Consider the following 72089-nt stretch of genomic DNA (forward strand, 5'->3'; position numbering starts at 1 on the left):
TGTATTCATCTTTCTTTGGTAATGGCATAACATAAGTGCTGTGTTTTCTACCATAATGAGGACATTTCTTCTGACTTTGAAGAGTCATGAAAAAAAAATGTTTGAACATCCTATTTTGTTTGATATACACAGAAATGTAAAGTTGGTGGGATTTATTTGGATGAAAAACAGGATAAAGACTCAACATAAATCATTTTTCTTTTCTATTAATGTGAAGGTTAATCATCCTAATAATTTCAACAGCATGCATTTTATTTTCCTATATAATCACTTTTCGGCCTTATAGTGGGTAGTTTTAATAATATAGTGCTTATTTTTAAAACACCACTCGTGTTTCAGAAGTACATAAACCACACATTTACCAAACATCCAAGTCCCAATTTTACCAAGCCAGGATATACTATATCTGCCTGAAACTGAAATATGTGCAAGTGCCAAGGGGACATGGTCTAGACATGTTTTGGGTAGATCTAATGAATGTTTATTCCCTATTTCAGAACCTCTATGCTAGTGGTTCCGAATCCTGTCCTGGGGGAACCCCAAAATATCAGGTTTTCAGAATATCTGCAATGAATATTCATGAGTTAGATTTGCATGTAATAGAGGCAGTATATGCAAATCTAACACATCAATATTCATTATGGATAGCCTGATAACCTGACATACTAGAGTTTCCCCAGGATAAGTTTGGGATCCATTGCTCTATATTTTAATGAATCTACCCAGGGTGTCTAAATTTCAGGAAAGTGCTCCTATTGAGTAGCATCCAGTAAAGGGATTAGAGGAGCCTAAGGAAGTCCCTGATTGGCCAATCAGAGACTTCCTTAGTCTCCTCCTTAAGGAAGTCCTTCATTGGCTCAGATGCCTCAGGCCCTTCCCAAGGGAGGAGCCTGAGGTGGCTGAGCCAATGAGGGCCTTAGGCCCTTCCCTGTGCATCACATGATACACCGGGGAGACCAGTTTTATCACAAGAAAGGAGGAGCAGGAGGTGTTTTTCATACCTCCTGCTCCCAACTTTAAGGTATGGGTCACGGGGCTTGGAGGGGGAGGGGGAGTGGGCATCCCTCCTACCATTTGTTTCATGGAGGGGAGGTTTTTCCTGGCAGAAGGGAGTGGGCTTCCCTCCTGCCCAGTGGCGTACCTAGGGTATGTGGCACCCGGGGCCCATCATTTTTTGACACCCCCCCCCCCCCATGTAAAAAAATATTTTTTGTATTGACCATGAAACGGAATAAATGGTCAGAATAGAAACAGGCAGTGAAAATTTTCTTATATTCCAAACATAACATAACATAAATTATGTCTGAATTGTCATGACATCAGAAGTACATATGGAGTAGTTGCAGGTGATGCTTGGGACAGTTCTGATTGTGTTAGTTCGGTTTTAAGTGTTTTTTGAATAGAAGAGTTTTTATTTCTTTTTGAAGGTTTTGCAGTCTGTGGTCGATGTCAATTGGTTGTAGAGTTGGGGGTCGAGTGTTGCAGCTCGAATGGCTAGGAGGTTGTCGAACAGTTTTTTTCTTTTGACGTTTTTGGTTGGAGGGAGTGTGAATGGTGCATGAGTTCTCCTATGTCTGTTTGAAGTGGATTGAATTATTTAGCTGAAGAAATTAGTTACCCCCTCATCCCACACACATTAATTCTCTTCCATTTTTGTTCCCATTATAAAAAACACTGATAAGATCCCAGAAAAAAAATACATTAAAATAAGAAGTGAAAACAAAGGCCCCTACAGATGAGAACATAACATAAGAATAGCCTAACTGGGTCAGACCAATGGTCCATCATGCCCAGTAGCCCATTCTCATGGTAGGCAATCCAGGACACTAATACCTGGTCAAAACCCAAAGAGTAGCAACATTCCATGCTACCGATCCAGGGCAAGCAGACACTTCCCCCATGTCTTAATAACAGATTATGGACTTTTCCTCCAGGAATTTGTCCAAATCTTTCTTAAAACCAGCTACACTATCTGCTTTTACCATAACTTCTGGCCACTTCATTTTTAAGTTTAGATCTTTCCTTTCAAACAGAGACCTTGCTAGATGTCAAATACAGCACAAGGTAACTTCACATGGACTTAGCTGTGCAGGAAATGTGAATCTCCTCATACACCCACCATATAGTGCAAAAATGTGCAAAGGTCTGTTTTTTTCTTTCGATCACTACATAGCCTGATGCCACACAAGCAGCGCTGTTACAAACATATTCTGTAGGTCAATGCTAAGGATAACAAAGTTTCCTTCCTTGGACCAGAAGGAGATACTGATAAACCACTGGAAGAGATCCCAAAACAACACCCAAAGACCCACTCAGTGTGTGAACCAGTTGAGTGGAATGGACTAACTGGGGGATGGAAATGAGCCCGGAGTTTGCTCAGCAGAATTTCCCAGACCACCTCTTCCTCTCAACACATTGACACGCTGCCACCACCACCACTAGGGACACCTCACTGGGTAGGCCAGCTATGCTATAAACTTTATAAAACACGTTATTATATTTTCTTATAAAGCACATATTTTAACTGAACTCTCTGACATCCTCAGCCTTTCCATTCACAAAAATAGAAGGACGAAAAGTTCCCATTTCCTGCTGTCTCATGTCCCCGGCCTATACAATATTTTTTTTCTGCAGACCCTTCAAAAGTCTGACCAAATCCTCGTTTCACTTGCATTATAAAGTACTGAGGATGCAATCTCTACCCAATCCCAGGTCCTAAAGTCTAAGACAGTAGCGCAAACTAATGCTGCCAGATTCAGGAAAAAAAATTTTGATTCGATTCAGCCTATTGAATTGGTTTTTCAATTCAATTTTCCTGCCCAGTTCGGTGATTTTTTTCAAAACTCCTGGTGGGTTTTATAGCTTTTTCATGCCCTTTGGCTTCTCCTAACCACACTGGCGCTATGGTGTAAATAAAATAAAGAAACAAAAAGGACTTTTCCTCTCTCTGTTAAATCCTAGCTCACGTTTGCAGTCCAACACCAGCTCTGGCAGGATACACATTTCAAATCTGACATATTATAATCACAAAACAGAAAATAAAATTAATTTTTCTACCTTTTGTTGTCTGGTTATATTTCAAATCTTGTTGGTCCAAGGCTCTGGTTTTCTTCTGATAACTTGCTTGCCAGGGTCTCCTTCTTTCTTCTTTCTGCATGCTAACCATCCATCTGCCAACTCTGTCCTTCCTTTCCATTTCCCTTCCCTCCACAGGAAGTCTGGTATCTTTCCTTTTTTTCATCTCCCTCCACAGATCCACCTTTTCTTAACTACCCTTTCATCCGGCATCTCTCCTTCCTTCCCCACCACCCCAGAATCCACCATCTCTCCCTTTCTTTTCCCAATTACCCTCCTATCCAGTATCTCTATCCCTCCTCCACACCATCCCTTGTGTCCAATTTCTCTCCCTTTCTGTTCCTTCCCTCCCTAAATCCCATGGTCCATCATCTCTCTCCCTCTCCTCTATTTTCAGACCCATTATTTCTTCCTCCCCCCCCAAAGTTTGGCATATGCACGTCTCTTTGAACACCCCCTTCCCTCCGTGTACTTCTAAACCAGGGTCCCCCCCAAAGGCCTGTCCCCCCTTAAAGGCCTGCACCCCCCTTGAAGGCCTGTCCCACACCCTTGTAGGCCTGTCCCCCCCCTTGAAGGCCGGCCTGCCTGTCTCCCTCTTATAGGCCTGTCCCCCCTTGTAGGCCTGCCTGCCTGTCCCCCCCCTTGAAGGCCTGCACCCCCTTGAAAGTCTGTACCCCCCAAAGGCCTGCACCCCCCCAAAGGCCTGCACCCCCCTTGAAGGCCTGTTCCACCCCCATTGAAGGCCTGCCCCCCCCTTGAAGGCCTGTCCCCCCCTTGAAGGCCTGTCCCACCCCCTTGTAGGCCTGTCCCACCCCCTTGTAGGCCTGTCTCACCCCTTGTAGGCCTGTCCCCCCCTTGAAGGCTGCCTGCCCCCCCCTTGAAGGCTGCCTGCCCCCCCCTTGAAGGCTGCCTGCCCCCCCTTGAAGGCCTGCCTGCCCCCCCTTGAAGGCCTGCCTGCCCCCCCTTGAAGGCCTGCCTGCCCCCCCTTGAAGGCCTGTCCCTCCCTCTTGAAGGTCTGCACACCCCCCCGAAGGCCTGCCTCCCCCCTTGAAGGCCTGCCTCCCCCTTGAAGGCCTGCCTGTCCCCCCCTTGAAGGCCTGTCGCCCCTTGAAGGCCTGCCTGCCTGTCACCCCCCTCCCCCTTGAAAGCCTGCCTGCCTGCCCGCCCCACCTCGAAGGACCGCTCGCCCCCCTGGCCTCCCCGCACCACCTATGAAGCAGCACTACCTATGCTCCCGGCCTTGCTGTTCAGTCCCCCCCCACCACCCCCGAAGGACCGTTCGCCCCACTGACCTTCCTGCACCACCTATGAAGCAGCCGCAGCAGGATCGCGACGCGATCCCTGCGCTGCTTAGGCACTGCTTCCTGTGCCGCGGTCCCGCCCCTCCTCTGATGTCAGAGGAGGGGCGGGACCGCGGCGCAGGAAGCAGCGCCCAAGCAGTTCAGGGATCGCTGACGCTGCGGGCTGCTTCACAGGTGGTGCAGGAAGGTCAGTGGGGCGAGCGGTCCTTCGGGGGTGGGGGGGACTGAACGGCAAGGCCGGGAGCACCCCCTCAGGGCTGGCACCCGGGGCGGACCACCCCTCCCGCCCCCCCCCTTGGTACGCCACTGCTCCTGCCATCTTTTTGGGGTTGGGGGTGGTGGCGGTGGCTCAGGGATGCTAGTGCAAGAGGGCTTTTTAATGGGACAGATGGTGCGTGATTAAGTCATGCAGATCATCTGTTCCATAAAAAAAAAAAAGCAGAAGCCCTGACAGCAGTGACAGGAGGCTGCTTTCCTTGTTACTACTGTTAGGGCTCTGCGCATGTGGAAATCGCTCACTGAGCAATTGAGTCGGTGGATTTGCGTGCAAACTTGGTAGTGATTCAATCGCTGTTGTAAAATCAACCAGAGAATTGGCCAGCAGCGATTGAGTTGCTATCTTTAGTGAATCTAGCCCTAAGTTAGGCACCTATTGGCTAGACACGCTAATCTAAGTGCTTAACTTTAAGCATCTTTTATAGAATCAGGGTCTATATACTTGTCATATAGGGGCAAATCACTTAATCCCCATTGCTCCAGGCCAATGGGAGTCCATTGGGACAATTAGGGAAAAATGCTTGAGTACCTGAATAATCTGTAATCCACACAGAATTGTAGGATATGTGGAATATAAATTATTAAAAAAGAAGTGGGAGGATTCCGGAACTTGGAGGATTAGTGGATGACAGGCTAGCAGTTTAGCTCCCACCTCTGAGCATCATAATTTAAGATATAAAAGAGTAATTTTCTTCTAATAAAGAAACCCTCTCCAAGATGACTTCAAATAAGCTGAGGATCCAAAAAAACACCTGTAAAATCTATAGGTAAAGTGAAAAGACTAAAGGAAGATCCACAGGTTCCTAGTGGGAGCCCTCTCCCACTGGATGCACTAGATATAATTGAGGTCTTGGAGGAACTGAGAAATATCAATCAATAAAAGACTTGAAGAAAGAAATGAACCTCATGAACAGCAAATTGGATATTGTAAACAACAGACTGGACAAGATGGAAAAAAGAGTTTAAAAGATAGAACAGATACAGCAAGACACCAAAGAAGACCACGACATATTAAAAGAAATGAAAAATAAAATGATGGATATGAAATATAGATCAAGAAGACAGAACATACAAATTTTATGATTTAAAGGAAGGAGTTGAAGGGAAATACATGCTTTCCTTTCTGGAGGAAATGATACCAAAAATCCTGCCTTTGAAATTCAAAATGCCTATGGAAATAGAAAGAGCACATAGGATTGGAGTGAAACAATCTCAAATTCATGGTAAACCAAGACCTGTGATACTAAGGTTACTAAGATTTCAGCATGTATTTGAGATTTTAAAAGCAGCAAACGAAACAAAAAATATGACATATAAAGATTCCAAATTGGTCTTTATTCCAGACTTTGCTAAGGAGACTGTTCAAATAAGGAAACAGTTTTTACAATTAAGGCAACTATTGAAAGACATTGGTGCTAGATATAGACTTTATTATCCGTCAACGATGAAAGTAACTTACAAAGAAAAATTTCATCAATTCATTGATCCAAATAAACTTAAGGAATTCCTGTCATCACAAGAAACACCCATGAACTAGAGAACTTAAGTCTCTAATTTGATGGAGGTATGAGAAATGGAGAAATTCTGGAATAATGATCTTTTATTTATTTATTTTAAAAGTTAAGTACAGTGGTACCTCAGTTTACGAGTGCACCGGTTTGTAAGTGTTTTGCAAGATGAGCAAAACATTCACAAAATCGGCGCCTCGGAAACCGAGCATGGCTCGATTTACGAGTGCCCCCCTGCCCCCACCCCCCGCAATCCGGCACCCCCCCCACCGCTGCTTACTGTCATCTGGGCACCGGCATGTCCTGTGCGTTAGTGCCGGTGCTCGAAGATCGGCCTCCTCTTCTTGCTGGGCCTTGAGCATCTGCGCATGCTCAAGGCCTGCGAGTTCACATTCTCTCCGTGAACTTGCAGACCTTGAGCATATGCAGATGCTCAAGGCCCAGCAAGAAGAGGAGGCTGATCTTTGGGCACCGGCACCAACTCACAGGACATGCCGGTGCCCAGATGACAGTAAGCAGCAGCGGTGGGGGGGGGGGGTGCCCGATCACGGCGGAGGGTGCCCAATCGCAGGGGGGCCTTCGGGGGGAGCAATGCCGGTTCTCATGGGGGGACGGGGAGGAATGTATCAAAGCGAGTTTCCATTATTTCCAATGGGGAAACTCGCTTTGATAAATGAGCATTTTGGATTACGAGCATGCTCCTGGAACGGATTATGCTCGTAATCCAAGGTATCTCTGTATATATTTTGGCATTAAAGATGGCTCCTGTAACTGTTTTTTTAACTGAATTGGAAATAGAACATTTATAATTTTAAATAGAAGATTCTACATTTGAATAAGAAATCTTGCTGATGTAGTTAATATATTCAAAATCTACCTGATGTCACAAGAATTCAAAGATTGTTTCCTGTGGTGTGTGATGCTTTGGTTGAGACCAGATGGGATGAAAAGGCTGTGGAGATTCGTTGTGAGATGTGGTGTTGGTGGGGAAAGGGGTGGTGAAGTGCTGTGTGTGTGATGAAGAACGGCTTTGGTCCGTCCCAAATGCTTCACCCCTGCCTATTGATTTGATTTGATTTCTTATATACCGCTATACCGTGAGGTTCAAAGCGGTTTACAATGAAGATAGATTAAAGATACATTAAAATAAAATAAATAAAAATGGTATTTTGGATTTCCCTAGCTGTCCAAAGGCTCACAATCTAGCTAAAGTACCTGAGAAAACAATAAATAAAAATAAATGAAATGAAATAAAGCAAATTCCAGTCAGACAATGGGATCTGATGTTAGAAGTTCATAAAGAACGTGCCAAGGAGGATTGCCCCTAGTCTTCTGGTTCTGAGGTCCCCACTCAATCCTGGATGGTGGTTGGACAGGAGGACGGTCTCCCGTAGCTGGACTGTATTTGCTTTGGGGCCAGTGAGGAATGGAACATTGATGGAGTTGTGTGGGGGTGTTGAAGAGGGGATGGTGGATCACGTGAGGTCATGAGGCTCATCGATGTCTTTCCTGCCACTTCCTCTTCCTCTTGTTGCCCCATGATTTCTGAGCACCCTGCAATGGGTTTGAGATCGGGCTTGTTACTTGTGATGCTCCTGGTGGCCGTGACTTTACAAGGATCCTGCGAAGAGATCGGGACCAGAAAATGCTAGAAACAATAAGATGTTGGCGTCTGCTGATGCGGAAGTGGCGGATGATGAATGAGAGCTGACTTTACCCTGCAGAGAAGTGTACCCCAGAAGCATATGTTGGGTATACAAGCAGAGACTGAGGTGAAGAACGCCGACATCATTATTTGCCTGCTGTATAAAGAGAAATCGACCCTTACTTTGGATCTTCAAGATCTTCTCTCCGAGTCGCCATTAAAGGGAATTAAGAAATTATAAGCAAGGGGGATCTTAAGTATTAAAATGAAAAATTAAAATATGGGAAACAAAGTCTGGCTGACACTTTGGAACCAGGTTTCTGTGAAGGGCTGTGCTGACTTTACTTGTTCGTTGTGAGGGGGGAGGGCCTGGAAAACAGCAAACTGGGCCATGAAGATATCAGTACATACCAGAGCTCAGACCAGTATGCTTCCTGTCATTGTTCTGAGAGGAAACTAACAAAAACAAAAAAGGGTATTGGATTAGGTTCACATGTTCAGTAAATAAATATCTTAATGGAGCTTAAATTTTTTTCATTAAATGTTAATGGCCTCAACCATCCTATAAAAAGAAAGAAAACACTATTATTTTTAAAACAGAACGTAGATATGTTATATCCAAGAGACTCATTTATCGGCTATAGAATCCCCAAAACTAGAAGGATACTGGGTAAAACATTGTTTTTTTGCCCCAGCTGTAAAGAAAAAGGCAGGTGTAGCAATATTGGTAAATAAAAATGTAATGCTATGTTTAAGATGATTGCTGCTGATCCTTCAGTCAGGTGGATACATGTTGACATGCGTCTGGGAAATACTACGATGGCACTTTTTAATGTATATGCACCTAATTCGAACCAAATTGAATTTTTTTAGATCTCTACAACCATTGTTGCTACCACTGGCTGCTTCTAATTTAGTGGTGGCTGGGGACTTTAATGCTGTTATAGATCCTTTAATGGATAAAAAACCCAGTAGAATTATGAAATCATTAGGATTAGAGAATTTGGTACAAAATTGTGATTTGAAAGATATATATGGCATATATTTCATTTTAATGATCGGGAATTTTCTTTTTGTTCCCATGTTCATAACTCATATATTTGTTTCAAATACCTTAGTTCAACAAGTAACACAAGCCTCCATAGATCCAATTATTCTGTCTGATCATGGAGGGGTGTGAATTAAAATTAAAATATATGTTCAAGATAATAGTAGACCTGTATGAAGATTTGATAATGCATTGCTTGTGGAACCAAATTTCATTGAGAGAATTCAGTTAAAAATAAATTATTATTTTCAAATTAATAATATGGAAGATATCTCCTTGGAAACTCTTTGGGATGCTTTTAAGGCAACCATGAGCGGTCAAATTATTTCTTTTTTGGCTTATATTATAAAACAAATTAAAAAACAATTTTCCAGTTTGGAACAAGACATTAGGATTTTAGAATCAAAATTGATTGATAAATGGGAATACTGTACACTGCAGGACCTCTTGAAAGCTAAAGGGAAGTATAATGAGATCTCTTCTAAACTGATAAGAAAAGACTTATTTTCTCAACAAGCCTTGTTTTATGGAAATTCAAATAAGGTGGGAAGTATAATGGCAAATTATTTGAAAGCAAAAAAACGGAAAACAAAAATAGTGGCAGTAAAAGATGAAAGAGGGACTATTCATTCTCAAATTGGACCGATTTTAAAACAATTTTTAAATTTTTACAAAAACCTATATTCTTCTGAGCCTTATTTAGAGAAAGGAAAAGTTGAATTAGAATTTTTAAATTTAATTAAGGGACCAAAAATTCCTGAGAATATAAAAAAGTTTAGAAAAGCCAATATCACTAAAAGAGTTGCAAACAGCGTTGAAGTCTCTTAAGAGTTGGATCCGCTCCAGGTAGTGATGGTTTCACAGTAGAGTTTTATAAATCATTTCAAAATACCCTATTGCCTTATCTGTTAAATTTATATCAGATCCAACTAACTAATGGTTGCATAATAGGTACTATGGCAGAATCTGTTACTATAGTTTTGCTGAAGCCAAATAAAGATCCCACATTGGTTTCAAATTACAGGCCTATTTCCCTAATCAATGCAGATGGCAAACTTCTAGCTAAAACATTGGCTTTACGCTTGGCCAAGGCTCTCCCTTTTGTTATTGGTATGCACCAAACAGGATTTGTTGCTCAGAGACATTCCTCTAATAACACCAGATTGGCTTTTCACATGTTAAATTTAACAAAAGCTATGAATGATCCAGCCTTTTCTGTGTCCTTGGATGCAGAGAAGGCCTTTGATTGGGTGGAGTGGGCCTTCATGTATCAAGTAATGAAATGGTTTGGTATAGGTTCAGGATTTATACAAATGATCCAAACTTTGTATAGTTCCCCTGCTGCTAAATTATATATTAATGTAAAATTATGTCCTACCTGTTAATTTTCTTTCCTTTAGAAGCAGCAGATGAATCCAGAGACCAATGGGATATAGCTCACATCGACCAGCAGGTGGAGATAGAGAACTGATTTCCAGTTGGCTTTATAGCCTGGTGATCCTCCTGTTGAATCAGTTATGCATATTGCCCCAGCATCCCAGTAAAGGAGCATGAGCCGTCAAACCAAAGGAAAAAACTTCATTCCAGTGAAAAATCTTGTAATTAGAAATGTAAGAAACTAATAATAATCACCAACAATCTCCCAACCGAACTCAGAATTTCAAAGAACAAGCGAAAGAGTGCGAGAGAGAGAGAGAGAGAGAGAGAGAGAGAGAGAGAGCCCATCTGGGTGGGGCTCTGGATTCATCTGCTGCTTCTAAAGGAAAGAAAATTAACAGGTAGGACATAATTTTACATTCCTTTGCAAAGCAGCAGATGAATCCAGAGACCAGTGGGATGTAGCAAAGCAAACTCAAACTGGGTGGGAAGCCAAAGTCGCCTCTGCAATCACCGAAGCGCCAAAACTTGCCTCCGCACAGGCTGCCACGTCAAGCCGATAATGCTTAGAAAAGGTGTTCCCTGACGACCAAGTGGCCGCCCGGCAAATTTCCTCCAAAGACATACCACCGGACTCTGCCCACGACGTTGCCAATGCCCGAGTGGAATGTGCACGAAGCTGTTCCGGCACGATCTTCCCTGCCAACAGATAAGCCGACGCAATAGCCTCTTTTACCCAACGAGCTATCGAAGCTTTTGACGCCGCCATACCCTTGTTTGCACCTGCAAAAACCACGAAGAGATGATCCGACCGGCGAAAGTCGTTAGTCACCCCTAAATAATGAAGAATCATACGGCGTACATCCAGTAACCGTAATAACGCGAAACGCGCCCCCCAATCCTCCTTCCGAAAGGCCGGGAGGAATAAACTCTGGTTCACATGAAACGAAGAAACCACTTTAGGAAGAAAGGACGGTACCGTCCGCACCGACACCCCAGCATCCGAAATGCGCAAAAAAGGCTCCCTGCAAGACAGCGCCTGCAGCTCCGACACACGTCTTGCAGACGCCATAGCTACCAAAAATACAGTCTTTAATGTAATATCCTTTAGCGTCGCCGCCGACAGCGGCTCAAACGGCGCCGCCTGCATCCTAGTGAGTACCAGCTTCAAACTCCAAGCTGGACAGGTGCGCCGTACCGGCGGACGGATATGGTGAACCCCCTTAAGGAATCGCACCACATCCGGGTGAGATGCTACTGACGAGCGCGACACCCGGCCTCTATAACATGCAATGGCCGCCACCTGAACCTTAATCGAGTTATAGGCTAACCCTTTAGAAACACCTTCCTGTAGAAAAGACAGAATAGCCGCCAGAGACGCCTGGAAGGGCGCAATACTCTGCTTCCCGCACCACGTCTCAAAAACTTTCCAAACTCTAGCATAAGAGGTAGAAGTAGACATCTTCTTCGCTCGAAGAAGAGTGGCAATAACCTGATCCGAATAGCCCTTTTTAGTCAACCGCGACCGTTCAATAGCCAGGCCGTAAGACTAAAGTGGGCCGGATTGTCCATGGAGATTGGACCCTGGGTCAGCAAGTCCGGAGTCACCTGGAATTTCAACCGATCGCCCGACGCGAGTTGCATCAGATCCGCGTACCAAGACCGACGCGGCCAATCTGGAGCCACCAGGATCACTCTGCCCTGAAAGAGAGCGATGCGTTGTAAGACTCGACCGATCATCGGCCAAGGGGGGAATACATACAGAAGGGAATTCGGAGGCCACGGGAGAGCTAAAGCGTCCACCCCCTCCGAGCCCTTCTCTTTCCGTCTGCTGAAGAACCGAGGCCGCTTTGTGTTGCGGGATGAGGCCATGAGATCCATGTCTGGCAGCCCCCACCGAAGGACCAGCAGCTCGAACGCCCTTGGAGACAACTCCCATTCGCCGGGATCGAGACGATTCCTGCTGAGGAAGTCCGCTTGAATGTTTTCGCGACCCGCAATGTGTGCTGCTGAAAGAAGCGGAACATGCCTTTCCGCCCACTGAAACAGCAGCATCGCCTCTTCGGCTAATTGAGGACTCCGAGTTCCCCCTTGACGATTGATATATGACACCGCCGTGACACTGTCCGAAAAGATCCTGATCGGCTGGTCCCAAATCATGGCCTGAAACTCTCGTAGCGCAAGCCTTATCGCCCTCAGTTCCAACAGATTGATGGAACACTGTGCCTCTCCCGAGGCCCACACTCCCTGCACGGAAGCTTGCCGGCACTGAGCCCCCCATCCTCGGAGACTGGCATCTGTCGTAACCACGACCCAATCTGGCGTCGCTAGCGGCATGCCCCGGAACAGATGGACCTCGGTCAGCCACCAGTGCATGCCGCGAGCCACCCGCGGACTCCAACGGAGCCGGCGACCATAGTCCAGAGAAGCCGGGGACCACCGAGAAAGAAGCGACATCTGCAGGGGCCTCATATGGAACCGAGCCCAGGGAACCACTTCCAGAGTCGCCACCATCGAGCCTAGAACCTGAACATAATCCCAAACCCGAGGATTGGGCGACCCGAGAAGCCCTCGAATTTGAGACTGTAATTTCTCTCCCCGTTCCCGGGGAAGAAACACCATTCCTAGGCCGGTTTCGAATCTGACCCCCAGGTGCACCAAAGACTGAGAAGGGGACAGAGAACTCTTGGGAAAGTTGACGATCCACCCTAGCGACTGAAGGAGCGAGATTACCCGTTGAGTTACCTCCACACTCTCTTGCCTGGACGACGCGCGGATTAACCAGTCGTCTAAGTACGGGTGAACCCGAATCCCTTCTTTGCGTAAAAAGGCAGCCACCACCACCATCACCTTCGAAAAGGTGCGGGGGGCCGTTGCCAGGCCAAAGGGCATAGCCCGAAATTTATAATGCTGGCCGAGGATCGCAAACCTCAGAAACTTCTGATGTGGAGGCCAGATTGGAATATGGAGGTACGCCTCTTTGAGATCGAGGGACGTGAGAAACTCTCCCGGCCGTACGGCCGCAATCACCGAGCGAACCGTTTCCATCCTGAAATGGCGAACACTGAGAAATTTGTTGACTGCTTTTAGATCCAACACTGGCCTGAAGGAACCCCCCTTTTTTGGAACAACAAAATAAAGGGAATAAATACCGCGGCCTACCTCCTCCGGCGGTACCGGTACTACCGCCCCTAGATCCAGGAGAATTTGAAGAGTTAAGCGGACCGACTCTCCCTTGGCCGCCCCATTGCACGGGGATACCAAGAAAGAATCGGCGACGGGAGCGGCGAATTCTAACTTGTACCCTTCTTGAATAATATCCAACACCCACCGATCCGACGTGATCTTGGCCCACTCTGCCCAAAACGCCGACAGGCGTCCCCCTAGTGGAAAAGCAGAGCGGGCCAAGACCCCGTCATTGCGGAGCGCGACTTGCCGGGGTACGAGCTGGCTGACTGGAAGCGGGTTTCGTCGTACGAAAGGAACCTCTCTGTCGCCCCCTAGGTCTAGCCGAAGAAAAGGCACCATACGCGGAACCAAAAAACGGTTTCCCAGACCTATACCTCCTCACCTCCCTAAAACGAGGTCTAGATGACGAGGACTTCAAAGGGGGCCTAGGCCTATCTTCCGGTAACCGCTGGGTCTTGGTATCTCCAAAATCCTTTACCAATCTCTCTAAATCTTCCCCAAACAATAAACCCCCTTTAAAAGGGAGTTTCACAAGACGAAGCTTAGACGCCGCATCTGCCGCCCAATGTCGCAGCCATAAAGACCTGCGAGAGACAACTGAAAGCGACATTTGTTTCGCCGAAGCGCGAATAATATCATACAAGGAATCCGCTAAATAAGCTAAACCTGATTCCAAATCAACCAGTTCCGAAGGAACCGCACCTCCGGACTCCATCAAATTATCCGCCATCCCTTGAGACCACTGCAGACAGGCTCTTGCCGCATAAGAGCTGCAGATTGCGGCCTGCAAAGTCACTGCAGCAACCTCAAAAGATAACTTCAGCGAAGATTCAACCTTCCTATCCTGGGCATCCTTTAATGTAACCCCCCCTCTACAGGCAAGGTCGTCCGTTTGGTAACTGCGGCTACCAGTGCATCCACCCTAGGCAATTTAAATTTCTCAAGTTCGTCCAGGTCTACCGGATACAAAAGCCGCATGGCCTTTGCTACCCGTAACCCGGCATCCGGCGTATCCCATTGAGCCGAGATCAGCTCCTGCATGGCTTCATGCACCGGAAAAGCCTTCGGTGGCCTACGGGTACCTGCCATAAGAGGGTTACCTGAAACTTTCGAATCCACCTGAGAAATGTTTAAACTCAGTAAAGCTTTTGAAATTAAGGAGGAAAGTTCTTCCCGATGGAAAAGCCGGAGCGCGGAAGGGTCATCCACTTCCCTATACTGGGGATCCTCCTCTTCCCACTCTTCTACCTCACCTTCCTCCAACAACTCTGGAAGGGAAAAAGGGGAAACAACCATAGGCTCGTCTGCGGACGCAAGCCTGCGCTTTTTAAATATCGGCGATTTCACAGGAGAACCAACCCCCTTCGCGGTCTCCCCAGCATCCACCTTCAGGGGACCAGGCGGGGGCACAGAAAGCACCGACAAGTTCCCCGAGACCGGAGGAGCAGGCTGACTGCACTGCAGCATGAAAGCCTTATGCATCAACATAATAAACTCCGGGGTGAATGAGCCCAGGCCAACCGCTGAAGCTCCCCCCTGTTCGGCGCCGGAGAGCGGAGCCCCCGCGCCCTCCCGCACTTCCGACTCCCCCCCCCTGCCGACCCCCCTTCGGCCGTGGCAATACCACGCCGTGAGGCCGAGCCGACCGCGAGGGGCGGGGACGCCGAGCGCGCTTCACGGACGCGGGAACTGGCCCCTTCGCCTGCCTGCAAAAAATAATCCTCAGCTGGTGCGTCTAAGCACCCCGCTGAGCACAAGCCCGCCGGTGTTCGACACTTTCCACAGCGTGAACACCGCTGACGAGCCTCTTCCTCCATCACCACGCCGCCCCTCCCAACCGGACCGGCACTCGAGGCCACGCTAAAACAAAATAAATGTAACCGAAGTTCAGTACTCACCACGCTCTCAGCCCGCCTCCCACAATCAGGATAAAGCTGGTAATTAATCCAAGCTACCTTACCGGGGCACAGCTCAGCACAGGCAGAAACGTTTTTTGTTTTTTTTTTTTTAACTGGAATGAAGAAACTAACGCTGAGAGCAGGCAAACCCTCAATCACTCGGAGGGGAGGGTGGAGCAGGGACCTGGGAGGGCCCAGGTGTAACTCCTAAAGCCGGCACCAATCAGCCAGGCACCCCTATCCAACTGAAGAGCCAAAGGCTCAACAGAGGAGACTATAAGATCACCAATCCACCAGTCACCTTTAGATTCTAGGAGCTAGAGAAATAGCTCCACCACCGCTGGGAGATAGAGCAAAACTGATTCAACAGGAGGATCACCAGGCTATAAAGCCAACTGGAAATCAGTTCTCTATCTCCACCTGCTGGTCGATGTGAGCTATATCCCACTGGTCTCTGGATTCATCTGCTGCTTTGCAAAGGAACTAGTGTTTAAGTCCATTACATTAACGGGTGCTAGAATATATGTCTGTCTGTCTTTCTTTCTTTATCTCTCCCTGCCCCTGTCTCTCTCTTCCTTTCTTTCTGTCTTTCTCCCTCCCACTATCTGTCCTTCTTTCTTTCTGGTTCTCTCTCTGGCACCCTGTCTGTCTGTCTTTCTTTCTCTTTCCCTGCCTGCTGTCTTTATTGCGTCTGTCTTTCGTTCTAATGCGCTGCCTGCCTGTTTTTCTATCTCTCCATGGCCCCCTTCTGTCTCCCCTCCCCCAAAGCAAACCAAGATTGCTCCCAGGCCCCCTTTCCCACTCCGTCCCCTCCACTTCCCTGTGCAGCAGCAGCATTTCCCTCCCACCCTTCCCTGTGCAACAGCAGCATTTCTCCCCCCCACACACACACACACTTCCCTGTGCAGCAACAGCAGCAGCATTTCCCAGCCTTCCCTGTGCAGCAGCATTTCCCTCACACACACACACTTCCCTGTGCAGCAGAAGCAGCATTTCCTGGCCTTCCCTGTGCAGAAGCAGCATTCCCCCTCACATACACACACACACTTCCCTGTGCAGCAGTAGCATTTCCCAGCCTTCCCTGTACAGAAGCAGCATTTCCCACACACACACACTTTCCTGTGCAGAAGTAGCATTTCTCGGCCTTCCCTGTGCAGCAGCAGCATTTCCCGCCGCCCCCTTTCCAGCCACCGCATTTAAATTCAGAGAAAAGCGCTGCACCGCACTACCGCTGGCTTCGGCGTCTTCTATCCACTGCGGCCAACCCTATTGGAAACAAGAACTAGTCAGAGAGGGCGGGCCGCAGTGGACAGAAGACCAGCGGTAGCGCAGTGCAGCGCTTTTCTCTGAATTTAAACACGGGTGAGCCGGCGAGAAGGAGGATGCTTAAAAGTAGCTGGTTTTGGCGATGAGCGAGGGCGGGAGGGGGAGTCACTGGCTGTGCTGTGTCTCTCCGTGTTCGAATTCAAAAATGGAATTCGGCACGGAGGGACACAGCACTTGTCAGCGGCCACCGAGGTCAGCAATCGGGGGGGGGGGGGGCGAAGACGCTGCTCAGGAGACTGTGAAGGTGTTGGCGGCGGGGGCCTCCTCCTGCAGGCGCTCGTGTCTCAGGGATCCGGCTCATCCCGGCAGGGAGAGAGCTTGCCTACGCTTCCTCGCAGCAGCAGTTGGTGAGTGAGGGCGGAAGGAGTGGAGTGGCCAGAATGTTCCCTGCCGCCGGGTTCTAAAATGGAACACGGCCACGGATCACACACCACAGCGGCAGGGATCACGCTGTTTTAACAGCGCATGCACTGGTAAGCTTTTATTATATAGGATAATAATTTCTCAGAGCGTTTACTTTTTGATATTGTATTAGAACCCTTGTTATTAGCTATTCAGCAAGCAAAGGAGATACAGGGTATTCCTTATTCAGATCGGGAATATAAAGTTTCGGCTTATGCAGACGATATACTGCTTCATTTGAGAAATCCGGAAGCAACCATTCCAAGCTTATTAAATTTGGAAAATTTTCAGGATACAAGATAAATTGGAGTAAATCAGAAGTTCTTCCACTTATTGTCCATTGTACAAAAGGATTATTTGATACATTCCCCTTTCTATGGAAAGAGGACAGAATAAAATATTTAAGTATTTGGATAAAAAACACGTTGGAAGAAACAATGAAAGTGAATGAAAACTTTTTATTAAGGAAGGTAACAGAAATGTGTGAGCAATGGAATCCTATACATCTGTCTTGGTGGGGAGAGTTCATACTATTAAAATGATGATTTTGCCTGTGGTTTGTTACCAAATGAGTATGTTACCTGTTTTTTTTCAGGGGTCCTTTTATAAAAAGTTAAATTGTAATCTAACAAAATTTATTTGGCTGGGTAAAAAGGCTAGAATTGCTTTAGTATCTCTACAAAAACCGATTACAGAGGGGGGGGGGGGGGGTAAATTTTCCCAACTTTTATAGGTATCATCAATCCTATATTATGCACCAGGATATGTATTGGATCCTCCCAGAGCCTGTTGATAATATCCCGGATTGGTTTTGGTTGGAATGGCGCCTCATGTATCCTCTGCAATTAAACCATGTACTTAGTATCAAAATGCCTAGATTATATAAAGAAAATAGATTACTTGTAGACACATGGAAAACAATAAGATATGTGAGCAATTTAACACCTATTCCAATTAACAAATCAACAAATCAAACTATATGGCTGAACTCCAAGATTCAAATCGGCAGATTTAAAGTCATCTGGAAGCATTGGATGATTACAGGAATACATGTATTAGAAGATGTTATTTCTAATGGTAAACTGCTTGAGTTTTCACAGTTGCAACATAAATATGGTCTTAATTCACAAAGTTTTAGATGGATGCAACTGAAGCAGGCCATTCAGGCGGGGTTCCAATGGAAAAATCTCACTAATAAATATAGTTTACAGTTCTTATGCTTTCAGGTGGACTTTCTGGGACACCAGGCCGCACAATAGTATAAATTAATATCTGGATTTATAAATAAAAAAACAAAAAAACTGGTCTTCGGGACATTTGGAGCATTGAGATCAAGCATCAAATTACAGTGTCTCAATGGCCACGAATTTGGTCTTAGAGAATAAGATGTGCAGTGTCTGCATCTATGAGACAAACTTGTTTTTTTCTGTTACATAGAGCATTTTGGACCCCTGTTCGTTTACATAAATTAGATAGCTTTAAGTCTAATAGATGTTGGCACTACAATCTAGAAGCTGGGACTCTAGATCATCTATTATTCTATTGTCCATTTATTTTGGATTTCTGGAAATCAATATGGGGCCAAAAATAGTTTATTGGAGAATCCGGTGGCCCTATCATATGATACTATTTTATTTGGTATGTCAATGAGGGCAAAGAGTCAAATAGCCTCAAAAAATAATAAGCTCTTGCTAATTATGACTGGAGTCGCCATTCAACAAATTACATTTAATTGGAAGAATTGGAGTAGATTAAACTTTAATTTCTGGTGGAATTCTTTGTGCCATTATATAAGATGGAAATAATATTAGCCATACAGAAAGGACATTTTAGTAAATTCAAGGATGTTTGGGGACCATTAACAGATTATTTTAATGAGTAAATAGCATTTTTTTCCCTTAACTATATAATTGTAAATGAGGGGGTTGGGGGGGGTTCTGATCTTATATTAAATGTTTGGATTAGTAGAAAAGAATATATTATAGGATATATGTGAATATATATGATATGGTAAGGGTGGGGGTGGTGGTTAAATTTCATTAATTTAAGATGATTGTAATAGAAATTCAAGTGATGTTTGTAAGGTTAAATGTTATTTCTGATTACACTTGTAAAAACTGAATAAAGAATTAAAAAAAATAATAATAATAATAATAAGTTACCTCCTTCGTACTTCTCGTGTAGTGGCTACGGGGAACCCCTATTTTTTTTTTTTTTATTGCTCCATTAAGATCCACATGGAGACAAGTTTATGGTCAAATGGATCTGGACTTTCGCTCTAATCCTTTGTTACCTATTTGTGGCAATGGGTCTTCATCTTGTTATGACATCAATTAGATTTCAAATGGTAAGGAGAGGCCCTATTTTTTATTTATATCAGCTCCTTAATGATGATGGTACTTTACCGGTCCTCTCTTAGTTAAGTAATTAATTTTGGGGGGGCGCTAGAGAGCCAGATCAAGATGGAGGCTTGAGTCACGAGCTCCCGCTGCTAACCCCGATATTTTGAGCATATCTCTATATATACCAGTGCAAACTACGGACTTTTTGCATGTCTGCGATGCCTCTCCCCAAGCAGGGTAAGATTGAGGCTGCCTTTGCCGGCACTTCGGGAGCCAAGCGGCAAAAACAAGATCCCCCGACGCCTACGAAAAACGAGTCGGGCAGGCCACGTGAGGAACCAGAACGAACTATTTCTGAGCAATTACAACTGATCTCCAATATGATGTCAGAAAGCAAAGATGATATTAAAGACATTAAATATGAAATAATGAACCTCACTGAAAAGATTTCGGCGATGGATGTAAAAATGATTGCGCTGGAACGAAAAGCACAATTAATTGATGACGTCACCAAAAATCAAAAATCGGATCGAAAAGCCATACAAGCTCTGGAGAATCAACTAGAAGATCTGGGAAATCGAGGACGCCGTCAGAATTTACGTATAAACGGCCTGAATGAGGGCGCTGAGGGAACAGATACCTGTAAGTTTTTGGAAGAATGGCTCCCTAAAGTTCTTTCCCTCACATTCACCAGGCCCTTAGAGGTTGAACGGGCCCATCGGGTGCCGACGAAGTCACCAGCCGGCTCACAGAAAGCGAGACCGATAGTGTTGAAGCTGCTCCGTTTCCCCCACGTGGCGATGATACTGGAAAAAATGCGCTCCCTCCATAAGATCGAATGGCAGGGCCAGACCATTTACATTTCAGCGGATTTTACAAAGCAAACAGCCGACAAGCGGCGAAGATTTCTTGCTCTACGCCCTCGTCTTAGAGCTTTGGAAGCCAGATTTGGTCTCCTATCACCGGCTCGTTTCAAAATAACTTATCAAAATAAGACTAAAACCTACACCGAGCCGGACGAGGTGGAGAAATTTATCAAGGAGCAAGAAGAGCTTATTGCAATGGAAACGTGATTGCATTTCTCTGCACGTACCCTTAGAGTGGTAAATGAACATACAGCTATGTTTTGTTATTGCATTTCAGAGATATGCTCTCTATGCCATAAGTTATGTGTTTCCAAAATGTTATTTCAGCGGGGTTGGGGGGGGGAGGGAGGTGACTCTGAGCCTCCATGTTGTGATACCTCTCCCCCTCCATAGGCCCTAGGGGCGCCGGTTGGGCGGGGTGAGTGTGAGGCTAATGTCTTGCGGGTGGGGGGGTGTTAGGCTGTTTGTGGGGAGGGTGGGGGGGTGTATGTTTGAGTGTGTGTGTGGGGTTTGTTTCTTTTTATTGCAGAGCAAAGTAATTTTGATTTGGCTTTTTGTTTCCATTAATGAATGTACTGTATATTGGCTAACAATCCATGATGGCTAAGTGTACTGTGTTAACTCTGAATATCAGAGGTCTGAATCACCCAATCAAGAGGAAAAAGACACTGCTATATTGTAAACATCATTCAGCTCAGATAGTCTTTTTGCAAGAAACTAAATTGAATTCCATTGAATCAGCTAAATTAAAGCGTGATTGGGTTTCTCAATGCTTTTTCTCTCCTGCAGTGAAAACCAAAGGAGGGGTGGCTATATTATTGTCCAAACATCTTAAATACACTATTGTGCATTCGTCCCATGATTCGCAGGGACGATGGGTCACAGTAACAATAGAAATCAATAGTGTCCGTTACACTTTAATTGCAGTATATGGTCCTAATGTCCCCAATATTGCATTTTTTCATACATTAAGTAAAGAGCTAGCAAATATAACCACTGACTTTTATATAATGGGAGGGGATTGGAATATAGTGCTTGATATGCATCTGGACCGTAGGTCTCAATCTCCTTATCGTCCTCCTTCTACATTGCCAACATTGACACACTTAATACACTCATTTGGATTGGTTGATATATGGCGTTTGTACCACCCAAATGATCTCGAATACACATTTTGGTCTGCGCCTCATGCTTCTGCTATGCGACTGGATTATATTCTTATGTCACAATCTCTCCTGACGTCTACACACTCCTCTTCAATCATATCTTGTCCTATTTCTGACCATTCAGCAGTCTTGCTCTCCTTAACACTGTCTGCTCCTTCATCACCTACACCTACCTGGCGTCTAAATGCTGCTCTACTTGCGGATAATACATTTGTACATCATGTTGAAGAATGGACGGAAGAATACTTTTCACAAAATGATACCCAAGAGCTGGCTTTTCAAATTATTTGGGACGCTTATAAAGCTTATTTGAGAGGTAGAATTATAGCGTACTCGGCGCATCTCAATAAAAAAAGGAAAATTGTGCTGCATGACTTAGAACTTCAAATAAAAAAGCTAGAGACAGAGTACCATCTGTCCCCGTCCATTCCAGCATTAACTCTGATACGAAAGATTAAGTTTAAATATAATTCTATACTATCTGAACGTGCCGGGGTTTTATTGGTGCAAGAAGGAGCACTATATTTTGAGCACCGCAATAGGGCGGGAACAATGTTGGCCAACTACCTTAAACAAAAAAAGAGAGCCGGACATATTAAAGCCCTCAAACCGGCTGGTTCTCTTATCACTGATCCAACTGCAATTACGGATCATTTTAAAACTTTTTACGAACAACTTTACACTTCGGGAGTAAATCCGACCGAGGCCAATTTCGATGACTTTTTTAAAGGTATGTCCCCTCCTATATTGCCATCTAAATTACTGGACAACCTTAACAAACCCATTTCAGAGGCTGAGATAGGTGAGGCCATTGATGGTTTAAAGTCTGGAAAGGCACCAGGAGGCGATGGTCTTACCCTATGCTACTACAAGATCTTTCGTAAAATTATTATCCCTAAATTGTTTACATTATACTCAGCTTTTTTGGATAAAGCCACTAGTGGAGGCACCTTTGCTGAAGCAGATATAGTAGTATTTCCTAAGCCGGGTCGGGATCCTTTACTTCCAAAAAATTATCGACCCATATCACTACTCAATTATGATTGTAAAATTTATGCGAAACTTCTTGCAGATAGACTAGCCACAGCTCTCCCTCTACTTATACATCCTACTCAATGTGGTTTTGTAAAGGGCCGACTGACGGCAGATAACTCTAGAGTTTTCTGTCATGTGCTTCAGGCATCTCGCAGTGTCTCCACTCCGACATGTGTGATGTCATTGGACGCAGAAAAAGCATTTGACTATGTGGAGTGGAAATACTTGTTTCATGCATTACAGTGGTTCCGATTGGGTAGAGCGTTTATCGATATGGTACACATACTTTATGCTAATCCCAGGGCCAGATTGAATGTAGGGGGATACCTATCTCCATATTTCTCCCTCTTTCGGGGAACAAGACAAGGATGTCCATTGTCCCCTCTTCTATTCAATCTGGCCCTGGAACCTTTACTGAGGAAACTTGATTCAGAATCCATCTTTACAGGTATACGGGTGGGCCCAACGGAGGTACGTTTATCAGCCTTTGCTGATGACGTACTGTTATATGTATCCAACCCGGCTGACTCACTGCCGGCCATTCTTGATCTTCTCTCCAAGTTTGGGCGACTCTCTGGCTATACTATAAATTGGGATAAGACTGAAGTACTGCCGTTGAATATTTACTGTACCCAAGATATGATTGAACCTTATGGTCTTACTTGGTGCTCTAAAACCATTAAGTACCTAGGAATTCATTTTTGCAACACGTGGCAAGACACGGTGACCCATAATGTACAACTTTTATTGTCCAAACTTAAAAAGTTATGCCAACAATGGTCTCCATTACATTTAACCTGGTGGGGCAGGTTAGAGACCATTCGAATGATGTTGACCCCTCAAGTACTGTATGTGCTTCAAATGCTACCTTTACCCTTACCACCCACGTTGTTTAAACAAATCGACCAGATTTTAATTTCATTCCTGTGGTCTGGAAAACCATCTCGTATCGCGCTGTCTACGCTCAAGAGGCCGTGGTCCCAGGGCGGGGTTAACTTTCCTCACTATAAACGTTATGCCTTGGCTGTCATGCTAAAAGGTGCTAGTATATGGTTTTTGCATCCTACTGCTTCTACATTGCCTTACTGGGGAATGTTGGAAAATGCACTAGTGAGCCCTGATACACTACGAGATATATGCTATTCCAAATCAATCTCTTGTATTAATTATTGGAAAGTATTACATACCACCCAATTGGGGATACTGGATTTGGGGCGTATCCTAAAATATCCGATACATTCCGATATACAATCCCCAATTTGGGGTAATCCCAATATCATTATTGGCTCCCGGATGATACACTGGCCCCTATGGATTAATCATGGTATATGGTACATTCGAGATATACTGGATAAGGATAAGTTATTGACATTTGCTCATATACAGGTCAAATATAAGATACCCTCCCATCAGGCCTATAAATATCTCCAATTATGTCATAGTTTGCATGCAGCTTTTGGCCCAGCCTTAGAACGCTTATTGAGGGGCGTCTCTGCTATGTCCACATTGTTGTCTTCGTGGAGTACCAAACCTCATTTGATATCTAGAATCTATAATGTTTTGCAAGGTACTGACCCAGACGATTTACTTCCGGTTCAGAGGCAATGGATCCAAGATCTTCAATACCCGATATCTGAGCAACAATGGTCCTTGATATGGGAACGATGTAACAGACCCTTGCACTCAGCGTCTCTCAGACAATCATTGTTCTTCGTGCTTCATAAATCATTGTGGACCCCCATCAAACAACAGAGAGCCTCCGCAACGTCTTCCAACAGTTGCTGGAGATGTGACACACATCTGGGGACTTTCCAACATATGCTCTTCGATTGTCCTCTTGTATCTGCATTTTGGACTGAGGTGGGAGATATATTGGGTCAGATTTTCTCTACATCAAGGACAATATCTTACCTTCAGGTGATACTTCGATCCGCTGCATTGGATCCCCCTTTGTCTCGACCTCACAATATTCTCTATGACATTCTCCTGGGACTAGCGATAAAGACTGTACTACTTCACTGGAAAAACAAATCTCCAGTATTGACAACCCACTGGTGGAACATGGTACTCTTATGCTATAAATACGAGCTCCGTCTGGCAGAATGTAGAGGATCCCAGAGATCTTTCCATGGTACCTGGTCTCCTATGAAGCATTATTGTGATGGGGATGTTTGATCTGTATGTTTACCTATGTATAGTACTTATCTGTATTGTTTTGATGTATAATCTTTTTTGGAAGCTTTGCTCTGCTGTTACTTTTGCTTTTTGTTTTTCTTTTCTTTCTTTTATTCGTTCTCAATAAAAAGATTTGACTTAAAAAAAAGTAATTAATTTTGATATATTTTCTTATATGCAACTCAAACATTATGGACTCATTTTACAAAGCCGCATTAGCGGTGTCTCTGAAGGTTCTTGCCCCAACTGTGGTCACCATAAAGCTATATGTTCTGGTTCTATCCTTGGGTACATACATTTTGTTCTATAATTTTTTTTTGAGTTGGAATAATGTGGAATACTAAATGGTATTTTAACTGTTATAGCTTATTTTGGTTATTTGATTTGAAGCATCCTATCCCTTGTGGACTTAAGGGTTTTCCAAAAAGAGCTATACTTTCAGGTTTGAAAGTAATTCTCTTTGGATTAAACCATTATATCCTACTTATAGTCATTGGCGTTCTAATATGCTTCATCTTTTAATAATGGAAAGTATGTCTGAATGGGAAACCAAGAAGGGATGAGTGTTCACTCTTTGGCAACTTTTTTTAAACACATTATTTCCAACAGCAAGAAGTCGTGTTTTGATGGATCATTATTTATTTATTATTATTTTTAGCAGTTCTGAGGGAGGGGAGGGCAGATGATGTAGGGAGGGGATTGATTATATTGCATTGTTATAATGTTTACTTTAGTAAAGATTATATTATTGTAATGTATGTTTTAATGATATATTTATACATTGACATATTATAAATGTTTGTACTTTTACATTCATTTGTTCTGGAAATTGGGTGGGTGGCTGGATGGGTGATAGGAAGTGGGTTGGTGGGGTAAGGATTGGTAGTTAAAATTGAAAATTGTTTGAGCCTGATATTTGCTGTTTTCATTTCTATTCGTAATATTCTTTTATGAGCAATAAAAATAATTGAAATAAAATAAAACTATAACTCACACAATCCCAATTGTTCTTGGCAGTTTACATATAAAAACATTCATAATAAAATGATATATTAAACACAAAAGACAAATACAACTTAAATATCAAATAGCCCTTCAACTCTTACTCATCTTATGTACACAATATTATAGACAAATACTCATATAATCAGTCTACATAACTTTCAAGTTCAGTATGATTTAGTCATTATATGCCTCACAAAACAGATTTTAACACATGACTGAGGCAGGCCGTTGCACAATCTGAGTTCACTCACCTTAAACATGGACATTCAATTTTCTTCTAGCCGGACAACCCTAAAAGAAAAAATGTCCAGCAGATTTGCATCAGATGATCAAGGATCTTCTAAGTTGATAAATCTGTAAATGATGGTGAGAGATCACGTGGGCTGTACAGCAGCAAAATAATTGTATAGTGGCAACAATTGATAGGGTGGCTACCTCTGTCTGAGATTACTGTGACCCATTTATGCCTGGTTTTATCCTCTGTGGCAGCAGTGATAAATTAGCTGGATAATGCGTAGCTTTGAAAGCTTCTTTAAAGGAAGCCAATCCTTTTTTGAGTCTATTGATCTCCTATCTCATAGAAAAGACTTTAAAATATATAGGGCAAACCCTAAACCTCCAGATTGTCCTTCTTAGGACCAATGAACCACAGTTATTACACTTAATGAAACCCATGTTGATTAGTTGAGATCACTATGAGCAGTGTTCTATGACAAGGAATAGTAATCATTAAGATGACCTAAATATGATCTTGAGGAATAAGGTAGATGCTGTACATACATAGGTACCCAATAAACAAGTCCAAGAAAGGGTGGGAGGGATTATAGGTAAGAAAGTCTGAATCTATAAGCTTGGAGCAAAAACCCATCTAAACTATGAGACTATACAGTATTGTGGTGGTCAGAGAGCTAGAAAAGTAGTGTTTGAAAGCCAGTAGTTTTAGTATAGTTCTGCTTTTCCCTCAATCCCACCAAAGGGGCTATTAAAGCAAAATATATTTATTTATTGGGTCTTTTATCCCATCCTCCCAGAAGAGCTCAGAACGAGTTACAAGTTTATATACATAATAAAGCGTATTTATATAAAGTGATGGCAAACATGACATGGCAGAACATTGTTTGACAAAGATGGTAAAACATAGTTAGCAAAGCATAATATGACAAAACATGGCAAGGTGAGACATAGCATGGCGAGCATTATAGTATAAGCATGGTTAACCTAGTATGACATGACAGTGATACGTAGCATGATAGAACCTAGCATGGTAGAGACATTGTGTAGCAAGCATAGCATGAGAAATTGTAGCATGGTAGAATAGTATGGCAAATATAGTGTGGAACATATGATGTATAGTGTGAGAAATGATACCAGTATGCCAAAATGTGGCAAAAACATTGTGTGACAAAACATGGCATGGTCAGACATGGGACCTTGCATAGCAATGGAGGCTATATATTGTATCACAGGAGAAGACTTGGTATGGTAGAGCATTATATGATGGGCAATATAAAGTGTGAGAGTACATTGCACAGTAGGATGAAGCACATCAGTGTTTGAGACTCGACAGTGGAGATTGGTGCCCTTTTTCATAAGGGCCAGAAAATATATTATAATATAATATAGTATAAAAATAGTTGGTAAGAATTGTCTTGGATAAATCACCATTAGAGGCACTTAGCACTTCAAGGAGAATCAAACAGACACTCCGAAAAATAAGAGAAGTAAAATTAACTAAAAGGTTTCAGTACGGGCTTAATTTTCCCTCCGAGTAACCAAAAGCCCCGGACAGATATTCTTGAGTTAACTAGCACTTAGAACAACGTCTAAATAAATCCTGCCCCGTACATCATATGACCTTAAATAAATAAATATGAAGTACAAACGTGCAACCAATGTGGGAACCAAGAAAAAATACAAAAAATATATCAAAAGAACCCCAAGACTCAATAAAAGAAAAAAAACCTCAAAATCAAAAAAAATTGGTAACAAACATCCCCACGTGTGAAACCACATGAAAGCAAAAGGTCCCAAAAGTCATAAGAAAATGGTATCAATAGTTCATATGAAAGTTCATATTAAATCCATCTCCAATACATGTGCAGTGTGATATCCAATATAGTGAATAAATCTATATATATATATATATAAAATCGGAGGTGTGTATGTGTGTGTGTATGTGTGTATGTGCCGCGATTATGCAAAACGGCTTGACCGATTTGAACGAAACTTGGTATGCAGATCCCTCACTACCTGGGATGATATGTTCTGGGGGTCTCGCGGCCCACCTGCACACGTGGGCGGAGCTACAAACAGAAAATCAGATTTCACCCATTCACGTCAATGGAAAAAATGTAAAAAGCTGTGGGACCGATTTGAACGAAACTTGGTATGCAGATCCCTCACTACCTGGGGTGATATGTTCTGGGGGTCTCGCGGCCCACCTGCACACGTGGGCGGAGCTACAAACAGAAAATCAGATTTCACCCATTCAAGTCAATGGAAAAAATGTAAAAAGCTGTGGGACCAATTTGAACGAAACTTGGTATGCAGATCCCTCACTACCTGGGGTGATATGTTCTGGGGGTCTCGCGGCCCACCTGCACACGTGGGTGGAGCTACAAACAGAAAATCTGATTTCACCCATTCAAGTCAATGGGAAAAATGTAAAAAGCTGTGGGACCGATTTGAACGAAACTTGATATGCAGATCCCTCACTACCTGGGGTGATATGTTCTGGGGGTCTCACGGCCCACCTGCACACGTGGGCGGAGCTACAAACAGAAAATCAGATTTCACCCATTCAGGTCAATGGAAAAAATGTAAAGAGCTGCCATTCTCACAGTAATTCAAAAACTGCTTGACCGATTTGACCGAAACTTGGTATGCAGGTCCCTCACTACCTGGGGTGATATGTTCTGGGGGTCTCGCGGCCCACCTGCACACGTGGGCGGAGCTACAAACAGAAAATCAGATTTCACCCATTCATGTCAATGGAAAAAATGTAAAAAGTTGCCATTCTCACAGTAATTCCAACTACCTGGGATGATATGTTCTGGGGGTCTCGTGGCCCACCTGCACACATGGGCGGAGCTACAAACAGAACATCAGATTTCACCCATTCATGTCAATGGAAAAAAAGTAAAACGCTGCCATTCTCACAGTAATTCAAAAACGGCTTGACCGATTTGAACGAAACTTGGTATGTAGATCCCTCACTAACTGGGGTGATATGTTCTGGGGGTCTCTTCACCCAAGAATTTATATGTTCTTGCTCCTGGAGGTGAAACTAAAAATGTTGTTTATAATCAAGTTTTGTGTTAGTTGTATTGTATTTTTGTCAAATATTTCACATTATAATTTGAATATTGTACTTTTTATAAAGCTGTAAAAAAATAATTTCATTCACCACTATAAAGTATCATTTGAATCCATTTACAGTGTTATTGCTATAATTAAATACCCGTGCAACGCCGGGGCATCAGCTAGTAAATAAATAAATAAATAAATATCTCCATTCACACAATTCAAATGAATGGATGACTTAGCTGATTCATAGGCAGACTGTATCTCCGTTCGACAGGTCCTGTTTCAATATTCTTAGTCAGGAGGGAGAATTCAGAACCGCAATAAATTCTCCAGGCCAAGAGCTGGAAATGCAATTGTCATCATATAGTAAACCTCTCACCGAATACAGCGGCTCAATCACAGATATACACAGGAAGCAAAATCATTAAACAAATTCTAGCCACAGTAAATCAGTTGGATATTCAGAAATAGACAGCACATAGGTGTTCATATCGGGATGGAGTTGTAATGTTAACATATATTTTATAAAACGTGGATACATGTATAGAACACAGAAACACATTTACACCTGCTTCAGAATAGGTATTAATGTGTATATGAATCTGAGTGCTATTGGGATTGGTTCTGCATGCCTATTGTATAAAGGCACAAGGCAGTTATGTTCCCTTTACAAAACAGGATTAGAATAGGTATTTTTCATCTCAATACCATGTTATGAAATTACCCTCTTTGTATGAAAGTTTAATTATATTCAACATGAATGAGCTGTTGTGATGCAAAAGCATGCAAAGCAGGCCTTACATTTTACAAATATAAGAACAAGAAAAGTCTTTGCAGGCCCATTTTTACAAAAATAAAAAAAACACAATTATACCACAATAAGATAATTACCTTTTTTTACCAGCTGCACCATTAATTTTCATGTGAAAGTTTGCTGCAAAGCTAATTTGCATCTGTAAGAAATGTCCCTTCAAAGAGACCACAAACCCACTGGAAGACCTATGGTTAGAAGTTTTAATGATTGAGTAATACCAACCTACAGTACTTGCATTGTAACCAGGCTTTGGAAAGTGAGTAATTAGATCCAGATTGAAACTTTAAAAAGTTTCACATAATGCCTTCATGCCTTGTTTGTAACACCTATTCTAGGTGAAACAACAGCCGTATGCCTCCTGAATTAACTTTCAGATCCCTACACCACTGTCTCCAACATTTTGATAATTAAACTCTACAGTTATGATCACCCTACAGCAATTCTATAGATACACATAATTGGGAATTGTGGGTTTTTTAAAAAACATTATTTATCAACTCAGCAAAACCAGCACATATATAAAAGTAATCAGTACATTATGGGCTTCTTTTACAAAGCCACGGTTAAGGTTTCTTCCATGGACCAGCAAGGTAAATACTTGTGCCGCTCAGCTGAAGAAACTGGATCTGCACAGCCGGTCAGCAGCAGGCCAGGAGATCAGAAAGCTTGCTCCTGCCCGCTGTACCTCCACCAGGGATCGGCAAAGGACCTAAATATGATCTTCCATCTTAATGATTACTATACCTCATCATAGAACACTGCTCATAGTGATCTCAACTAATCAACATGGGTTTCATTAAGTGTAATATAGTGGAGAGAGGGAGGCAAGAAATGGTGGGCATCGATGGGAGCAGGGACTAAAGAGGAAGAGATGGTGGGCATCGATGGGAGCAGGGACTAAAGGGGAATGCTAGACATGGGAGGGTATATGGATACAGAGGGGTAATGCTAGACATGGGAAAGTATAAGAACACAGAAGGCAGATGCTGGACAGAGGGATATACTGTGAAGGGGTCATAGAATGGAGAGATGATTAAGGCATGGAGATGGGCACAGGGGAAATACTAGAAAGGGATGTATAGGAGACAGAGAAGGGAGAACATAAGTACATAAGAACATAAGCAATGCCTCTGCTGGGTCAGACCTGAGGTCCATCGTGCCCAGCAGCTCGCTCACGCAGCGGCCCAACAGGTCCAGGACCTGTACAGTGATCCTCTATTTATACCCATCTATCCCCCTTTCCAGCAGGAAATTGTCCAATCCTTTCTTAAACCCCAATACCGTGCTCTGCCCTATTACGTCCTCTGGAAGCGCATTCCAGGTATCCACCACATGCTGGGTAAAGAAGAACTTCCTAGCATTTGTTTTGAATCTGTTCCCTTTCAACTTTTCCGAATGCCCTCTTGTTCTTTTATTTTTTTTGAAAGTTTGAAGAATCTGTCCCTCTCTACTCTCTCTATGCCCCTCATGATCTTATAAGTCTCTATCATATCCCCTCTAAGTCTCCTCTTCTCCAGGGAAAAGAGACCAGTTTCTCCAATCTCTCAGCGTATGAAAGGTTTTCCATCCCTTTTATCAGACGCGTCGCTCTCCTCTGAACCCTCTCGAGTAACTGCAGTGCCATTTTTCATTATTTCACAAATAAGTGCTGTTTATTAATATTTTCACAACTGTTGAATGTTGATTTTTTCTGAATGATAAGACACGTTTAGAAGATAAAATACATTTAAATCACAATTTTTAAAAATTATTTATAACATTTAAAATCATAGTACATTTCTTGTCACAAGCCAGTGATTGAGATTCTGACCGGCTATACGTATATAGCAGTATATTGCTTGAACGTAAGGTCTCTGAGGCTTGTTACACCATAAGTTCTGTACTATTTTGGTGTTTTTCACTGAGGTGATTTTGGTTTTTACTCGTTTCAGTTCAGTATGGGTCTAAAATTCCAAGAGACAGGATGTCAAGAGCTTCTCATGCAAATCAGGTAAGAAACTATTAAGATTTGGAGCAACATTCAGTGATAAATTTGTCACAAAAGAAGGGAAAAAGCCAAAGGATATCCATGAATACAAGGCTGCAGTTTATACGAGCCTGCTCCATCATCCTACAAAGTAAAATTTTGGTGCAAGCAGTTTAAGTGGGGTAGAGAGTCCATTTAACATGACCCTCATACTGGACGACCTTTGGAAGCAACTTCCATAGAAATATGCAAGAAAGTTGAGGATTTAATTTTGACAGACAAATTAAGGTTTCCCAAATAGCTGAAGAAATAGGCATTTCAGCAGGTACAGTTTGGAAAATATTTAATGAAAAGTTGGGCATGTCCAAGATTAGTGCAAGCTGGATTCCAAGAATGCCAACACCATGTCAGAAGGCCATGATGCTCCAGTGCTGTCAGGAGAACTTGGAGATGCTCCATGAAAACCAAGTGAATTTTTTCTTTGTTTGGTAACTGGAGATGAAACTTGGGTCTATCACTGAGATCCTGAGTCCAAAATGGAGTCAATGTAATGGAAGCACAAGTCATCTCCCACCCCAAAAACATCCAAGACACAAAGTGATGCAACTATCTTCTGGGATTATGAAGGACTTTTGCTTCTGGAGTTGATGTCACACAAAACAACCATAACCAGAGACAAGTATGGCAACTCAATGATCACTTTGCAGAAGTCAGTCAAGGAGAAAAGATGAGAAACTCACTGCAGGCATGCTGCTTCTTCATGACAATGTACCAGTGCACATGTCGCAACAATCACAGGCTGCTATCCAAGAATGTGGGTTTCAGCAGTCCTGTTCTGGCTCCCTCTGATTATTTTCTGTTCCAGGTTTTGAAGAAATCTCTGTGGACAGCGGTTTTCAAGTAATGAAGGTGTCAAAGAAGTAGTGACATCTTGGTTTGAAGGTCAAACAGAAGGATTTATTTCAAAGGGGTTAAAACAAAGTCATTGTAGGGAAAGTGGATGAAGTGTATGGAGTTATCAGAGGACTCTTTTCTTTCCTACTGAAGTAGATAAATTATTGAACACCCCTTGTATCTCTGTCCCTCCTCCCCTAGAATTAGTTATCACTGGAAGTTTTTGAATCCAGTAGTGCTGCGTTTTATTTGTAAAGTACATAAACCATGGTACAGAGGTTTCTACCATGGCCAGGAACACTAAATGCTCTGATGCTACTCCGACACTCATAGGAATTCCATGAGTGTAAGGGCAGCGTCAGAGCATTTAGCACTCCATAGTAGAAATCTCTACCATGGCTTTGTAGAAGGGGAGGGGTTAATTTTGTGGAAGAAACAAACAGTCAGGGGATCCAGAGAAAAAACATTTCTCATTGAAGTGCCTGCCCCCCAAAAATATGTATTTATGTGGGTAATCTCTTAAAAAAAATATAGGGGTCCTTTTACTAAGACGCACTAGTGCATTTTAGCACGCGCTAATTCTCATGCGTGGCAATGCGTCCATAGGATATAATAGATGCGTTAGCATTTAGCGCACGTTAATATTTAGCACTAGCATACCATAGTAAAAGGACCCCATAATTTAAAAAAAAAAACAAAAGCAACAAACAAGAAAACTTCCAGACATATCATGAAATGTTCACTGAACAATCTTGCCCGCCTCGTACCACAGGAAAAAATGGTGCTTGCTTTTATAAATTTTTCTCCTTTGCAGTTATTCTTTATATGAGATTCTCACAACATATTTCATATGATATATGGTATCTTCAAATAACATTGAAAATTTTACAATTTAAATATTTTTTAAAAAATTAAACATTCTAAGAATTTGTATAGTAGAAAATTTCATAATCCTAGTGAAAAAAAATTGTCTTGCGTTACAGAGGGGTCCTTTTACTAAGGCATGGTAGACATTTTAGCGCGTGCTAAACGCCAACACTTCCATTATAGTCTATGGACGTGTTAGCGTTTAGCGTGCACTAAAACGGCTAGCGCACCTTAATAAAAGGCCCCCAGAGTCTGGCAGTGACCACATGTGAAGTGAGGTACCCAAGGTTTGTCTTAATCTCCAACAGGTATGCCGAAATATGCCTTGTAGGCATCACACATCTTAGCATATGCGTCTATGGAGTATTTTTTCCCTTTCGTCTTGATAAATTGGTCACATACATAGCAAAATGCATCTGTCGGATGTTTGCACCTTGGAAAAAGGGCACCTAAATTTACTCAGCTTGGAATCAATCTGAAATGTTCTGTAAAAAAAAAAGTATATTTCAAAATATCAATGTCCTGGCCATAAAAGCAAAGTTACAGGAGTGGTAGTCATTTTCTATACTTTTTGGGCATAGGCAATTAAGAAAGAACACTCATTACCCAGAAATAAACAAAAAAATTGTTATGTGGTATTACTTAATGACTACTACCTAATGACAATATTGTTGAGTCTACTGCTGGTATTACAGCATTGAATGAATGTGCGGGGGGGGGGGGTTCTTTAAAGTGATTTTCAATAATTCAGTGGGCAGACCTGAAAAATTGCTCAGATCTTATCTTGCTTATTCTGGGTCTTTCTTTCTTTGGAAGACAGAAATGTCCAGATTTAATGAAAGTTCCTCCCACTGAGCTACTCTCATTATTATGAATCTAAGAAAATTGGGACACTGCTGTGCTGATCCTTATCAGAACCCCATATTAGTAGAACACTGATATAGTCATACTTTAGATAGTGCGAGCATGTCTCTAAAGAAAGATTCAGGGAAAAGGGTTTCCAAATGAAAAGTGTGCGAATACAATATAAGCTGCAAACCTTTTATTTCTTCTCTTATCATCCTGGCTGCCCAGTTTTCAGCCTTTACAGCACTGTTCTCATTTCTTCTCCTAATATGGTGTTTTGTATAATGCCAGTCACTCTGAAAATCAGCATAGCCCAAGTTAATTTTTCTATGGAAAATAAAATATATTAAGAATGCAGGCTACTTCACTGCTCAGAATACTATCACAGATAAATGGGATACCTAGGTTATTTTGAAAAGATTAAACAATCATTTCTAAATAAAAAGTCCACATAGAATAAGGTAGAAAAAAAAAAGATGTTTAATTTTGGAAGAAAATTATATAGGATGAAGATATTTCAGATATCAACATGCTTCTATGATGACTAAAATGTGAAAGCGTTTAACAATAGAAGCACCTTTCCTACCAAATGCAAACTTCTAAGGTGGGGGAAAAAGAGAAAGGGACAGAGAGAGAGAGAATACAAGAGAGAGGTGATGATCCCCCATGTAGGAAATAAAGATGCTGTGCTTGTCCATTAAATGGAAATAAATCTTCTCATTTTCCGTCCTCTGTACCTTTACAGCTCTGAGGCTGCATTAGAAGAGAGTGGGTAGACAGCGCATTTCTGAATGTGCTCCGGTAACAACAGCTATAAATCCAGCGAGATGAGCCAGCTTAGTGATGCTGCAGATACATCTTCATCTTTGCACCTTCACAATAAACAGCTTCAATTGTTTCATCTCAGACTGCTATGCCACTAAATTTGCTTTAACCAGCAAAGCACTGGAATCATTTCTCTCCTCTGTGCATTTCCACCATTGCCTTGCTTAGCTACTATAAATGATCAGGAATACATTTTCCTAAATAAGCATGCAATAAAAATCTCAGCCCTAATGAAAATAAACTATAATGGGAGGAAATTTTCAAACTACCTCCTAAGGAAAACCAATTGGGCCAGCAGGCTTCCAAATGGTAAAGGTATCTTGAAACTATATCTAAATATTTAGTGGAGCTTATCTTGTTAAGTCTTCTGCCAATTACCAGTTAAAGATTTCTAATAATTTTAACTGGATAATTTTAGGCCTGCTGTTTCAGCAGCCTCACTTATCCAATAACGTTTGGCCATATAGTACCGACTTCTCTCTGGCTAAATTGTTACTTCAATACCCCCCCCTCCCAAAATGCCTCATGTGCTACTTCCAATTATTGTATGGACAATGAGTAAAATGTAAATTGTTAATCAGGGACTAGGTTGTACTAACTGATAAGTGCAGTAAATACCCACTCTCTGCCCACAGACATGCCCCCTAAGCCAAAAAATGTTTATTAGTGTGTGGGTAATGTGCGCATATAGAAAAACTACCTCGGGACATCTCCACACACCCCACAGTATGCCATTTCTTTTCTGCGGAAAGCTTGCATTAGTGCTTATCACAGCTTTGTAAAAGGGCCCCCTAAATAGAAGAAAATCATTGTGACCCGATATTCATCCCTGAGTTCAACAGGATCTCCACAATGAAACTGGCAATGTTAATCTCCAACTCATTTCAATCTTTCTCTGCGCCTGGGGACTGAAAGGTAGCCAATGTTATGTCAGTTTTCAAGAAGGGTTCCAGGAGTGATCCAACTAAAAAAAGACCAGGGAGTTTAACATTGGGGCTGGATACAAAGATGTAAGTCATTGTTAAGAAAAAAATAATAGTCACTGTGATAATCATGACTCTATAGGGAGATCCAACAAGGATTTCGAAAAGGGAGGTCATGCCTAACTGCTAAAGAAATAAACACAGAAAAATGAACATAAGAATAGCCTTTCTGGGTCAGACCAATGGTCCATCAAGCCTAGTAGCCAGTTCTCACGGTGGCCAATCCATGTTACTAGTACCTGCAAAAAACCAAAGAGTAGCAACATTCAATGCTACTGATCCAGGGTAAGCAGAGGCTTCCCCCATGTCTTAATAACAGACTATGGACTTTTCCTCCAAGAATTTGTCCAAATCTTTCTTAAAGGCAGGCAAAGATCATATGGTCTATCTAGGCTGTCTGGCCATGCCATCTACTATCCCTAAATGCTCTTAGCATTATTTGAAAGTGGAAATAAAACTGTTAAAGGAATAAAGGGTACTTGGATTTTTAGAGACTGCTTAGAAAATTTTTTATAAAGTGATGAAACAGCCCTTGCTAAAGTCTCTAATGACCTGTTCCTGGCCTGATCCAATGGCCTCATTCTTTGATATATCTGTTGCCTTCAGTACTGTTGATCACCACATACTTCTTGATACACTATCCTCACTGTGGATTCCAAGGTTCTGCGCTCTGTGTTTTCATCCTATCTCTTCCATCACATTTTCAGTGTATGCAATGGGGGATCCTCCTCCATTGCTATCTTGCTCACAATCAGTGTACCTCAAGGCTCTGCCTTAGGACCTCTCCTTTTCTCCATATATATATCTGCTCCGTCTGTGAATTGATCTCCTCCCATGGTTTTCACCCCAGATATCTCTACAGGAATCTAGATCAGAGTCTCAGCCTACCTGCCACCTGGATGTCTCACCACCATCTAAAACTGAATATGGCTAAGACTGAGCTCCTTATCTTCCTGCCTACACCCAATTCCCCCCTATCCCCATTTTCTATCTATGTGGACAACACTCTCCTCCTCCCTGTCTTGTTAGCTCGTAACCTTGAGGTCATCTTTGACTCCTCTCTTTCCTTCACCACTCAGATTTAACAAATTTCTAAAGCCTGTCACTTCTTCCTCTATAATATTACCAAAATCTGACCTCCTCTTTCTGAACAACACTACCAAAACTCATCCACACTCATCACCTCTCGTTTAAATTATTGCAACTTTCTTCTCTTAGGTTTTCTGCTCAACCATCTCTTTCCTCCCCTTCAATTCATGCAAAATTCTGCTCTATGACTTATATTCCATGAGAGCCATCACACTCACATTACCCCTCTCCTCAAGTCATTTCACCGACACGCCATCCATTTCCAAATACAGTTCAAACTCATCTTACTAACCTGCAAATGAACTCACTCTGCAGTCCCTCAATATCTCTCCACATTTCTCTCCCCCTATGCTCCCACCTGTGAACTCTATGGGAGCATAGGGGAGTCCTTCCTATTCATACCCTTCTCCTTCACTGCCTACTAGTGCTGCCCGATTCAGGAAAAAATTTTTTGATTCGATTCAGCCTATTGAATTGATTTTTTGATTCGATTTTGCTGCCCAATCGGGTGGTTTTTTTCCAAACATCCTGGTGGGTTTATTTTATAGCCTCTTCACCCCCTTTGCCCTCTCCTACCCACACTGGTCCTGTGGTATAAACAAACAAAAAATACTTTTTTTCTCCCTGTTAATTCCTAGCTCACGTTCACGGTCTAACACCAGCTCTGGAAGGATACACATTTCAAATCTGACATATTGTAATCACAAAACAGAAAATAAAATTATTTTTCCTATCTTTTCTTGTCTGGTTATTTTTCAAATCATGTTGGTCCCATGTTGGTCTGGTTGCCTTCTGATCAGGCTCTCCTTCTTTCTCCATGCTAACCATCCATCTTCCATCTCTGTCCTCCCCTTCTGTTTCCCTTTCCTCCCCTGGAGGTCTGGCATCTTTCTTTTTTTTCATCTTCATCCCCCCACAGCTGCAGCGATGGACCCCACCATTCCCAGATCCACCATCTCTCTTTTTCTCAACTACCCTTTCATCGAGCATCTCTCTTCTGTGTCCCTGTCCCTATTCTCCTCTCCAGTACTGTTCCCCTTGTGTCCCAGTTCCTATGCTCCTTCCATGCCCAGCATCTTATCTTTCCCCATATCCAGCTTCTTTCTCTTTTCCTTACCTCTTGCATCCCTTCCCCAGGTACAGGCTTTCTCCTACTATCTCTCCTGTCCACCTACTTTGTAGCAGTATCTGTCCCTCTTGTACCTTTCCCCTTGTGGTCTTGCATTTCTTCTCCCTCTCTCCTTTAGTCCAGCACCTCTCCTTTGCTTTCCTCCGCCTCTTTTTGGTTTGGCCTCTCTCTTCCCTTCACACCAGGTCTGGCATCTCCCCTCCCCTCTCTTACTCCTTCCTCCTCCTCCCTCTGCACAGGCCTGCCTCCCCACCGTGAAGGAACTCTTCCTCCTCTTCCCAGCCCTGCCTCCCTGCCATGAAGGCCTGCTCTCCTCCGCGAAGACCTGCTCCCCCTGCAAAGGCCTGCCCCCCTGCAGTGAAAGCACTCTTCGGCCTGCTCCCCGCCGAAGACCTGCTCCCCCTGCAAAGGCCTGCCCCCCTGCAGTGAAAGCACTCTTCGGCCTGCTCCCCGCCGAAGACCTGCTCCCCCGGCAAAGGCCTGTCCCCATGCCGTGAAAGCACTCTTCGGCCTGCTCACCACCACGAACACCTGCTCCCCCATCAAGCCTGTATCTACCCCCAGCTTCCCCACTCTTACCTTTAGGCTAACACGGCAGCCTGCAGGCTTGTTGATGTTTAAGCAATCCCTGCAGATGCCCGTCATCCTCAGTGGCACGTTATCTCTGCCGCGATCCTGTCCCTGACGTCAGAGCAGGGGCAGGACGTAGCAGAGAGAACGTGCTGCTGAGGACAATGGGCAGCTGCAGGGATCGCTATAACACCAACGAGCCTGCAGGCTGCCATGTTAGCCTAAAGGTAAGAGCGGGGAAGCTGGGGGGAGGCCTTTTTGACTGACCCTCACCCCTCAAGCAGGAGTGGCAGCGGACAGCCAGCAAGAGGCAGCGCTGCAGCTCCTGCTTTAGGAAGGCACGGGGGAAGGGTCGGTCATTGAATCGGGAGTCCGATTTTTTTGAAAATTGAATCAATTCACCCGATTCGAATCGGTGAATCAATTCGAATCGTGAATCGGGCAGCACTTCTGTCTACTCTAGACATCATCCCTTCTGTCTTGCTGTGTCATATGCATGGAAAAAAACTGCCTCAGTCTTTACATCAGGCACCATCTCCAGCAGTATTCAAATCCCAGCTAAAAGCCCTCTTTTTGATGCTGCTTTCAACTCCTAACTCCCACTCACCATAAAATTACCTATATCCATCCTATCGTTATTTGCAAGAAACTCCCCACCCCTACCCTAATATGCCCTGTCTGTGCTAATTAGATTGTAAGATCTTTTAAGCAGAGACAGTCTGTTGCATGTTTAATATACTGTACAGTGCTGTGTATCCCTTTTTAGTACTATAGAAATGATGATACTCCATCGATCATACTCCATCATAGATCTGTAAAAGAATGACATTGTTGAATGCAGTGGGGAACCATGGGAGAATTCATTGACGAGGTGTTTATCCTACTTTTGTGCTCAATGAGACACGTCCTAATAGTCTGCTACATATACCAGCTACATATACCAGCTGGCACGGGCAGATGGTATATGTAGGGCAAACCCAGAGGACTATTAGGACGCGTCTCATTGAGCATAAAAGTAGGATAAACCCCTCGTCAATGAGTTCTCCCATGGTTCCCCACTGCATTCAACAATGTCATTCATTTACAGATCTACGATGGAGTATCATCGAACAGATTGCTGAGAACTTTGATGGGGATAAAACTATACGTCTCCAAGGGAGAAAACAATACTGGATTTTTGAGCTACAATCAGTGTATCCTCTGGGACTTAATGACTATATTGAGTGGCATTGCGCCATTTAACATGAACTAAAAAATCTTTTTGAAATTCCCGGGTTTGACGTCAGACGTGATGACGTCACCTGTTCTGCAGTTATCAGTGGAGGCGTTCTGCCGGGTTCAGCGCCATTTTCTCCTATTCCAATCCGGCGGGTGTTTGAACAAGTTGGACTACAGCTAAGCAGTCAGTTCCTGAGGAAGGGGGTCTGTTGTACCCTTGAAACAGAGTTCCGTTGGACGGACATATGTGGATAAGCCATTTGGCTGCCTAGAGACTTGAACCATAGAGAGCTAAGTACTCTTTCCAACTGTTGGCTTGTTCTCCCAGCCCTTGCCTTATTGGTTGTTTTTGGTCACTCACACCCTCAGATGAGGGGTAGAAACAGTGTATGTCACTTGTTGATTATATTTTTTTGCACATTTAGCACAATTTTGGTGCACTAGTACATTTGCAATCACTTGCGGGTGAGCCTGAGGATGTTTCACATTTTATGCCCATCTGGGCACACTGATGTGACAGCTGGCACATCAGGGGTTGTGTAATCCCCATTGCTCGCTGGGTGACTGAGGACTTCCCGCTTACCACACACCATACTACACTACACATACTGATTGATACATTTTGTTACTTCTTGTGGCTACAGTGTCTCTCCCCCGCATCCTTTTCATAGGGTCAGGGAAGATTGTTTTTTTCCTGTTTGGGTTTCTTCCTTTTTTTGAGTTTTTGCAATATTGTTATTCCTATTGGTACAACAGCAGTTAGTGGCTGCTACCTCCCATTACATGCTCTAACATTTGCTAAACATGGCCATAAAATTATTAAATATTTTTGAATATCAGCCCATTATCCATACACACTTACAGGTTATAAATGTATCTATTTAAAATACTTATAGCTTATTCCATCCACAGTTCTAGGCAGGTTATATCACATACATAAACAATGTATACAAAACAGAATACAAGGGGGCACTGAAAAGTTTTCAGTCCAACCAAGAAGAGAATGAGGTGGATATGGTGACCTGAAACAATCAATATAAAAACATAAACACCTCCCCTCCCCCCCCCTTTTTTTTTTTTTAACAAAACCACAGAAGCAGTTTTTAGCATAGGCTGGAACGTTGAATGCTCTGTGCTGCTCCCGACACTTAAGTAAGAAGAAAGTTTTTTCAGCTACAGTGGCTAGAGAATGACATGGGGAAAAAATTTGTCCCTGTCACCGCCCCATCCCTGTGACCCCCATCCCTGTGACCGCCCCGTCCCCGCAGCATCCATACAAGCCTCAGTACTGCAATATTTAGCTTATTCCTTCCTTATAAATCAAAGTTCTGGCTGCTGAACTAGAGAAAGAGATGTTCAGCTGGCAGGGCTTTGTTTATAAATTTTTATCAACACAACTAATATACTACTTTATCCTAAAGCAAAAAAAAGGAAATAAGATAATTTTTTTTTTTGGCTACCTTTGTTGTCTGGTTTCTGCTTTCCTCATCTTCTCATTCAATTTCTTCCATCCACTGTCTGTCTTCTCTAAGCATCTTCCATTTGCTCTGTTACTGTGACTCTCCCAATTGGTCTGGCATCCATCTTCTTACCTCTGCTCCCCCCATATTCTGGCATTTGTCTTCTTCCCTTCCAGCACCTTCTCCCCACTCTGTCTTCCCCATTTCCCTTCAGCGCCTTCTCCCCACCACCACCACCCTTCCCTCTTGCCACCACACTACTCTTCAGCACCCCCCGCGCAGCCCAAGAATCTCCCTTCCTCCCCCTTACCTTCGCAGCGCATTAGTAAAGTAACTTGCTGAAGCGGCTGAGCCTGCCTGCAGTCACGTGTGTGTGGGCGGAAGCTTCTCCTCCGACGCAATCAGCTTCAGCAAGTTACTGCTAAGGTAAGGGGGAGGGAGGGAGATTTAGTAGGTAGGAAGAAGGGAGGGGGCCTTGTGTATTCCCTCCCTTTACTGCGGAGACAAGGCCATTCACCACTCCAAGGGGCGGTGGATGGCCTTGTCCCTGTGCCCACAGTGAGCGCTTCCCCCCCCCCCCTTATTGACGAGTTATCAACAGCCACTGTGTCATTCTCTAACAGTGGCAAAATAATGCTCAAAATTTAGGAAGTTGGTTGGTTGGATTGAGAAATTTTCAGCACCATGTCGTAAAACTTTACGATAAAATACTTCAGAAGCTTGCAAATCAAATAAATAAAATTAGAAAGCTAATCCAAATAAAAATGCTTTCAGATTTTTATGAAACTATAAAAATACAGTATTTATCCTCAGATTTAAAAGAAGGAACTCTAAACACATACACCTCCAACTTGCAACATCCCACTGCAAACCTTTTCAGATTTAGCATGTTTGAGAGAAGGTAATGCTAATAGACACTTTTCAGTGGAGCATAATAGCCAAACTGGCCGATAAAGCTTAAAAATGCAGCTGAAAGAGAAGACACAGCATCATTTAAGATCTTAAAAATCAATACAGAAACCTTAACTCTAACTCTTCAGAAAATAAGCAACCAATGTAGTTGTTTTAAGATCAGTGAAATGTGCTCAAGCCATGATATCTCTATCAATAATCTCTCTGCTGCATTTTAAACAAGTTGCAAAGATTGGCAAGTAGAAAGCAATACACCCAAATAGATTGAATTAAAGTAATTTAACACAGACACCATTGCCTGCAAGACAAATAAAAAATGATAATCAGAAAGTAAGTTGTTCAAGTGCCTCAACAATCTCATCCTTAAAAAAAAAAAAAAACATTCTGCACAACTATCCTCACCTGGGAGTTTGAGTACTTAATTAAGCATGTATTGTAAATGATATATTTCTACAACTTGTATATGTAATTACCTGACCCGCTCCCAACTCACCCTTGCCCTCCCAAATCCATGCCCCTTTGAAATCCCATAAAGTATTCCCCCAAAATTCACAGGGGTTCCGTTCTAGGAACCCCCGCAAATTTTAAAAAAACCGCAAATGCAGTTTTTCACCTTTCAAAAGTCAGGGGAGGCAGGAGAGAGCAGCTGGAGCGCTGACAGGTGAATAAAATCACTCGCGGTCGCTCCGACCGCCTCTTCCTGTAGTAAAGTTGGGCTATACCAATCAGGAACTGCTTTGACATGCAGCTCCTGATTGGTGTAGCCCAACTTTACTACAGGAAGAGGCAGCGAGAGCAGACTACGAATGAGTAAATATGCGATTCGTGAACTGCAAATTCATAGGGGACCACTGTACTCTGGAATTAGCTTACAACTTATAGAATAGCGACTAAGGACAGTTATGCACATAACTGCTACATGGTGCCATTTAGTGCTGCCTGATTCACAATTCGAATTGGTTCACCGATTCACTTCGGGTGAATCAATTTGAATCGATTTAAAACAAACAAATAAAAAAACAAACACAAAACAAAAATCGGGCTCCCAATTCAGTAATTGACCCTCCCCCCATCTCCCCCTAAAGCAGGAGCGGCAGCGCTGCCTCTTGCTGGCCAGTCGCTGTCACACCTGCTTTAGTGGGGGGGAAGGGTCAGTCTGGAAGTGCTGGTGTCCAGCTTGCCCCCTGGCCTCCTGCTGGTGTCTGGCTTCCCCCCTGGCTTCCCGCGCACCATTTACCTACTAGCAGCAGCCTTCAAAGAAGATCGCTGGGGCTAGCGATCTCTGCAAGCTGCTATGTCTTCGGAGCCGTTTCCTCTGCCATGATCCCACCTCTCCTCTGATGTCAGAGGCAGGATCGTGGCAGAGGAAACAGCTCCGAAGACCTATAGCAGTTTGCACAGATCACTAGCCCCAGCGATCTTCTCTGCAGGCTGCTGGTAGTAGGTAAATGGTGCACGGGAGCCCAGGGGGAACACACAGGCCTTCCGGGGGGGGGGGGGGGGGCAGACCTTTGGAGGGGTGCAGACAGGCCTTTGGGGGTTGGTACAGGCAAGCCTTTGGGGGTGGGGGTGCAGGCCTTCGGGGGTGGGGGGCCCTGGTGTAGAAGTACATGGAGGGAGGGAGGGAAGGGGGGTTGAAAGAGATGTGCATATGCCAGACATATGCCCTCTTGCCATTGGGGTGACAAGATTCCACTATACAATGCTAGTATAACCCAGTATTGGTGCACCTTGCATTTAGGCACCTGTGGTTATACCTAAGGTGACCATATGTCTGGTGGTGAACGGGACTGTCCTTTTTTCAGTTTCCCTGTCCCGTTGTCCTCATGCACAGCTTCGGGACGCCAAAATGTCCCGTTTTCAGAGACGGTGTCCCGAAGCTGTGTGTGGGGCTAACAGGACAGGCAGGGCAGTGCTTCTTCCGGACTTTCCTGTTCATTAAAGGGATAGGAACAGCGCTCAGGCACCAATCGATGTGATCTGCCCTCTCCACTGTCCCCTAGGATGGGTCCTTAGCGCAGCAGCCGCAGGGCTCGGCGGTAGTTTGTGCAGGGCCTGGTGGGAGCGGTGCATTGTGGGAAGATGGCAGATGGCGTCGGCCGGTTGCAAGCCGAAGCTCTGCGTAGGAAGGAGTGTTTCAAGGCTCTGCAGGGGAGAAGATAATGCATTGCGAACTGAAGTGAGGGATGCAGCAGCGGGGACTCGGGAGGTGTAGAAGGGACTTATCAGGGAAAGGGGTGCAGGGCAGACGCGTCAACGTTTTAAAAGGATAGGGAAGGAAAAAAAAAAAAACAGGAAGATGTTGGACATGAAGGTTGTTTGGTGAAGGAAAAAAAACAGACATGAAGTGAGTAGGAAAACAAGTGGGAGATGCTGGACACGGGGTGGATGCAGTAAGAAGAAAAAGGAGGTTCTGGATATTGGAGTAATAGGTATATAGGGGGCATGCTGACAAAAAAAGAGGGAAAAGGAAGAGGAATGAGAGATGCCAAGTCCATGGCAGGGAGGGAAAGGAAAGGAGATGTCAGGGCATGGAGGGGGAGAGGAGTCAGATGCCAGACCACGGGAAAGGAAGGAGGGAGGGAGAGAAAAGAAGGAGAGGAGATGCCAGATAATGGAAGGGGAGGGGGAGATGGAAGGAGAGGAGAAATATGCCAGGGCATGGGGGGAGAGACGGGAAACAAATGCCAGACTAAAGGGAGGAGGTGCCCGAGCATGGAGGGAGAGAGATGCCAGGGCATGGGGGAGGGAAGGGAAGGAGATAGAGACGCCAGACCATAGGGTGGAGTGGGAAGGAAGGAAAGGAGAAGAGAAAAGAGAGATTCCAGAGCATAGGGAGACAGAAAAATTGAGAGGGGGTGAAGCTGAAATGAATCATGTACAAAGGAGACAGTTTATGGAAGGAGAATAGAAAGAAGGAAGATGCCATATGAAGAGAGAGAGGGCGGACACTGGATGGAGAGGGCAAAGAATGGAAGGGGCGAGACAGAGGGTGAACAGTAGATGGAAGGGGTAGAGAGAGGGGGACAGACACTGAATGGAAGTGTGGGGGATAGGAGGGACAGACACTGAATGAAAGTGGGGGAGAGGGGGAGCAGATGCTGGAAAGAAGTGGTGAGGAGAAAAAAAGGGCATATGATGGATTGAGGGAAGAGGATAGAGTTAGATACTGGAAGGGGTGAAGGAAAGAGGTGGCAACCTATAGGTAGACACAATGAAAGAGGGAAATTGAGGACTGAATAGTAAGAAAGAATTTAGAAAGAGGCAGAAAATAAATTAAGAAGGAAGAACAGGAGGAACGGAGCGGAGAGAGAGATGCCTAAGCAGGGGGGAAGGGGAGGAGACAGATACCAGACCTGGAAGGAGGAAAAGAGGAAGGAGACAGATACCAGATCTGAGGGGACAAAAGGAGGAGAGAGATATGCTAAAATCTGCTGGGAGGGAGGAAGGAAGAGGCAGAGAAAAGAGGAGGGTTGTAAGCAGATTAGAAAGACTAGAGAGAGAAAGGCCTGGACCAAAGGGGAAAGACAGGAGGCAGATGCAGGACTATGGGAGGTTCAGACAGAGGGGGAGAGACCTTGGGGAAGAACAGGGAGATTTAAGATCATAACAGAGGAGGGAGAGAGAGTGAGACTTGGAACAAAGGTACAAATGAGAACCGACACTGGATCTGGGGACAGTAACAGAGGGAAAAGAGAGAGAGACCTGGACCCAAAGGGGATGGGGCTGGATTGTTAAAAAAATGTTGGATAAGAAAGAAAGAAAGATTGGATGCAGTCAGAAGGAAGTGCAACCAGAGACTCATGAAATCACCAAACAAAGGTAGGAAAAATGATTTTATTTTAAATTTAGTGATCAAAATGTGTCTGTTTTGAGAATTTATATCTACTGTCTATATTTTGCACTATATTTGTCTATTTTTCTATAGTTACTGAGATGGCATTCCATATTTTAAAGTAATATGCCTTGACATCTTTGAAAAAAAAACAAAACTCGTAAATGATAATTAACATTTTCTCTGCATACAGTGTGCTTTGTGGGTTTTTTTAATTTTATGGTTTACCATTATTAATTAATAAGATATTGTGTGTACATGAAAAATGAATGGAAGAAATTGGGGGCGGGGCTGTATATTACTAGATGTCCCGTTTTGATGAAAAAATAAATGGCCACATTAGTTATACCAGCCATTGCTTCCCCCCTCCCCCCGTGATCTCCGCTCATCGGGCAAGCCCCTCTTATCTGTGCCCTTCTCTTCCACTGCCAACTCCAGACTCTGTCCCTTCTTTCTTGCAGTGCCGTATGCCTAGAACAGGCTGCCTGAATCAATACGTCATGCTCCATCCCTGGCAGTGTTCAAATCCAAGCTAAAGGCCCACTTTTTTAAAACTGCTTTCAACTCTTAAGCCCCAGTCAATGCTGTCAGATACCTATACCCACTATAATCTCCCCAACCCTGAATTATCCTGTCTAAATTATATTGTAAGCTCTTCTGAGCAGGGACTGTCTATTGTATGTTAAAATGTACAGCACTGTGTATACCTTTCAACACTTTAGAAATAATAGTAGTAGTACCTGCAGGCCCCCAAATGCAGCAAGGGTTTGTGACCAGGTGCAGCCAAGCTGGGATCAGCAAGTGACCTAACCCAGTGCACACAAACCTCGGCCGAACGGTTTGTGAGGTTGTTTGGTAGATTGGTACTGCTTTAATAAAAAAAGAGTTCAAAACTAATGGTGCAAATTCTTTGTACAGTTTATTGTTCATATACCACAAACATTAACTTCACTAAGTGATTTCTCAGGTTTGTATCTTCATAACAGACTTCAAAAATAATTCTCAGGTTTTAAGTCCAGCATTCACAAATCAACCAAAACAATTGCAGTTTATGCCAAAAATATGCCAAAACATAAAAACCTTATTTCAACAAAATGAAAGTTTTTCTTCTGCCAGGCAAAACTCCCTTGGGGTTAGACTTAATGCCCCAAGGGTGGGATCACTCTATGGATCAGCTTGGAAAGATCCCCTCCCAAGATCCCAACAAAATGGCTGCCTCTGGCATGTCTTTTAAAGTTCAAAACAAAAAAACTTCCAATTTCTCAATAATCTTGAGCCAACATGTAACCCCTTTTATCAATGGCCTTCAGCTTACTTCCATGCCTTCTAGGCTAGGCAAATCAGTTCTCTCTGTTTCCATGTCAGAGGAACTTTCACTATCAGCCATTTCAAAATCTGGCACAAAAATAGTATTATCATTAGCATTGCTTTCTTCTTCACAAACTTCTACCTTAGTTTGCTGGCATGGTGAGGACTGCTGCTTTCTGGCTCTCATAGGCTGTATTCTGCCTTCCTTCTGCTGTGTGGCTTTGGGTTGCTGTTAGTGGAGCTGCCTCTGTGTGAAAGTTACTCCCTTTTCTTTCACTGCAGTGTGCTGATTAGCTCTCACTGCAGGTGGGTTAGAGTAGCCTGCCCTCTGAAGCCATATAATCTGGCCTGAACCAGTATCAGCCTGATTGGGTGTTGCTTATATTCCATCCCTGTTTTTTCCCCTTCCCTGGCCCTGTGGCTGCTGGGACATGTAGTCTTCTTGGCTGTTTCCTTACAGCTGACTTGGGGAAAGCTAAACCAGTGTTGGATGCTTTAGGCATGGCTTGAGGAGGTTTAACTATGGGAAGGCTTGGCTTTTGAATATTCCTAGGGGTTGCTTTGGGAGTTAAATTAGCAGGTTTCGGAATACTTTTAATGTTTTTAGCTTTACTGTCCTCTTTTGGCAAGGCTTCCTCCCTAGAAACAGGGGCAGCCCTGTGACAAGGTGCACAACTTATTGTATCCTGAAAGTTGTACATACAAATAACAGCACTGCCAATGCCTCTGCCATACTCCCATTTGAACACTATCTTGAATTTGCATATTATGGGGCCCTTTTACCAAACAATGGTAAAAAGTGGCCTTAGTGTTCTTTTATGCAAACCATACCCAGACACAAAAGATCATTTTTACTGCTGGGTTTTTCTACTTTCCTTGTTAATGACCATGTGCTAATTTTCCCATTAGCACATGAGCCCCTAATGCCACACATTATGTAGTCAGTACCGGCTCATGTACTAAGGGGAAAATCCTATAAATGGTGTCCTGATTTTAGGCAGCAGTAGGAGTCCTACTGCTGTCTAACAAGCCATTCCACATTTTCTTTAAAAAAACACAAGAAACCTGAGACAGGCCTCCTACACTGTAAGTGTCTGTCACGGATGCAGGGAGACACGTTGAGACACTTAAGCTTGCCCAAGGCTGAACGTTGGCATTGTTTCAGCTGAAAGTAGCCTTGGGCAAGTTTAAGTGGCCCTAGGCATCTCCCTAGAGCCACAATAGATGCCTGAAATGTAGGCCAGCAAAATGCTGGTCTGCATTTCAAATAGACACAGCCGCTGAGCTGATAGCAGCAAGGAAATCTCCCTGCTGCGATCAGTTGAGTGGCCATGGCAGGAACCCCCTCCCCCCACAACATCAGCCAGTAGGAGGGATGCCTACTCCCTCCTGCTGGAACCCCCAAACCCCCACTCATGAAGTAAGCTTGGCAGGAGGGATGCCCACTCTCTCCTGCCCCCACCCTGAACTCAAACCTTCATGAACTCAACCCCCCCAACACCCCCAAGGCTCAGCCCCCCCCCCCCACCCTGTACCCATAACTCTACACCCATACCTTTCATTTTAATGTCTGGCTGGGGGATGCTTGCACCCTCTAGCCAGCTGGTCCGCCACTCCAAAATGTGGGTGTTCCCCTGACCGGTGCATTCTGGGATACACCGGGGAGGGGCCTAAGGCTCTGATTGGCTCAGATACCTAAGGCCCCTCCTATAGGAAGGGCATTAGGCACCTGGGCCAACTGGAACCTTAGGCCTTCTTCCCATTGCCTGAACCTTGGGGAGCTGTCAGGGGGGTTGGGTTCAGGGTTTGGGGGATGGAAACAGGGGATAGCAAACATCCATCCTGCCCAGCTTACTTCACAGGTGGGGATTTGAGGGTTCCAGTAGGAGGGAGTGGGCATCCCTCCTACCCAGCTTACTTCACTTGGGGGTTCAGGGGTTCCGGCAGCTTGTTCACCCTCTCTAAGGTAGGGAGAACGAGACAGCACTCTCTAAAGTTGAAAGGAGATAGATTCTGTACAAATGTAAGGAAGTTCTTCTTCACCCAGAGAGTGGTAGAAAACTGAAACGCTCTTCCAGAGCCTGTCATAGGGGAAAACACCCTCCAGGGATTCAAGACAAAGTTAGACAAGTTCCTGCTGAACCGGAATGTAGTCAGGTAGGGCTGGTCTCGGTTAGGGTGCTGGTCTTTGACCAGAGGGCCGCCGCGTGAGCGGACTGCTGGGCATGATGGACCACTGGTCTGACCCAGTAGCAGCAATTCTTATGTTCTTATGTAGAGCAGTGTTGATTCCCATGTAGATGGAGTTGCAGTAGTCCAGTTGCGGTAGTATCATCAGTTGTACAATTAAGGCAAAGTGGTATTGGTGAAAGTATGGTGTAGAGGAATTTCTTTTGGAGACTGGAGATTTGTGGTTCCATGGTAAGTATGGAGTCCAGTATGCAACCTAGGATTTTGGAGAATTCTTCTAATGCTTGTTGGTGCCGTCTGTTGAAGTGTGTGGAAGTATAGAACTTTGGTCTTAGCTGTGTTTAATTTTAGTTTGTTGGTAGTTGCCCAGATTTGGATTCTTTCAATATTTTGTGAGATTTTGTTGGTGATGTCCAAGTGATTGTTTTTTATGGGAATAAGGAGAAAGATGTCATCTGCATAGGACAATATGTTTTTGTCTTCAAATTTGATGTTACCAAGAGAGCTCATGAAGAGGTTGAATAGGATGGGGGAGAGTGGGGAGCCCTGTGGCATGTCACAGAAGGCCCTCCAGGGGTTGGAGATCTTTCCGTTCATTTTGACAATGTATTCCCTGTTTTGTAGGAAATCTGAGAACAATCTTAACACTGTGCCTGTTATGCCAATTTCTGACAATTTTGTTAGTAGTAGGTGGACTGAAACTCTTCATTCTATGAGGGAGTGCTGAAAGATTCTCAGCCCAAGAAAAGAATGACATGGATATGGTTCAATCAATGATTTGAAACAAAGTCAAAACATAGAATTTTGTTTCTACATACTGGCACTTAACGAAATAACACTCTTTTCAGCTACAGTGATAAAATAACGCTCAGAATTTAGGAAGTTGGTTGGGCAGGGTGAGAACTTTTCAGCATCTTCGTAGGTACAAAAAATCTCTCTTGTAGAACTATTAAGACTTATGTGATATATGTTTGTTGGTAATCCACAAAAATATTTATTGAAACAAACAAGTGACTTATCTTGAAAGGACAATACTTAAAAAATTCTCTCTTTCTTTTACTGTAGATCTCACCAACTGTGGCCAAGATTTTGCCTGTGGCCATTTCAGGCTGTCAAGCATCAACAATCTAGATGACAAAGAATAATCTGTGCTTTTTTCAATTTAGAAAAGTGTACAGAAACCAGTGCTAGATCGTACCAGTAATCAAAGCAAAAACTGCTAAAAATATTGCTAAAAAAAATCTAGTTTTTGGCTGCATATATGTACTACTTTTTGTCTCACCTTAGTTAAAGGGCTCCTTAGTTGATTGGAACTAAAATCACAGACCACCTACAGTTGGTGTAAATTTGTAACAATGTAAGAGCGTTATATTTTCTAAATTTCATGTCATCTTTTTAATTTATGTGTAAGGAACGTATGAAGGACAAATACAAAGGCTTGGCATAAGAACATAAGAAACGCCTTCACCGGATCAGACCAAGGTCCATCTAGCCCGGCGATCCGCACACGCGGAGGCCCATTTAGGTGCTCCTTTTTGGAGACCCGGTTTTCCCGTATCCCTCAATATGATTTGCAAGAAGGTGTGCATCCAACTTGCATTTGAAGAACAGTATTCTCTGCCACCACCTCCTCCGGGAGAGCATTCCAAGCGCCTACCACTCTTTGTGTGAAACAGAACTTCCTGACATTTGTCCTGAACCTGCTACCATTCAGTTTTAGGCTATGACCTCTTGTCCGCGTCACCTCTGAAAATGTCAGTAATGCTGCTTCCTGGTCAATTTGATCAAATCCCTTTAATATTTTAAAAGTTTCTATTAGATCCCCACGTAGTCTTCTCTTTTCGAGGGTGAACAGTCCCAGTTTTCCGAGACGTTCCATGTAGCTTAAATTCCCCATGCCTTTGACTAGTTTCGTGGCTCGCCTCTGTACCCTCTCCAACAGAATTTTATCCTTCTTAAGGTATGGAGACCAGTGTTGGACACAGTATTCTAAGTGTGGTCTGACCATTGTTCTGTAAAGTGGCATTATAACATCTTCTGACCTACTCGTGATCCCCTTCTTAATCATGCCTAACATCCGATTTGCTTTCTTCGCCGCCGCCGCACATTGAGCCGATGGTTTTAGGGTTCTGTCTATCAGCACCCCCAAATCCCTTTCTTGTTCGCATTTGGCTAATGTCACCCCCGACATCTTGTATTCATGTTCTTTGTTTTTCTTTCCCAGATGCATCACCTTGCATTTGTCTATGTTAAAACTCATCTGCCACTTTATCGCCCACGTTTCCAGCTGATTTAGATCTTTCTGAAGATCCTCACAGTCCCTCTGAGAGCCAACCGCCCGACATAGTTTTGTATCATCCACAAACTTGATTATATTACAAGTTGTTTCCTCTTCCAGGTCATTTATAAAAATATTAAACAAAATGGGACCAAGAACCGAGCCCTAGGGCACGCCGCTGGTCACCTTTTCCCATTCCGAGAATTTCCCATTTATGGTTACCCTCTGCGTTCTGTTCTCTAACCAATTTCCGATCCATCCGTGCACTTCTCCTCCTATTCCATGACTTAATAGTTTACTCATAAGCCTTGCGTGCGGAACCTTGTCAAACGCTTTTTGGAAGTCCAAGTAAATTATGTCCACTGGATCTCCACTATCTATTTGCTTGTTAACCTTCTCAAAAAATTGAAGCAAATTTGTCAAACATGACCTCCCTTTCCTGAAGCCGTGTTGACTATCTCTCACTATGTTGTGCTTATCCAAGTGTTTTACAATGCGGTCCTTAATTAGTGTTTCGATTATCTTCCCAGGAACCGATGTGAGACTCGCCGGTCTGTAGTTTCCTGGTTCACCTCTTGATCCTTTTTTGAAAATTGGGATGACATTTGCTATCCTCCAGTCATCTGGTACTTGCCCGGTTCTAATTGACATGTTAGCTAGAGATTGTAGTAGTTCCCCAATTTCTATCTTAAGTTCCTTTAAAACTCTCGGGTGAATCCCGTCCGGTCCAGGGGATTTATCACTTTTTTTAGTTTGTCAATCTGAAAGTAAATCTGGTCCAACTCCACATTTATTGATGTTAGGCTCTCCTCTATGCCTCCGGTGAATACTCTCCCAGTGTCTGGCATTGTTGTAGTGTCCTCAAAGAATGAATTTAACCTATCAGCAACCTGTTTGTCTTCTTTGATTGACCCTATCATTCCTTGGTCGTTGAGAGGGCCCACTGTTTCTCTTGCTGGTTTCTTCCCTTTTATATATCTAAAAAAGGGTTTAAAGTTTTTGTTTTCTTGCGCTATCTTTTCTTCATAGTCTTTTTTGGCTTGTATTACCGCTTTATGACACTTTTTCTGGTCTATTTTGTGACAGTTCCAGGCCTCCGTCGTTTTTTCCCGTTTCCATTTTTTAAACAAGTTCCTCTTCTCCCTTACTGCAACCTTCACCTCTTTGGATAACCAAGCTGGTTCTCCTTTGTTCTTTTTTCGCCTTCCTTTGGATATCTTCGGTATGTAAAGATTCTGAGCTTCAATAATGGTGTTTTTCAGTAGAGACCATGCTTGTTCAACTGAATGGATTTCTGCTTTGCCCTTCTTGAGCCATTTTTTAACCATGGTTCTCATGCTGTCGTAATTTCCTTTTTTGAAGTTAAAGGTTGTGGTTTTAGTCTTGATTGGTTTCCCCTTTCCGATGCCAATGGTAAAATTGATCATATTGTGATTACTTGTCCCCAGCGGGGCTGTAATTTCTACATCTGCTGTCCTTCCAGTAATGCCATTTATAACCAAGTCCAGGATTGCGTTTCCTCTTGTCGGTTCACCCACCATTTGTTCAAGGAAACAATCTCCTATCATCTCCAGGAATTTTGTCTCTCTGCCGCAGATTGACGTTCCCAGTTTCCAGTCTATCCCCGGAAAGTTGAAGTCCCCCATGATCGTTACATTTCCTGATTTACATCCACAGTGAATTTCCTCCATCATTTCTTTGTCTGTTTCTTCAGTCTGTCCTGGTGGTCGATAATAGAGGCCAATTTGTATATCTGCTTCTTTTTGTCCAGGAATCTTTATCCAGAGGGACTCTAGTTTACTATTTGCTTCCATCTCCCCCTCTCTAACAGACTCTATTTCCTCCTGGACGTACAGGGCAATGCCTCCCCCTTTTTGCCCAATCCTATCTCTTCTGTATAGTTTATATCCTTGCAATGCCGTGTCCCATACATTTTCTTCATTCCACCACGTTTCTGTTATTCCTATGATATCCAGTTGTTTATCTTTTGCTAGTTCTTCCAGTTCGCCCATTTTGTTTCTTAAGCTTCTAGCATTTGTATACATACATTTAAGATCTGTGCGTGCTAATTTCCTGGATTTAGTGCTTCTCCCACCACCTTTTGTATCCATTTGATCTTTTTCGTTTTCATCGCTTCCCGTAGTTTCATCTTGTTCTTCCCCTATAGCTGTGTGTTTTTTTGAAGTTTCTTCTTTCGGATATCCTGGTGTTCGGGCCATCGACTGGTTGTCGACTGTCGGCTCTCCCCTGATCTTTAGTTTAAAGCCTACTCAATGAGATGTGAGAGAATGATTTTAGCATACAGCTAGATCAGGCATCTTGACAAGTGTTTTGGAACAAGTTCCTGAGAGCTTCACCATTAGTCTGTTATGTGATCTTCTATTTTTCGTCAACCTTTCTATTGTGTGTGATATATGTAGCTCTCTATAGTATAAATATCAGTTTTTTGGATCGTTGGAATTTAGCACAGTAATCCTTCACATCTGTATGGAAAGATGCTGAAATCGTCATCGATCCTTAATATATTTTCTTCTTTGTACCCATTTATTTTAAGACTTAAATAATTTAATGAATATGAAAAAGTTTTTGTGAAAATTTTTAAGCACTTATCTTTCTTCGCTGAAGCTCTGTCATATAGCAGGACTTCTATTTTTCATGACACATACTGGAGGGCATTAGAGACCTGGTTGAAATTTTCAGATTTATGTGAAAAGGATCAGGACATCTTGATCATGTAACCAGAAAACTGGTATCCTTTCTCAAGTTCATATTTATTGTGAACATTTAAAAAACATGTTGGCAATATTGTTCTGCCCCACATTCATGAGAGCAGATTGCTTAAGATATGTAAACAGTGTTCACTGCTTTGGGCTCAGTAAGCTGGAGCACCCCCCCCCCCCTGTTCCCAGTGTGTGTTGCTGCACCTCAGTGGGCTGAATCCCCCCTTCTCCTGCTTCATGTGTGTATATAGATAGGGTTGCCATATGGCTCCAGAAAAAGGAGGATGGATTGAGACATCCAGGTTTTACTTCCATTGCTTTCAATGGAAATCAAGCCCAGATGTCTCTATCTGTCCTCCTTACTTCCATTGCTTTCAGTAGAAGTAAAGCATTACATCAATTGATGAACTCTGCTGCGAGGTTGATCTTGGGTATCCCATGTAGAACACATCACCACAGTGTTAAAACAGTTGCATTGGCTTCCAGTGGCACAAAGGGTCTGCTTTAAGACCCTCTCAGTAGTACATCAGAGTCTGTTTCATTGAATTTTCAAACTTTGTGGGAGGTTGACTTTGTAATTGATGACTCAGTCTATAAAACTAAGTTTTAGTTCAGTTTAGTTTAATATGTGGTCTGAAGGTACCATGAGATTGACCTCTATGAAGGAGAATACTGTTCGGTATGTTAAATTAGAATGGCAATGATGTCCGTGGCGGGAGTAAAATTATAGAATCTGTTCCGATCATGCAGAACTCATAGGTTCAAATCCCAGCACATATTTTAATTATGGCATTCTACCTTGCAGGTGCACCTTGATGATCTCACAATGAGGTTATCATTGTGTAGCTGCACATCTCCATTTGCAATGAAGCAGAAGCCATGCTAAGGTCTGTATCTATTTCTTCTGGTTTTTAAGCTTTTACAAATGAAGTTATGTGTGCAATCTACATATTTTTTTTCATGTGCTCTCTTTGCTTTCAAGAATGAGCTGATTGGAGTACTGTTTAGTCAGAAAAAAGGGTAGCTTTTTAGCAAGAAACCTAAAGCTGTGTTTTTCATGTGCTGTACTTCAGTTAATGGATCTTTTCCTCTAATTAGCAAATAGCATTGCTGTTTGTCCACAAAAATAGAAGGCTTTGCATACAATATATCTGTTTTGATGTGCCCTGTTTATGTGGTGCCTTATTAAATGTATTTTGAGCTTAATAAAGCAAAAATAAAAACCCAGAGAGCTATTTAGCAGATCGCATTAAGAACGTTCAAATTGTACCTACTTTACCTAAGGTCTATCTGAAACCCAAACTATGCTCAAAAGTAGACCTGGTTTTCATTCATCTACATTGCAGGCATGAGATGGATACCCTAGGTCGCTCAGTGTTATGCAAATGAATTGAAGGACGCCCATATTGAAGCCTCACCCATTTCACGCCCATTCCATGCCCATGCCCATGCCTATTCCGTTAGGCGTGAGTTTTACCAATGGGTGTCCATGAAATTGTGGAGGTGCCTACAAAGTGACATCCACATTCTTTGGACGTCCATGTGCCAATTATCACTTGTTAAGATCTTTAAATGGCTCATTAACCACTTAGTTTGAACACCTAAGTCCTGTTCAGCATTAGACACCATGTAGGTACCCTTTATAGAATCAGGGCATTAGAGTACGAGCCTGTGTATTACTGATTATACATACACTTTCCTTTTTTCTTTTGTAGTGTAATTGAAATCACCTATTATTATACTGACGCCTAATTCTCCAGCTTTCCTAATCTCTGAAAACATTTCTTCATCTGTCTGCTCATTTTGGAGGATGGACCCTACCTTTATATTCCTTCACGTCACACATGGAATTTCTATCCATATGGATTCCACACAGCTATCTATGTCATGCAGAATGTTTATTTTATTTGATTCATTTCCCTCTTTAACATATAGCACAACCCTCCCTCCAATTTGATCTACTCTACGTATCCTTGCGATATAATTTGTACCCAGGTAATACAGTGTCCCATTGATTGTCCTCCTTCCACCAGGTCTCTGAGATTTTTACAAGAGAGTGCTTCACAAGCCTAGAGTTTGCTATTGGGAGCTTGTACACCTCAAACATTCAATAGTCAGGGAACTTGTTCAGCTTCTATCATTTGAAGCAATTCCAGATCCAACCACAAATGCCTTCAAAAGCTTAACAATTTTCTGAAAGTTTACTCTATGACCTTGGTTGTGCCCATGCTGAAAATATTGAAACCATCAGCATCTTTCAATTATAATGAACTAATGCTGTGGAGATAATATGAAAGAGCTGCTGGCAGTAATATAAGTCAAAGGATTAGTTCTTTACTTTTGTTCTGATTAATTTATGAAAATCTAACAAGAAAAGTAGAGGCGTAAGTTTCATGGATAAGCAATAGATTAAATCCAGAGCACAGATTCATAAAATTCAAAAATCTGAAGCATGTCTGTGTGTGAATTTTGGTTTTCACCATTGTTAACTTATGTGCTCACTGTATTATCCCTGCCCCATTATTGATGTCAACCATTTTTAAACAGATTATACTTTGATTTATTTTTCTCAACATCTTACTTTTAAAAGGTCACACTATTCTAAGATGAGTTCTTATCAGTGAAATTCACATTAGGGATAATAAAATTCATTCTTTGCTTCCCATTTGGAAGTTGTCAGAGGTTATTATGCAAGCCAGGACATAACACGCATGGACCTTTACTGCTATCATTATGTAGAAGACAATTTTTAAGGTCACTTGTGCAGATAAATAATTATTTGTATAAAATTAGATCTCCCCAGAGCTGGTGCAAGTGTAGGGCTAGCCTTACCCTACAGCCTTACCCCCCCCCCCCCCACACACACACACACAAATACACACAGTTAATTTCAGGCCCCTAGCCTAAAAACCCAAATTTTTTGATAATTAAATTCAACAATGATGATCATCACACAAAATTCCTATAAAATTTTAGCTCAAAGTGTGTGGTGAAGGTTCTTTGGATTTGTTTGGCTGCCTGGACCTCTTTTGCTTCGACTGCAGATATTCTTTGCTGTCCCCCCCACCCTCCACCTGCACCTCCAATGCTGCTGCCTTAGGTGACCACCTAGTCTTTATACAACCCAAATTGAATAAAAGGGTTCACAAACTAAAGTATTGTGAAATAATCAAACGTGACCCCAACGACCCAACTAGCTAATACAGGAAGAAAAAAAGACCTCAGAGTGGGACTGGCTGCACCAGTGAAAAGTCACTTTCCTGTGCCTTTAAACCCAACTGTTAATTAAACATAGGTCAAAAAAACCTCCCGTAATATTTTTATGTAAACTCTATGCTTTCAACAAGAAAATTCACAGCTTCTTCAGGGGAAAGGGATTTCTTTAAGATAAGTGCTGTGAATTTTCTTGTTGAAAGTGTGGAGGGGCATAATCGAAAGGGATGTCTAAGTCCGTTTACATCTATCTCGCAAGTCGTCCAAAGTAAAAAACAGCTTAAGACACATTTTCAAAAAATATGTCCAGTTTTTTCATTTCAAAAATCGTCTAATTATACGTCCTGCTGATCTGATCGTCCAAGCCGCTAAATCATCCATCTTTATACCACATTTTCGTCCAAATTTCCGTCCAAGTCCAAAACGCCTAGAACAAGCCCTGTTGGATGTGGGAGGGGTTTGCAAAGTGATGGACTGCATACCCAGACATGCCATCTAAATAGTGGGGTACCTTACAGGGCACTGCTGTGAAGTTCACAAAAAGGGTACCATGTCTTCTCCTCATTACAGCTCCCTTATAGGTCATGGTGAGCCCCCCAAACCACCTCCAGAATCCCCTAGACCCACTTATCTACCAACCCAATAGCCCTTATGGCCACTTATATGCCAGTACAAAAGGGTTTTGGGGTGTATAGGGGAGTGCACATGTTTAAATATCAATGCAGTGATTACAGGGGCTTATGGGCATGGATCCTCCTCTCTATGGGTCCCACACCAACACGAATTTACCAGGGGAAGGTCCTGCCAAACTAATCTGATTGACTTCTTTGACTGGGTGACCAGTCATCTGGATGCCAGGGAGTCCCTGGACGTGATATATTTGGACTTCAGCAAAGCTTTTGATAGCGTCCCACACCGCAGGCTGTTGAACAAACTAAAATCGATGGGATTGGGGGATACATTCACTACATGGGTAAAGGATTGGCTAGATGGTAGGATTCAAAGGGTGATGGTAAACGGTACCCCCTCCAAAACGTCAGCTGTGACGAGTGGAGTACCTCAGGGCTCCGTCTTAGGGCCGATTCTATTCAATTTATTCATAGGAGATTTGACCCAAGGGCTTAGAGGAAAAGTATCACTGTTTGCCGACGATGCCAAACTATGCAACATAGTAGGCAAAAGCAGTGTGCCTGACTTTATGACGCAGGACCTACGGCAGTTGGAACAGTGGTCATCAACTTGGCAGCTATGCTTCAATGCTAAAAAATGTAAAGTAATGCACCTAGGCAAAAAAAAATCCACACAGAACTTACACACTAAATGGTAAACCTTGTCCAGGACCACGATAGAACGTGATTTAGGAGTGATCATTAGCGATGATATGAAGGCTGCCAATCAGGTGGAGAAGGCTTCGTCCAGGGCAAGACAAATGATGGGCTGCATCCGTAGGGGTTTTGTCAGCAGAAAACCTGAAGTCATAATGCCACTGTACAGATCCATGGTGAGACCTCATCTCGAGTATTGTGTTCAATTCTGGAGACCACACTACCGGAAAGATGTGTTGAGAATTGAATCGGTTCAGCGAATGGCTACCAGGATGGTCTTGGGGCTCAGGGATCTCACGTATGACTAAAAAAACTGCGGATGTACTTACTGGAGGAGCGAAGAGAGAGGGGGGACATGATTGAGACCTTTAAGTATATCACGGGGCGTATAGAGATGAAAGATGTTATCTTCAGTCTTACAGGGCCCTCGATTACCAGAGGACACTCGCTGAAAATCAGGGGAAGGAAATTTCAAGGTGATGCTAGAAAGTACTTCTTCACCGAAAGGGTGGTTGATCATTGGAACGAGCTGCCTCAGCAGGTGATTGAGGCCAACAGCGTGTCAGATTTTAAGAGAAAATGGGATATTCACATGGGATCAATAGGGGAGTAAAAGTCAGGGAGTGGGTCATTGGTATGGGCAGACTCGATGGGCTATAGCCCTTTTCTGCCGTCAATTTCTATGTTTCTAACCTACCCCCAAGACGACTTAAGCTGCCTCTGTGCTAGACAACTAGGTTTTCCTATGCCAGGCGGCCAGGTGATGATGGTCTGGAGGCTGAATTTTAAAGGTGTGATTAAAGGTGGGGGGGTCGGTAATCACTGGGGTAGTGTGTGGGGGTCTGTATTATGTGTTTTCAGTGCTTGTTTGGTGAGTTTAGGTGGGTTTTTGTGACTTAGACCATGTTTTACATGGTCTAAGTCACAACGTCCAAGTTCCGTCGATCATTGGGTGTATAACTTTCGGTCTAAGCCGGTATAACTAAGTCTAAGCCGGCTCACATCCCGCCCAACTCCCGCCCTTGACACTCCTCCCAAAACGCCCCATTTAGTTTTGGTCGTTCAGCGGCACTATGAAGGCCTAGGTTGTTCAGAAATACATCCAAAACCCGTTTTTAGTATCGGCACTTGGATGTATTTGAGAAATATTCGTCCAAGTGCCGACTTAGGCCAGTTTTTGGACATATTTCTCTTTTGTTTAAGAGCCCCATAGAGTATACATAAAAAATTATGGGAATTATTTTTTTTACTTACAATTAATTAACAATTTGGTTTAAAGGCACAGCAAAGTGACTTTTCACTGGTGCAGCCTGTCCTACTCTGAGATCTTTTCTCCTTCTCCTAATGGCTAGTTGGGCCTTTGGGGTCATGTTTGATGTTTGACCACCTAGTTTTGCCTACTGGTTGGGCCTGCACTGGCTCTCTGTCAGTATAGCTAAAAGTACATTATACAGTACCTATTGTTCTGTATTTGTATACTTTGAGCAATATTTAGAGGAGACATTTCCATAGACATGTTTAGGCCAAGGGAGAAATAGCATATGTAGATTACATTTCCACTCATTCCAGGTTATTTTCAATGGAAAAAAACAACTGCACCCAAAAAAGTACATATTAGGGATAAGCATTCATTGAAATAATATAGGAAATGTCAGTGTCATTCCCCATTTCATTACTTTTCAAAAGAAACACATATACAATATCATTTGTTTTTTGCTTCATTTTCTTCCAGAAATGAGCTCTATCAATCCTGCCACATAAACAAGAAAAACAGTGTCTTGGTATTCAGTTGTGGTCACCAGTATTTCTTTAAACACTGAGCATCACCATCTAAATTGGAACTATTTATTCAGGGCTGGCCCCTTTCCAGGCAGTAGCTCTGAATATTCAGGTGCTTGGCAATGCCTGGAGGTTATCCAGATGCAGAAAATATTCAGTGTCGTTTCCAGATAGCTAACTGGGCATAGTTAGGACTGCCTTTTAGATTATCCAGCCTGATCAGTTAGCTATCTATTATTTTGAATATCAGAAGTACATGAACAACTTCCAGGTCCACCCTAAATCTGCACCCATAATGCCTCAGTATTAACCAGGTAGTATCATGGCATTCAGAGCAGATAAAATACAGTTAAATGCTGCTATCTGTTCCTGACCTGCGCTACCTCTCCTGCCTTTAAATCATGTTAAATAACATGTCCACAGTCTTCAATGCCCCTCCCCCACATAAATATACTTTGGCCCCCAATTCTATAAAAGACACCTAAAGTTAGGTGGCTAAATCAGTGTGCCTAGCCGATTTACTGTAGGAGCCTGACTTAATTATTCAATTAGATCAATCTGTGCTGATAACAAGCTTAATTGGCTTAAATTAAAAATAATTGCTAGTTAGGCACCTAAATTGATACGATGCCTACTGATTTTAGGTAAGCACCAAGAAAGAGGAAAGACTAAAACTGTTAGGGCTCTTCAGCTTGGAAAAGAGATGACTGAGAGGAGATATGATTGAAGTCTACAAAATCTTGAGTAGAGTAGAACGGGTACAAGTAGATCAATTTTTCACTCCGTCAAAAATTACAAAGACTAGGGGACACTTGATGAAGTTACAGGGAAATACTTTTAAAACCAATAGGAGGAAATTTTTTTCACTCAGAGAATAGTTAAGCTCTGGAACGTGTTGCCAGAGGATGTGGTAAGAGCGGATAGCGTAGCTGGTTTTAAGAAAGATTTGGACAAGTTCCTGGAGGAAAAGTCCATAGTCTGTTATTGAGAAAGACATGGTGAAGCCACTGCTTGCCCTGTATTGGTAGCATGGAATGTTGCTACTCCTTGGGTTTTAGCCAGGTATTAGTGACCTGGATTGGCCACCGTGAGAATGGGCTACTGGGCTTGATGGACCATTGGTCTGACTCAGTAAGGCTATTCTTATGTTCTTAATGGGCAGATCGTGGGTGGATCTTGGGTGTGCTTTCTTTTTAGGCGCCAATATTTAGGCCAAGAAAACCCTGGTAGTAGATGTGGAGCAATTAGTAGCAGAAGTACAGGACAACATTCCAGTTATGATAGTAGCTGGAATGTGCCCCAGAATGTGTCCAAAACAGGATTTAAAAAAAATTTGCTGGCATGGAAAAAATCAAGTATGCATACATAGTATCACTTCATACCTTATGAGTTTTCTTGTTGGGGAGATTGGATGCACTCTACAGGTCATTATCTGCCATCATCTACTATGTTACTTTGGAGCTCATTTCCAAACAAAAAAAACTGCATAAAGGGGCAGTTAGACATTTTTCGTGCCAAACCCTTCCAATTTGCTATTTTCAAAACCTATTTTCTAGACAGATTTCTATGCTGTTATTCTGCAGTTCCTCGGGAGGGGGGGAGGGGGGGAGTTAGAGGCATGGTGTGGGCGGGCCTAGGTTGGACATTTTTCTGCCATAATCAATCATTTAAGAACACGTCCAGAGCACAATTTGCACATCTGGGACTAGACATGCTTTAACAACGAATAAGTGCCAAAAGTTGATCATTGAAGGGATTTAAGCATGGCCTCTCCCCCACACTCCCCCAGTGGTCACTGACTCCCCCCACCCCCCAAAGATGTGAATGAAACAGTACATACCTGCCTGCATGACAATTTCAGAAGTTATGGCTAGTCTTATTAGAATAGCAAGCTCCTCCACATTTGTTTTACTGTGTTAAAATTATTTATGTTACTGTATGAGATCTTCTTTATGATTTATTTTTTAGCTAGATGGGCTTCATTTAGCTTGATTTTTCTTTTAAATTTAGAACCCCTTTTCTGGCAGCATCACTACTGCAGTTTTGTAAAAGGGGACTTATGGGAAGATTCTCAAAACTTTAATGTAGTCGCTAAACTGGTTCCAGCCGATTTAGCATTCATATATTTTAGTGGCAGATTATCAAAATGGCTTACCATGGTCTTTTCCAAACTTCCTAGCAGTCTCTGACTCTGACTCTGCCATGAGGTCATTAAAGGAGCACTCCAGGCAATTCTCTATTATCACTGGGTGATTCCCTAACTTCACTGTCCTACATTTGCAAGCAAAATTTTCCAGCACGTCTGAACAGATTAGCTCAGGCATTGACAGAAATGTAAGGCTTGACAGCTCAGACTTGCCAGAAAATTATGCCACTGCCAAGAACCCTGCCCCCCCCCCCCCCAGCAGTAGGAGACATGCCCACTTCCTCCTGCTGCCATCCAACAACCCATCTCGGCAGTGGAAGAGATGACCACTCCCTCCCGCTGCCAAGCAACCCCTATGATACCCCCCAAGCAGTAGAAGAAATGCCCACTCCCTTCTGCCACCGTCATGCTCCTGATTATCCACCTATGCCTCCAACAAACCCCTTTCCCTTTACCTTGTTAACAAAGTCAGGCAGGAGGGATGCCTATCCCCCTCTAGTAAGCAAGTTTGCCTCTTCATAATGGTGGGCCTTCCCCTCCATGGTGCATCGTGGGATGTGCCTGGAGGGGCCTAGAGCTCTAATTGATCAAGGTTGCTTAAAGCCCCTCCTATGGACCTTAGGTGTCTGGATCAATCAGAGCCTTAGGCCCCTCCCCGATACATCTGGGGAGGGGCCTAAGACTCTGGCCCAGGTTGCTAAGGCTTAAAAATCTCAATATGTATACTTTGGAGGAAATGTGGGAGAGGGGAGATATGATAGAGATGTTTAAATACCTACATGGCGTAAATGCACACAAGTCGAGTTTCCATTTGATAGGAAACTCTGGAACGAAAGGGTATAGGATGAAGTTAAGAGGTGGAAGGCTCAGGAGTAATCTAAGGAAATAATTTTTTATAGAAAGGGTGGTAGATGCGTGGAACAGTCTGAATTCAAGAAAGCCTGGGATAGGCATGTAGGATCTCTTAGAGAGAGAAAGAGATAATGGTTACTGCGGATGGGAATTATGGATGGGCCGTTTGGCCTTTATCTGCCATCATGTTTCTATGTTTCTATAAAATGGGCAAAGTTATGTGAAGTTTTTACCTTGTTAAAAACATGTTTGTAGTCAGTGTCCTAAGAAGAGAGTAACCTCAGACTGTATTTCCCATAGGACTAAAATCCTACTCAGAATAAATTCTCAAAATATTTCTTAAATTCAAGAGGTTGGGCATTTTAAGAAAGGCATCCAGCTCAGAATGTGGACATCCCAGTCAGTATGTCACAAATGGAAATCCATTTGACATGTATTTTGTCCCTTCCTCTTCTGCAATTGGGGCTGGATGTCCATCTTTTGACTCCTCCTTAGTTCCACCCAAAACATGCCCAGACCACTCCCCCATGTCACACAAACATACTGCATTGTTAGAGGTCCATATTATAGCTATATAAAGTCAGTATTTGAATGTCTATGAAATATGGATGTTTAAATGCCAGTTTCAGGCATTCTAAAATAAGCACCTAATCTTTACCTTTATTATCTTTATTTTTATTAAAATGCTTATATATTGCCTATATGCAACACTAATGGCTCCTTTTACGAAGGTGCGCTAGGGCCTTAACGCACGGAATAGCGTGTGCTAAACTGCCATGCACACTAGCCGCTACCGCCTCCTTTTGAGCAGGCAGTAGATTTTCGGCTAGTGCGCTATAGCACGCGCTAATCCGGTGCATGCGATAAAACCACTAGAGCACCTTTGTAAAAGGAGCGCTAATACCTCCATAAAATTGGTGTTAGTTTTTTTCGTTCAGCGCGGGCTTTGCACGCGGTAATCTTCTGCGCGCGCTAAAAACGCTAGTGCACCTTAGTAAAAGGAGCCCTAAAAGTTGTTCAAAGTGGCTTATATAAATCACACTCATAAAATCAAATAACAAATGGAATCAGAGCAGACAATATTTCAAACAAAACAATCCAAGCCATGTTTTTAAATTTTTTTAAATGTTTGATTATAAATTTATCTTGATTAATAATACAGATCAAGATATTTAACAGTCAGTTATGTTTATGCCTATTAAAACATTTCATATACTGCTAGCTAAACAAAAGTCCTATGCTCTCTTGCTTGATTTTGAACTTTTCCAGTGTTTAAATGGAAATAGTCTCTTCACTAAGCTAAATAGCTAAGCTATATATTTTACTGTATAATGAGCTCAGAATTCCAAACTTTCTGCAGAGCTGTGAGATTTTTGCCAGGCTCTTTCCACTGACATTCTTTCTGTTTCACTTTCCTTAACTTCCTATTATATGAAGGAACTGAGCATTTCATTTTCATCAGGCATACTTTCCAAGAAGCAAGCTGGCCTATTGTTTCGCTCACTGCCCGATACCATTTCTCTACCAATAATTCTGCTGAGGAGGCTGTCAATGTAGATTTAAAGATGTCCTAGCATAACCAAAGCATTTTTATGAGTAAGCGTCTTCCATACTGAAAACATTTGCATTATATTTCTTTCTTGGATTTAGAGCCAGGAAAATTACAAAATCCAGACTTATAAAAGCCATGTTTCTTACCATTTAATAAAAAGTTAAATAAGTCTTTGCCTGATGTAGTTCTATGGGTATATAGTTCCACGGAGTCTTTCAGGGAATCACAGAGGCCTGGGATACAGAAGCAATGGAGCAGATTTTGTAGCTGTAGACGTGTGCAAACTTGCTTATAGTGAAGGAAAAATCCAGTAGCCAAATCAATCTTGTGTTCATTTAAAGACAATATTAAACCAAATAAACATATTCCCCAAACAGTGGGTCCTTTTCTATATGAAGCCCAGATCAGATGGCCCTACTGGCCCCTCTTCTGATAGCCACAAATATAAGGGAAAACACATTGGTATACCAAAAAGCCAAATCCTAAAAAAAGAAAAAATGGCTAGTTCTTCCAAATTCATAAATCAACTTATAGAACAGTGCTCAGAAGGTATTTTTCTCAGACCAGACTTCGGGACAAACCCAGATGTTTGAACATCTGAATATGAAACTTTTAATTATCACACTGAAGTAATGTAGATATTAATCACACTCTGGCCCAGTGCGATAATTAAGAGCTTGAGATTCAGACTTTCGAATATCCAGGCTTGTCCCAAAGTCTGGTCTGAGAAAAACACCTTCGGAGCACTGTTCTATAAGTTGATTTAAACCAAACTAAAACTTAACCTTATATACCGGGTCTTCAACCAAAGGAAGATCGACATGGTTAACAATAAATTAAAAAAAATAAAATAAACTGAAATACAAGAGTTAGTTTTCAAAATGTTTAGCGAATAAAAAAGTTTTCGAACTTGAAAGCCCTCTTCTGATACACCAGTTCCATAGATATATTGAATGATAATCAAAGAGCACATTGACTTTCTGGTACATTGACACCCCCTTTTATCAAGTCACATTAGGACTTGATAAAAGGGGTAAAAGCTCCGACGCTCATAGAATTCTTATGAGCATCAGAGCTTTTACCACAGCAGCCAACGATAAAACCCCTAGCGTGGCTTGATAAAAAGGGGCCTGAAGTAGCAAATGACTGTGTCTGAATTCAAGAAAGCTTGGAATAAGCACATGGGATCTCTTAGGGAGAGGATGAGATAGTGGATGCTATGGATGGGCAGACTAGATGGGCCATTTGGCCTTTTATCTGCCATCAGGTTTCCATGTCAGAGGTATGATTTTGAATCTGGTCCTGCAATGAGCAGGAATGAATAGAGATCATTCCCTGCTCCTATTAGGCCACCATAAACCCCAATAATAGCAAGGGATATGATTGAGGATTATCTTCTGGATACACCATTGGTGGTGGTTTCAATTAGTGAGGTACCACTGGGGGTTATCTTGTGGTCAATTTGTGTAATGAGAGGATTGATATTGGAGTGGTCAGGGGAAATTGATATCAGGGAGGAATGTTGAAGAAGTTGATGTCATAGGGTATTGGGATAGGGGTAATAATGCTATATTAGGGGAGGGGCAGTAGGGGAATGGTTATGTCAGCCTTTGCATCTGCCCCTTCAAGCTGGCAGTTGTGCATACTGTCACAGGGAGAGCCCTGTGATGGCTAAAGAAGCCCTTCAGTGCCCAGAATCTAAAGCTAAAGCAAGGGATTTTGAGCAAATGTCACCAGTTGTCACTCCTAAACCTGCTCCTAGAACCAGGCAGGGAAAGAAAACACCTTTGCTTAGTGAACACCAAAAGGACGGTAGCATTGTGGTGACCCGGTTATCCTTGCCTAATAATAACCTAGGAACAGCAAGGGAAAAGAAACTACAAGTCCCAGCAGGCACCAGGCAGGTAAAGGACAAACACAGGGCTGGACTAGTTCCTGCAGTTAGCCTAGCTGCAATCAGGACTAATCAGCATGGTAACTACCAAAGCTCAAGAGCCGAAAGACCCAGGGTCTAAGCTGGATCTGGAGGTAATCAGCCCAGAGCAACTGAAAAGGGTGTGTCTTCCAGGCAACGGAGGCAGCCACAAACCCTCAGAGTAACTCCAACCTCTGAAGGGAGCAGACCTCAGCACCTAAGGATCAAAAGGCAAGAAACAGTTACTTCACAGGATGATCAGGTAGGAGACCTCAGGAGTGAAACTTCCAATAGTTCTTTTGAGGCGAATTCTAATGAAGTTGAAATGCCAGAGAAACTATATAATGAAGAAATGGAAATTGAACCTGATGAATTAATAGTTGTGGATGACATGGAAATGTAATGAGTCCTGTGAAAACAAAGTATTGTTTCTAGTAAAGTGGTAATGCCTCACAAAGTTTTGAAGTGGAAAAGTTAAAGACAATGCTACAAATTTGGGCAGTCACAGAGGAAGTGTATGCAGTCTGGCCAACAGTGCAGGCAGGCAGCAAGGTTTTCGTGTTTAAAGTGAAATAATATGGTGTGTGACAAGATGGCGGCGGTGAGTGAGTCGCAGTGAAGCGGCGCAGGAAGATCGGGACGTTTGCAGAAGCACTTTTTTCTTACCCTTTTCTTGAGAGTAATGCCGCCGAAAAGGAAAGGGGTGTTGAGGGCCGTTTCCTCGCCGGCCCTCTCTTCGACACCCATGCAGCAAGCTATCCAGCAAACGGTGGACCGCTTCTTTACGACTCAATCGACGGCAACCCGAGCTATCGGAGGAGGTGACCCGGTTTTGGGAGAAGGCAGTGGAGAGCTTTTCTCCCTTTCGGGGAGTGAAATATCTTTGTCCCCTCCGGATCCTTTCATCCCCGTGTGTCCTGCTACTGCCGGGGTTCAGCAGCGGGAGAGCCATGACCCCGGAAGGGAAACCATGGGGCTGCCCTGTGAGGGCACTGAACCAGAACGAGCAAGTGCAGGGAAGCTGAAAGAAGAACTAACAATCAGCATATCTACACCAACATCAACGGAGGCTTCCTTGGGAGATATCTGGGTGCTTCTACAACGTATGGAGGCTTCTATGGCTAAAAATACTGAGGAGGTAACAAATATTAACTTTAAGATTGATACTTTAACTAAAACTATTGACTTAGTTAAATTGGATTTCTCAAGCCAAAACAAACAGATACAGGAGGATATACAACAGCTTCAAATGTTTAAAACAGCAATAATTAAAGATAATTCCTCTATACATAGGAAATTAGAGCAATTTGAAAATCATAATGGGAGATTGAATCTTCGTATATTGAATTTCCCAATTTCATCTGGTATTCCGCCTATTGATTTCTTCAAAAGATATTTGATTGAAAATTTGGGAATTTCTCCTGAAAATATTCCTCCTTTAAATAAGATTTATTATTTGCCAAACAAAAAAATTCCTCTGGAAAAAAATGTTGGACAAGAAAATAATGGACAAGAGGAACAGATTGACTTTGCCAATGTTACTGCTCTTTTGGAACAAACTTTGAATCCAGATACTGCAAGAACTACACTTCTAACATCTTTTGTTTTTGAGCAAGATTTAAATATGATCTTAAGATTATATTTTAAAAATTCTCAAAAATTATTTGGGGCACAACGTATCTGGATTTACCCAGATGTTTCTAAAGTGACTCAGGAGCGAAGGAAATAATTTCTTTCCCTACGACAAGAAACACTTAAATTGGGTGCTACATTTCTTCTAGCCTACCCCTGTAAATGTTTGGTAAGGTACTTGGGAGTCAAATATGTTTTCTTTTCTTCAGAACATTTAAAGGAGTTTCTAAGAGTTAAAAAGATTACTAAGAGTTAAAGGATTACCAAGGTATGATGTAGAAAGGAATAAAAATAAAATTGGAGGGTAGCCGCGCCTCACTAAGCCTTTTCCTTTAAATTAAATTCTTTAATTTATGTCTCCAATATTATATGATTATCACACCCCCTTTTTAGTGGTCTAAGGAAGGGATAAAATGTTGTATTTTCAAATTTGAATTGTTTTGTTCAAATCTGATATATTATTTTGGTGAAATCTGTTTTCTTTCTCTGTATTTCATGGAACAAGATTACGCTTGTGAATTGTTGTTTAAAAATTTAAATAAAGAATTAAAAAAAAAAAAGTGAAATAATATTTTGGATTGGAATTTTGCAGAGGACAGATGGTAAAATTGTCCTCTGAAGGTTTTCTTTTTCCTCTTTTTTTTTTGTCATCTAGTTGGGATTGTAGGGCAGGGAATCTGTAAAAGCCGGATCTCAAAGGGTTTGGAAGAATCCTATGCCTTGGGGAGTGAATTATGGTTTCACCCCAAGGAGTTACTTCAGAGGCAAGCTGCTGTTGACTGCAATATTGTTTTGAGCCATACTAATGTTAAGCACTGTGATCCAACAAGCTGTGTGGAATTAAGACATGTTTTGTTTTTGGCATTTCCAAGTTTCCAAGTTTATTATATAATTTGCCTATCACAGTTTCTTGTTTTGGGCCTCATATTCACAATCTTGTCCGAAGTAGTTTAGAACTAGGTCAATTGCCATCTGCCTGGAAAAAGGCCTCTATTATTCCAATAATAAAAGATTACAAAACCGGACCCAAAAAAGCTACAAATTATCGGCCCATAGCCAATATTCCTTTTTTGGCAAAATTAACTGAAAGGCTAGTATTTGAACAACTGACTGACTTTGTTGAAACAACTAATGTTCTGCATCCAAATCAAACAGGATTTAGAAAAAATTACTCTACTGAATACTCATTGATTGGATTAACCACTAACATACTCTACCACTTAGATCACCATAATTCAGTAATTATTTTCTCTCTTGACTTATCAGCAGCATTCGATACTATTGATCATGTATTACTTTTAGATAGACTGAAAACAATAGGAATCGGTGGTCAAGTTCTCGACTGGTTTCATTCTTTCCTTTCCGATCGCTCATCTACGGTTATCTTTAAAGACATAGTTTTGAAACCTTATACCTCTAGTTACGGTATTCCTCAAGGATCATTGTTGTCACCACTTTTATTCAATATTTTTCTTTCTCCATTGCTTTGCCTATGTCAATCAATAGGCTTTACTACTTTCACCTATGCTGATGATGTTCAATTGCTTCATCCACTGAATCCAGACAATAAAAATGAAATAATTGAAATAAACAGAAAACTAGGAGACATTAAACAATGGCTTAACTCAAACATGTTAGCCCTAAACATACAAAAATCCAAAACACTATTTTTCCCTTGGAAAAAAGATATAAACTTAAATGCTCCGTTTACTCTAGATAACGTTCAATTAAATTCAGTAACATCCCTAAAAATATTAGGTGTTACAATAGATGATAGGTTATCTTTCCATGAACACATTACTAATACTGTCAGAACATGTTTCTTCAAATTGCGTATGATCCGATCAATTGCCAAATTTTTAGAGCCAAAATCACTAAACATGCTGATTCATTCATTAATTATTTCAAAACTTGATTACTGTAACTCTTTATTAATAAATGTCACCCAAAAAGAGAAAAAAAACGTCTTCAGATAGTTCAAAATACGGCTATCAAATTAATACACAACCGCAAAAAATTTGACCATGTTACACCGCTCTTGATTGAGTCACATTGCCTCCCTATTGCCCATCGCATTACTTTTAAAATCTTGCTTTTAGTTTTTAAAACATTGACTACAAATGAACCCCAATTTATCAATAGATTACTCATTCCATATAGTACATCACGCTCTTTAAGATCCACTGATCAAAAACTTCTAACAGTTCCATCACTAAAAGTCATTGGAACTCGTCGCACTGACATTTTTTTCTGTAATAGCCCCACAATTATGGAACAGTTTGCCCCAGTATCTTAGATTAGAAAATGATCTGAAACAGTTTAAAAGCAGCTTAAAGAGTTTCCTTTTTAAAGATGCGTTTGATGTGTGAGCTTAATTAAGGATTATTATCAAATTTTTTCTTTTTTTATCTTTTAATTTCCCCGTTTTCTCCCCTACCTGTTGTATTTTTACCATTTATGTTTTCTTTAATATATACGATTGTAGTTCTACCCTTTCTTTCCTTATGTGTCTTTTAGTTTGTATGATTTTATTTATTAATTTGTATGATAATGTGTTAAATTTATGTATCCTTTTATAATTAATCTGATGTATCTATTTTTTATCTGTAAATCGCTTAGCAAATTAAATTAAGCGATTCAATAAGTCAAAAATAAACTTGAAACTTGATGTACAATTTCATAAATAATCAAATACGGGTAACAAATCAAGCAAACGATAGTCATATCAAATTAAAATAACAAATACAAACATTCCTATACATAGTTTAACCTATACATATAATATCAAAACAAAGGGGAAATTATTAATGGGTTACAATCAATATTTAATT

General features: G+C 42.6%; 1 long non-coding RNA gene across 2 annotated transcripts; it reads right to left on the reverse strand.

Moving 5' to 3' along the window:
- Positions 1-7365: 7365 nt before the first annotated feature.
- Positions 7366-47949, reverse strand: LOC117356588. 2 transcript variants are annotated; one of them, XR_004538675.1, is made up of 4 exons: positions 47799-47949; positions 34521-34623; positions 25886-25925; positions 7366-8261 (listed from the first exon to the last, which is right to left on the reverse strand). It is a non-coding gene; the product is annotated as an uncharacterized LOC117356588 (long non-coding RNA). The 2 variants fall into 2 exon arrangements; XR_004538674.1 differs by lacking the exon at positions 7366-8261 and adding an exon at positions 23189-24309.
- Between the last annotated feature and the right edge of the window lie 24140 nt (positions 47950-72089).

This window comes from Geotrypetes seraphini, chromosome 3 (genome assembly GCF_902459505.1).
Source record: "Geotrypetes seraphini chromosome 3, aGeoSer1.1, whole genome shotgun sequence".
NCBI classification, from domain to species: domain Eukaryota; kingdom Metazoa; phylum Chordata; class Amphibia; order Gymnophiona; family Dermophiidae; genus Geotrypetes; species Geotrypetes seraphini.